A 72089-nucleotide genomic window follows, 5' to 3' on the forward strand; every position below is an offset into this window, starting at 1 on the left:
GAATGGGTGCACAAAAAACCCAATAATAACAACCCTTTTTGGGTAGGATGGTTTGATCTAGGCAGTGATAGGAGTCCTTCATTGTCTGTGTGATTGAGCCAGGAACCTGACATCAGGAATTGGAAAAGATTAAGACCCACTCACCTGCCCTTGCCTCTGATCTCCTGCCCACTCGGTTTCTCCCTGTGACTCCCCACTCCATCCTATCTGCACTCACCTGAGCCCAGGTCTCTTGGTGATCCTGGGTCTCTGGTGGGTACATTGCCAGAGTCTGTCCCATTATCAGTGCCTACAATGGGGAGTTGCTATCCTCTGAGTCTCCTGATAGGTAGTTAACAGAGTGAGCTTTCCCAGCAGTGTGATGTGAAGCCTTTACTGACTCCTTGACTGATAGGTGAAATCTCGATTACCCCTGTTCAAGTAAATAATGTTTCTGTAGGTAATCATTCAGCAGAACTCGGTAGACAATCCTTTAACAATATAAATATTATTACATTTGAACAGTGACTTTCAGAAACTTGGGATGTCCAAAAGCACTTTAATATACATTGAACTTCGGCAGTTATTGCTTAGAGAATGGAATATAAAAATAGGAAGTGTTGTTGGAATTGTACAAGGCATTGGTCAGATTGCAACTGGAGCACTGTGCATAGATTTGGTCCCTTCACTTCAGGAATGATATCATTACATTGGAGGCAGTTCAGAGAAAGCTCAATAGATTGATTCCATAGATGAGGTGTTTGTGTTATGAAAAGAGATTGAGCAGTTGAGGCCTGCTCTGTCTGGAATTTATGAGAATGACTGCAGATCTAATTGAGGTACATAAGATGCTAAAGGGGATTGACAAAGTAAATGTAGAAAGGACATTTCCCCTTGTGCAGTAATCTAGAATGAGAGGTCAGAGTTTTAGGATCTGTAGAGTTCACCCTTCCAATAGGCCTTCCAATTGGGTCATTGAATAAATTTGAGGAAAGAGACCGGTTTTTAATTAGCAATGGATTCTGGGGAGCAGCAGAAGAGTGCAGTAGAAGCCAAGGTGTGATTAGCCTCACTCATACCAGGCTTGAGGGGCTAGGTGGCCCACTCTGGTTTTTTGTGTTCTTATAGAGGGGGTGGGCTCAGATTAATGTGTCCTGTTGGGGAGGAGGGAATCTCAGGCAGTGCAGCATTGCCTCCTTACTGTGTTGAAGCATCAACATGGAATTTGTTCCCAAATTTGTGGAATGGGATTTGAACTTTACTTCCTGACTCTGAGGAAAGGGGATGTAGCAGTGGGTGTTCAGTGCTAGCAACTGAACCACAGCTGACACAGCTAAGGATTATTAAGGACAAGGACCCCAGGCCTTTATCCTCCAATGGAATGTTCATTATATACAGTAACAACACAAACATACAAGGGAATCGTGCAATATCTTGTAAAATTAAAAAAAGAACTTATCTCTCAGAACTTCGAATGAGTTGCTGGGGAACAAAATACCTGTAATTATTCTTTGGTTTGCATTACGTTCCCCTTATCTTCTCAGCAGTTACATTAAAGTGTTATTAAGTCCAACTCAGCACTAGGGCTTGACATGTTGCTGTTATAGCAGTATGTTAACCATTGACATGTTTGAAATACATCTATTCACTCCTTCAGCAAGATATAACAATACTAATAAAACTTGGACTAGATATTACTATTGCTTCTATACAAGAGGAAAAGCATATTAGTTTGGCATTCTCTTTTGAGTGCTCCCCAGATGCCAAGTGAGGCAATGTGCTTTCTGCAAAAGATCTTTGTGGGCTGGTGATCAGATGCACGTCATGATATGAGAGTCTTGGACACAGTTGCAATATAGGCCATTCCTCACCTTGCAGTTGTGGATGAGTGGTTGCATCATCCTTTACCTGTGCTGAGTCAGTCGAATGTTATCTGTCATCTTGGAGGGTTATCAAATGCTTTCATGATGGGTTTCCAAGTCTTCACGAACAAGGATGTTCATGTTAATCATAATGCTTTCCATTTTGTGGAGCACATTGTCATTGTGGTGGATGGGGTGAAATGGAGTTTGGCACCTCTAATGCTATCCCCACTGGTCTTCTGTCAGTGTATGGCAACTGCAGTATCATGAAGCAGTATTTTGTGGATAGACTTCACCCACTTCTGCATTGCAAAGTTGTTCTGGCTGTAGCTTCTCATGCTAGCATGTTGACAAGTTTCTTTTACCCAACGTTCTTGAGGTAACAACAATATGTGAGGTGCGAGTTTAATAAAAATACTCTGCTCAGCAATGGCGAGCTGGCATTTGTTGCAAACACCCGTCATGTCTTTTTGAAGGAAAGAAATGTCATCTCTTTCCTGGTCTGGCCTTTGTTACCTCCGAACCACACAGAATCAATGTTGATTTCACTAGTTTCCTGATCTCCCCTCCCCGCACCTGAACCCAGATCCAACCTTCCAACTCAGCACCAGTCTCTTAAACAGTCCTACCTGTCCATCTTCCTTCCCACCTAACCGCTCCACCTTCCTTTCCGACCTATCACCATCATCCCCACCCTCATCTACCGATCGCATTCCCTGCTACCTTCCTCCTCACCCAACTCCCTTCCTATTTATCTCTCAGCCCTCTTGCCCCACCCTCCCTCCCCTCCCACATTCCTGATGAAGCGCTTATGCTCAAAACATCGACTCCCCTGTTGCTCAGATGCTGCCTGACTGGCTGTGCTTCTCCAGCGCTACACTTTTTGACTCAGAACTACAACAGCCTGGCTGACTTTTTACCACATTCTGAAAGGGCTTAGCAAACTACTCAATTGTTGACAAGGTGGCTCATTATCACCACCTTCTCAAAGGCAATTGCTGACTCTGTGAGTGACACCCACGGCTTATGGATGTATGAGAAAAGGGTTGTTGTGTTTGCCGAGCTGGGAATTTGTGTTGCAGACGTTTTGTCCCCTGTCTAGGTGACATCCTCAGTGCTTGGGAGCCTCCTGTGAAGCGCTTCTGTGATGTTTCCTCCGGCATTTACAGTGGTTTGAATCTGCCACTTCCGGTTGTCAGTTCCAGCTGTCCGTTGCTGTGGTCGGTATATTGGGTCCAGGTCGATGTGCTTATTGATTGAATCTGTGGATGAGTGCCATGCCTCTAGGAATTCCCTGGCTGTTCTCTGTTTGGCTTGTCCTATAATAGTCTCACAAACTTTAATGAGAAAAGGGTGTTAATAAACATAAGAAGATTTGTGGGATTGATTGATTGTTCAAAGCTTCAGAACATAGTTTTGCACCATATAGAGTTGTATGGGCATAGCTCCAATCTTCAGCTGTTTATGAAATTCTGCCTCTGTTGGAAGTGCAAGGATCGCTCAGAGCAAACTCTTCCTTCTCTGGCCAACTTCCAGCATTTGGGAGGGCACTTTGTAAAACTCTTGTTATCTGGTTAGGGCTGAATGATTTGCCATTTTTTAAACTGTAGACAAAAGACAATGGGACAAATGCTTTTGGGATTGTTGCCTGGTTTTCCTACCTTTGTAAGATAGCAATGACTTTGGATTTACACTGCATTCTGGGATTATTCTTGTGTGTCAAGGATGTTTGAGGTGAGTGTTGTGAGTCAAATCCACCTAACTGGGCCTTGGTTCTTGATAGATGACAGTGAACCAGTGGCCTTGCCAGAATTGTTAATCAATCTGTAGGTGCTTGGTGTGTGTGTGTGTTAGTTCATTGACACTTTGCCATCTGGAGATGACTGAATACCACAAGAAATGTCCTGGGCTGAAAATCTTGAACAGATTGAAATTAAGGTTCCTGGATTTAGAGAGAATTCCAATGTGTGGCTAATACCACTGGTGCTAATTGTAGGGTTAAGGCAGGCACAGATTAATGAACAGAGTTACCATGCCAAGATGTTTCATAAAAATATGCACCTCTCCCAGTAAAATTGGCCTTAATGCAGAAAACCCACATACAATCACTGGATCATTAGAACATAAGAACTAGGAGCAGGAAAAGGCCATTCTGCCCCTTGAGCCTGCTCCTGCATTCAATAGGATCACAATTGATCTCATTTTGGCCTTGACTTTACTTTCCTACTCACTCTCTATAATCCTTTGACCCAGTAGTAATTAAAAATCTGTCTAACCCCTCTTTAAATTTATTTAGTGCTCCCAGCATCTACTGTGGTCGTGAATTCCATGGATTCACAATCCTTTAAGAGAAGTATTTTTTCCTCATCTGTTTTAAACCTGCTACTCCTTATCCTCAAACTGTGACTTCCTATTTTAGATTGACCCACATAAAAAAATATCCTTTTTATGTCTATTTTGTCAACCCCCCTTTTAGCATCATGTATACTTCAATTTGATTTCCTCTCATTCTTCTAAATTCCAGAAAGTATATGCTCAATCTCTCTTCATAAAACAAACCTCTCATCTCTGGAATCAATTGAGTGAACCTGCCTGTAATGCAACAACATTCCTCAAGTTTAGAGACCAAAGCTGTATGCAATATGCCCAATGCGGTCTCACTAATGCCTTGTACAGTTCCAGCAACACTTTCCTAAGTTTATGCTCTCTTTCTCTAGCAATAAATGCCAAAATTCCATTTGCCATTCTTATTACCTGGACCTGAGATGAGCTTTCAGTGATTCATGGACAAGGACACCCAGATCCCTCTGCACTGATGTATTGTTAAGTTTTTCATCATATAGATAATAAGTTAATGGTTTATTCCTTTGATCAAAATGGATAACCCCACACTTATCCAAAATATCAATATTCTTACATATAAAAGCATTCCCAGAAGTACCTGAGGCACAGTCAGCATTTCCATGACAAGACAAGACAACAGTGAGGACTGCAGAGAAACCAGAGTTGAGGTTTGAGCGGTGCTGAAAAAACACAGCAGGTCAGGCAGCATCCGAGGAGCAGGAAAATCGGCGTTTTGGGCAAAAGCTCTTCATCAGGAATTTCCACTACAATGCAAGCAGCAACAGCAACAGTAGTTGAGGATTTTCAGATTAACCATGATCTCATTGAATGGCACAGCAGCCTTGATGGGCTGATTGACCTGCTTCTGCCCCTATGTTCGATGGTCTTTACTGCTGGTGGTTCTTCAGTCCAAGCTGTATTTTGGATTTCTGATTGATTTGATCAGCAAGAGTCCTGATGATAGTGTGGTTACTTCGGAATTCAGTTAAGACCAAGCTGACCAGCAGCAAGGGGATCATCACCAGTTACAGGCTATTGTTTTCAGATGTCCCAGACCTGTAAGAGAATGCAGAACAGCAGAGAAGTGCAGAACAAAGAATAAAGAAGCAATAAAGAACAATACAGCACAGGAACGGCCTTATGGTCCTCTAAGCCTGTGCCATCACATTTTACCCTTCCATACTAAAACTGTCTTCACTTACAGGATCCCTATCCCTCTATTCCCTTCCTGTTCATGTATCCGTCCAGGTGCTTCTTAAATGCTGCTATTGTGCCAGTTTCCACCACCTCCCCTGGCAGTGTGTACCAGGCACTCGCCACCCTTTGTGTGAAAAACGTGCCTTACACATCTCTTTGAAACTCCCCCCCCACACTCCTGATACCTTGACCCTGTGTCCCCTCGTACTTTCCACTCTATCCATGCCACTCACAATCTTATAAAGTGCTATTAGGTCACCCCTCAACCTCCTGTATTCCAGTGAAAACAAACCCAGTCTATCCAACCTTTCTTCATAGCGAAAATCCGCCATCCCAGACAACATGCTGGAAACCTTTTCTGTATCCTCTCCAAAGCATGCACATTCTTCTGGTAATGTGGTGATCCGAACGTACGTAATATTCCAAGTGTGAGCTAATGAAAGTTCTGTAAAACTGCAGCATAACTTGTCTATCTTGATACTCAATGCCGAATGAAGGCGAGCAGGCCATAGACCTTTTTTACTACCTTATCTACCTGCACTGCCACCTTCAGTGATGTGTGGAGCTGCACACCCAGATCCCTCTGCAAAACAGTGCTCTAAGGGTTCTGCCATTCACTGCAGCTCCAAGGATATCATATCAGCACAGGCAGAAGATAATCTTCCACTGCTTGTTTGAAAGCATTGTTGCAAAAAGCCTCAAAAAGACTTGTATTGCCAAATGTTGCATCCAATCATGCATGCACTTGCAGCCTGCAGGAATAAGTCCTGCTGCTAAGACAGGCCGACCGGCTATGTTTCATCAGTCACTGTCAAAGGTACCCACCTTGAAGCACCTTCACTTCTGGATTTGTCCGGGATTCATTTGATGATACCTGTGGGACCTTGCAATTGGTGGCAGGAATGCAGATGATTGATTACTTCTTTGCTATGGCCTGACAGTTCAATGAACTGTATCTTCAATAGTGTCAGACACAATAAGTGAATGAGTGTGTGAGACTGTGGCTGTGATTGACTTTCCACATATTGCACTTAAAATGACCATCGATTATCAAGGGTGTTTGTCAACCACCAGGCTTTCCACTCCTTCAATGTTCAAATGGTGTGCAAGCACAAAAAGATGTTTATTTAGGCAAGATGTGGAGGAGCCAGTGTTGGACTGGGGTGGACAAAGTTAAAAATCACATAACACCAGATTACAATCCAGTAGGTTTATTTGGAACAACTAGCTTTTGGAATGCTGCTCCTTCATCAGCTACCTGACGAAAGAGCAGCACTCTGAAAGCTAGTGCTTCCAAATAAGCCTGTTGGACTATAACCTAGTGTTGTGTGATTTTTAACTTTATTTAGGCTTGCACAGTATTCACAGGTGGCTTCCATGATGCTTTTGTCCTGCAGTAGTTCACCCTCACTACCTCTTTGCACCTCCATGTTGATTCGCCACTGCTGGCTTTGAACTGAGGACTATTCACTTAAACAGTAGCACCACTCAAATTATTGAGGAAGGAGATTTAAATAGTGGTACAATGAATGTTGTGGGCCCTTATGGTGCTGTGATAGCATCCCTACCTGTGAGCCAGGAGTCCCCGGTTCAAGTCCCACCTGTGTAATAACACCTCCAAACAAATTGATTTGGAAATGCCTACAATAAATGTTGTGTGACAACTATATTAGTCATCGACAAAGCTGTTGGCATACTGAAGGTGCATTTAGTAAAGGAATTAAGGGTTAAATTGAGAGGGTGGGTAAGTGGAGCTGAGGCTACGAGCAGATCAGCCTTGATCTTATTGAATGGCGGAGCATGCTTGGAGGGCCAGATGGCCTACTCCTGCTCCTAGTTCTTATGTTCCTATGTTCAGCTTCCTGAGTATGGCTAGAGGTAAGCTTCGATAGGCAGGGGCTTCAGATCAGTTATGGTGTATTGAGTTGTGTAACACTTAACAATGAGGGTTGGATTTGTCGGAGGAGCACAGAGGCCGAAAGTTTCTTGATAGATCATTCTTAGGAAGGAAAAGATTGTAAGGGGGAGGGGCAGGGTAATGAGGGACTGAAACATGATTTGAGCAGCATACCACCAGCCCCACACATTGCTGCCTGAGATACCCTCATTATTACTAAGTTCAATAAAGTTCCGCCTGTGAGCCATTTAACACACTTCATGGCCAAATGCAAAAGCCACTTTGGATCTTCTGCACAATGCCATTTAGGCAAATCCTTTCTGCAAACAGCCTGGACTCCATTGGAATTGCCTGGGAAATTGACTATTCCAATAAACAACTGGAACCCTCTGAAAGTATCCATTTAAATCAGGGAATTTGGATGGTTCTGCTGAAATGAAAGAAATACCTACTCAGGAAAGTTAGATGATTAAAACATAGACAAACACTTGGGTAACTGTTTAACTGACCCTCTAATTTAACCTGCCCAACTCCACCTTTAAACCCCCAGTCCCTATTCCAATACTACTGCTTACTGTCCACCCTCCTGCCTCCATAAGACCCTCCCTTGTCTTCCAGAACTACTCCACTACTGACAGACTAGTCCCTTCTCCCTGCCAGTACCTAACCTTACCTAAACACTCCAGTACTCACCTGGCCCCATTTCCACCTTGCTTCATAGCACCCTACCCATGTGCCACTGCACCCACCTGACATCATACCCACCTGGCATTATACCCACCTGCCAGTGCACCCACCTGACATTGTAACCACCTGCCACTGCACCCACCTGACATCGTACCCACCTGACATCATACCCACCTGACATCGTACCCACCTGACATCGTACCCACCTGACATTGTACCCACCTGATATTATACACATTCAGATCCCAACCAATTGCGACCCTGACATCCTACTTTCATGGCATCCTGACCTCTGACTTGGCTTATATACATGCCCTTTCACAGGCCTGATAAAGTGTCTGTCTGTAACACTGGACATTTAAATCATGGAATACAGCAGCTACCACTGTGAGAAAGGGAGAGAGTTTTGACTTCCCTTGAATATCCAGCACTAGGAGGGATCTGTTGCATTTAAAGTTGGTTCTAGATTTCTGGAGGAGCTTTGATCAGAATCTTCTGTCAGAAATGCTGTGTCCCTTTTTTAAATTTGAAGGTAGGAGTGGAGTTGCAATCAGACTGTGACCTCAAAGCTTGTCCATCTACAAGGCACAAGTCAGGAATGTGATGGAATACTCCCTATTTCCTGGATGGGGGCAGCTCCAATAACACTCCAACAAGAAGCTTGACACCATCATGACAAAGCAGCCCACTTGATTGGTACCACATTCACAAACATCCACTCCCTCCACTACCGATGTTCAGTAGCAGCAGTGTGTACTATCTACAAGATGCACTGCAGAAGTTCACCAAAGATCCTCAGATAGCACTTCCAAATCCATGACCACTTCCATCTAGAAGGACAAGGGCAGCAGGTACATGAGAATACATGGAAGTTCTCCTCCAAGCCACTCACTATCCTGACTTGGAAATATATCGCCGTGCCTTCACTGTTGCTGGGTCAAATTCCTGGAATTCCCTCCCTAAGGGCATTGTGGGTCAACCTACAACACATGGACTGCAGCGGTTCAAGAGGACAGTTCATCACTACACTCTCAAGGTCAACTAAGGACAGGCAATAAATACTGGCCAGCCAGCCATGCCCACATCCCACAAATGAATTTTAAAAACTGAAAAGGTTGAGTGTGCTGTATTTGCCTGGTTTAAAAGTTTGACAAGTTCTCAGTGTATATTCAAACAGATTTTGCAAAATAAATTAATCTATCTACTTTTCTTTAAGTTTGCCAATGCTATCCATTCCATAGGTTCCTCGGTTATTTGTTCCAATAAGTTTGTCACCCTACATATGAATACTTGAATCCAAATGGTTATTCAATTACATGATTTATCTAATCATTGTTGCTTTGAAATTTTAGTTGGCAATGATAGTGGATAAATGTTTGATACTCAATGACATTTTTATTGATAACATTAAATCTGTACTGAAAAGTAAACAAGCTTCAACTGCAAATATAACCACCTGTTTGATCTTTTAGGTCTTTATCTGTTTATTATTTTACCTATTTTGATGGATTGGTTAACTATTGTGGAAGATAATATTTGAATCTCTGTATCCAATTTTATCTCAATGAGGATGAGTGTTAATACCTTACTGTAGTTCATTAGCTTTTGGGATCTTTGGGTGTTTCATGATCTCTATGTTTTAAAGTGATATTAAGTAATTCTTATAATGTCCTTCTCTTTTACAACTGTGTATTGTTAAGTAACAACTGCTGTATTTTAGGTCTAAGATGTCCATTATTTCCAAATATTAAATGGAAGCAACAAATCGGTAAGGACTTGACGACATGGTTTACGGGCAGATGTTCGAAAGGACAGCGGCTGATCATGAACTTGTCAATATAAATGTGGGAGGATACAAGCAGAGAGTTGACCAAGGTACCTTGCAGCGGTTTCCTCAAACAAGGTTAGGAAAACTACTGAACTGTGACACCGAGGAGGCTATTTTAGAGCTCTGTGATGATTACAATGTTGTGGATAAAGAATATTACTTTGATCGGAATCCATGCTTATTCCGCTACATTTTGAACTTTTACTACACTGGAAAACTTCATGTCATGGAGGAACTGTGTGCATTTTCTTTCAGCCAAGAAATTGAGTACTGGGGAATTAATGAACTTTTTATTGACTCCTGTTGCAGCAACAGATACCAAGAGAGGAAGGTGGACAAAGATTGGGAGCAGAAAAGTGATGAAAGTATCGATTCTTCCTTTGAAGAACTTTCAGCCTTGGATAAAGATTTGGATAAATTTGACAGCATGTGGTGTGGGAATGTAAGAAAGAATGTATGGCTCAGATTAGAAAATCCTGGATACTCGCTTTTGGCCAAAGCATTGGCAGTTTTATCTTTAAGTGTTGTCCTTACATCCATTGTGGCGATGTGCATTCATAGCATGCACGAGTTCCAACAGTTTGATGAGGATGACAAAGAGATCGTTCATCCTGCACTTGAAGGATTGGAGATTGCATGTATAGTTTGGTTCACTGCGGAGTTCATTGCACGATTTACAGTTGCGCCATGTCTTAAGAAATTCTTCAAAAACCCCTTGAATATCATTGATTTTGTTTCCATTCTACCATTCTACTTCACACTGGCTGTGGAGACGATGGATGAGGACAGCGAGGAGTTGGAAAACGTGGGTAAAGTGATTCAAATTCTTCGTCTAATGAGGATATTCCGTATCCTGAAGCTAGCCAGGCATTCAGTGGGACTACGGTCCTTGGGAGCCACGCTCAGGCACAGCTACCATGAAGTTGGGCTCTTGCTTTTGTTTTTAACAGTTGGCATCTCCATATTCTCTGTCCTTGTTTATTCTGTTGAAAAAGATGAAACTGAGTCAGGCCTTCATAGTATTCCAATGAGCTGGTGGTGGGCAACTATCAGCATGACCACAGTTGGGTATGGGGACACATATCCAGTCACTCTGTTTGGAAAGCTCATAGGGACCGTCTGCATTATATGTGGGATTTTAGTAGTTGCTTTGCCCATCACTATCATTTTCAATAAATTTTCAAAGTATTATAGGAAGCATAAAATGGTGGATATTAACCACTGCAATGCAGAACTCGCAGAAGATTGTTCCTCACCTTACATGAATATTCGAAACATATATGCCAAAAATATGCATTCTCTCATAGCTAGTATCTCTTCCATGGTTAGCACCAATGCCAGTGACGATAGCACCATAGATGCCTCTAGCATTCGAGATCAAGAAACCATTCAGAACATTACTGCATTTGAGAACTGTTCAGCAAAACAGAACACTGTCAATTGACTATATTCACTGCTTTCCAATCAAAGTTGTTTTATGATTATTTATTTGTTGCATTTTGCAATACTCAGGGTATGATATTTTCGACACACAATCACTATTTAAATGATTGTAGTAGCAAAATGGAAATGAAAGAAGCATGTGAATCAATTTCCTGACTTCTATTTTATGCAAGTATACATGTTGTTCGTGTTTTGTCTCATTCTAAAATAAATGACAATGCAATAATAAACTGAGTAAAATGAAAACATAATAATGATTGTATGCCTGCAGGAATATATGATTTGATTTGATTTGATTTGTTATTCATTTTAGCAACAAGATGCAAACCAGCATAAATTATAACTGCATCTGTTTAGGAATAGTTTCCATTTCTTAAATGCGTGCAGAAAAGACTGCATGAAAAAGAAGAATATAAAATTTTAAAAATCTAATATATTCTGTACATTGGTTAACGTAATAAAGAACTTAATAAATATCCATTTAACGTACCTAGAGTAATGTGCTTTGTAATGAGATATTATTCAAAATACACAGACTACCAAGTTGACAGTCAATAAGAACAGAAAGAATGATCATCTCAAATTAAAAAGCAGTCATCTCTCTATAAACGTTACCTTGGGAAGTTTTATGTTTGTTTCGAGTTTGCAGCAGAATTCACTTTTTCACCAAGTACAAAGTTTACAGATACTTTATTTTCACAGTCACCCAAAGGTTGGCTTTGAAGTTAGAAGGTTCTAGGTGCAAGCAGAATTCCATTGCTGTCAACCTCAGTTCAATTGTAGCAGAAATTAAGAGTTCAGGTTCTACTTCTGAAACTTGAATAGGTAATCAGCCTAACACCTCTGTGAATTACAATGAAATGATAACACTGAACAAAATGTATTGTCATTATTTTCTTGCTGTTTGTGGGATCATGCATTGTACAAGACGTACGCTGCACTTTTTTCACATTTCAACAGTGACTACCTTATTGACTGGAAAACGTTTGAAATGACATAAAAGGTGTTGTGTACTTACAGTTAAAAAAATCTGAATCTCCCAAACAAAACTCAAAAACTCAGTTGATATTTGGAGCAGGCAAATGAGAATTGAGAATGTATAAAGACCTTTTTGGTCCCCTGGCGTTTCACTTAAACTTTGTGTTCAATATGCTTTAAAACAACCAATCTCTGGAAGGATAACAAGAGGAAATCAGACAACGTTCAGTCAAAATGAGTGTGATTCATTTTTGAAGATATTTCATTTTTAATCAAGGGATTACTATACTAAGCATTTCCTAGTCCACTCATCTCAGTATTTTGATCTTGATTTCAGCCAGTAGATTGATTAGAATAAAGGTCAAATATTGAGGTCAGCCTGTGGTATGTGATCTACTAACTCAATCTCTGCAGTGAAAATGGATTACATTTGAAAAATAGATTTTACAACATCGGAGTTTCCCTAAGTTTTTACCTTTTACATTGATACAAATGGATTGTGACATTCAGCAAATTTGTGAACTTGGTCCTTACTGAAAACTACTCACACAGAGTATGAAACTACAATCGAAAGGATACAATTAGCATAGAGGATTATGAACAAGCAGGTTAAAATTTATTCAAAACAAGGATTGCATAGACCTTGCACAGATGAAAATGCAATTTCCAACTGTTTGAACTTGGAATGTATGTAGAGTTATCAGTTACTCCATTAACAAAAAAGGCTGGAATTTTTCTTTGCCTACTCCTGCCCTCTGTTCCTTTTGAACTCTACCAAATTGAGAACTCTTTCCCCCTGTGGCAGCAATATGCAAGGCCCTCCCAGGGTTGGGGGTTTGATCACCTTTCTTGGGATCAGACTTCCTCTGTGGTCAGATGTTGTACTTTCCAACTGTTGAGAATCAGAATCTGTCTGGACCTGTTCTTCATCAGAATTGGGGATTGGAGTGACACGCGCGCACACACACACAGACACACACACACACAAACCAGTGCTAATCCACCCCCTGGAAATCATGTTCCTGCAAAACTTCAGAATAGCTCCCCCCCCCCATATTAGGAATCAGATCCTTCTTGTCACTAGGACTAAAACCTATCCCTCCACCTGGTTCTGGTTTAAATGTGCCATTCTCTGAATCCTGTTTCTACAATTTGTTCTAGAGTCCATATCACCCAACCAAAAGTCAAAATTGCCAATCATGCTCACTCATGCATAAGAAATAGTCAAAGAGGAATGAACACAGGACATAGAACAGGACAGCACAGTACAGGCTCTTTGGCCTCTGATGTTGTTCTGGCCTTTTAGCCTACTCTCAGATCAGACTAACCTACATATCCTTCATTGTACTATCATCCATGTGCCTATCCAAGAGTCACTTAAATGCCCCTAATATATCTGACTCTACTGCTGTCAGTGCACTCCACACACCCACCCCACTCTGTGCAAAGAACCCATCTCTGACAACTCCCCTAAACCTTCCTCCAATCACTGTAAAATTGTGTCCTCTTGTGATAGACATTTCCACCATGGGTAAAAAGTCTCTGGCTATCCATTTATCTATGCCCCTCAACATCTTATATGCCTCTATCAAGTCATCGCTCATCCTTCTTCACTCCAATGAGAAAAGCCCTTGCCCTCAACCTTTCTTCATAAGACATGCCCTCCAGTCCAGGCAGCATCCTGGTAAATCTCCTCTGCACCCTCACTATAGCTTCCACATCTTTCCTATAATGAGGTAACCAGAACTGATCACTATATGCCAATTGTGGTCTAACCAGGCCTCTATAGAACTGCAGCATAACCTCGCGGCTCTTAAACTCAATCCCCCTACTAATGAAAGCCAATACACCATACCCCTTCTTAACAATTTGATCAACCTGGGTGGTTACTTTGAATGATAGAGGGAACCTCTGATTTCTTTTCTAAGACTTCACCATGACTAACCCCAACACCATCCCTCCCCAACCCACCCCAACCCACGTACATTACCCTATCTTGCTAATATCTCGTACCAGAGGATTGGAAAACTGCCAATGTGACAAAAAGGGAGAGTGGCAAAATGTCTGTAACTATAAGCCTATTAACCAATAATTTATTATTAGAAAAATATTGGATTATTAAAGAGATAAAAGCAGAACATTTGGAAAATCATTATCTAATCGAGCAGATCAGCATGGCTTTGTGAAAGGAAAATTGTGGCTGGTTCATTTATTGGAGATTTTGAGGAAGTCTTGACTAGAATGGATAGAAAAGAAAAGTAGATGTGTTTCATTTGGACTTGCAGAAGGCATTCAACCAGGTACCTCGCAGCAGGTGAAGTTATAAGAGCCAAGGTGTGGAGGCAGTATGTTGACATTGACAGAGAATTGGTTCATATGCAGGAAACAATAATTGGGGATAAGGGGTTCACCTTCAGGTTGGTGACCTGTGACCAATATCATTCCAAAGGAATCAGTACTAGGATGTACTGTAGCCAAATTTACAGATGATACAAAAATTAGCCATGATCCTATTGAATGGCAGAACAGACTTGAGGGGCCAAATGGCCTCCTGTTCCTACTTCTTGTCATTCTTTAGGCCAATGTATTGTACCTCTCAACTGTTTTGTTGATATATGTAATCATAGCATCCAGCTAGCGTTTGATATCATATTGCTTCCTGTGTTCTACATGTTACTGAGAATATTTCTGTTAAATAGTATTTATGGTGTCTAATACACAACTGAAGAGAAAATGATAATCTGCCTTGAAAATAAAAAGTAGGCTTTTAAGGCACCAATTTCACAAACAACAAATATTTCCTGTGTTTATAGTATTTGAGCCTTGTTCCAGTATAATTTAATATTTTGGACTATGTTAATTGAAAACTTATAATGGAATGCCATGTAATATTTTAAAGTATTTTTAACATTCAGTACAAATAATAGCTGTCAGAAAGCATAGTGCTGAATCACAGCTGGCCCAACTGGAATGCCTTGCTTGTGATTATGGAGCTGGATTGGATTGGGGGTTATCATTGAGACCAGCAGCAGGGAAGCGTTAATAACATAGTTGATGCAGAGACACAGTTGTCACAGCTGGCAGGGAGTACAGTTCACAGAGATGCAAGGAGACAATTTCCATTGCTTGAGGTAGTGGGCAGGGTATGTATAATTGTAACACATGACATTCATCACAGTAGGGATTGTAATATACACAACTACAATACTAGGTGTCACATCAAAGGCTGCTGTACAAAACAAGAATTTGTGTAGGAAATAACGTCATGGATTGAGGATTTCTGAGTACACAAGAAGCAGAGAGTAGGGATGAAGGAGGGTCGCTTTGGGTTGGCAAGCTGTAACTAGCTGAGTTTCACGGGGATAGGTCAAGTTTCAACTGTTTACAATCCATATCAACAACTTGGATGAAGGGACCGACTGTATCATATCCAAGAATTCTGATGCTACCAGGATAGGAAGGAAAGTAAGTTGTTCAGACGTGGTGTGGAATCTAAAAAGGGATATACACAGGCTAATGCATCATGCAAGAATTTCACAGATGGCCGATAATGTGGTAACATGTTAACGTATCCACTTCGGCAGGAGGGAGAGAAAAAACAGCAGTTTGTCTAAATGGAGAGAAATTGCAGACTGTTATGGTACAGATGGGTTTGGGGTGTCCTGTACACAAACTACACAGTTAATATTCAGGCACACCAAGTGAATACAAAGGCAAATGGAATATTAATGCTTTTCACAATGGGAATGGAATCTAAATGTAGGAGGGAAACTTTATTACGGCTGTCCAGGGCTTTTGTGAAACCAAAGCTGCATTTTAGTTTGGGGAGAGGCATTGGAACAGATCACATTCTCTGTGTCTTCCCTGTCCCATCCACAGGAGGATAGTTCACTCAAAGCTGAAAGAGGGTTAAATTGGCTAGCTGTTTAAGGGTCACTGGACCCAAAATGTTAACCACTTTCTCACCACACATGCTGCCAGAACTGCTGGGTTTTCCAGAAGTTTCTGATGTTGTTTCTAAATTGGCTTAAAGTAGGACTTCTACCAAAAACCTGGGATGAGATCCCACCTACAAATTCATTCCTGACAAAATCAGAGCTCAATCATGGGGAGTGCAAGTAGAAACCTGACAAGGTCAGAAGTGGGGATATCCATCAATGATTGAACGATGCTCAGCATCATTCACAACTCCTCAGATACTGAAGCGGTCTGTGTCCAAATACAACAAGACCTGGACTGTATCCAGGCTTGGGCTGACAAGTGGCAAGTAACATTCACGATGTATAAATGCCAGGCTATAACCATCTCCAATAAGAGACAATCTAACCATTGTCCCTTGACATTCAATGGCATTGCCATCACTATTAACATCCTGGGGGTGACCTTTGACCAGGAACTGAACTGGACAAGCCATATAAGTACAATGGATATAAGAGAAGGTCAGAAGGGAGGAATTCTGCAGGGGTAACCCACCTCCTGCTTCTCTAAAGCCTGTCTTCCAACTACAAGACAGATGTCATGACAGTGATGGAACACTTTCCACTGCTTCTGCCTGCAGCTCTAACATCAGACGCAGGATTATTAAAAAGGCATTTAACACAGTTGCTTTTATTGCTCAGTCCTTTGAATATAGAAGTCTGAGAAGCCATGTTGAGTTTGTACAACACTGATGAGGCCTTCTCTGGAATACGTGTCCAGTTCTGGACATCCAGTTGTAGGAAGGATATTATTAAGCTGCAGAGGGTTCAGAAGAGATTACCAGGATGTTGCTGGGAATGGAAGGTTTGAATTACAAAGAAAGGGTGGGTAGGCTGGGACTTTCACTGGAGCTTAGGAAACTGAGAGGTGACGTTATAGAAGTTTATAAAATAATGAGGGATATGGACAAGGTTTATTGTAGTTGACCTGAGGGAAAATGTTTTTACACAGAGAGTGGTTCACCTGTGAAATGAGCTTCCTGTGGAAGTAGTAGATGTGGATATGATTACAATGTTTAAAAGGCATTTGGATTACTATGTGAATGGGAAAAGTTTGGAGGGATATGGGCCAGGAGCAGGCAGGTGGGACATGTTTAGTTTATTTTGGGAATATGTTTGGCATGGATTGGTTGGGCCAAAGTGTCTGTTTCCATGCTAGTATGACTCTGTGACAGTATGAATAGGAAGGGTTTAGAGGGATATAGGCTGAATGATGGCAAATGGTACTAGATCAGTTTAGGACATCTGATTGGCATGGATGAGTTGGATCAAAGGGTCTGCTTTCATGCTGTGCAACTCTATGCCTTTTAAGTTTAACATTATCAAGGACAAAGCAGCCCACTGAATTGGTACCATATCCACAACATCCACTCTCTTCCCTCACCAACGCTCAGTAGCAGCAGTGTGTACTATCTACAAGATGCACTGCAGAAATTCACCAAAGATCCTTAGACAACACCTTCCAAAACCATCTCTCCTTCCAGCGAGACAGGCAAGGGCAGCAGACACATGGGAACACCATCCCCATAAGCTCTTCTCTAAGCCACTCACCATCCTAGTTTGGAAATATTTTGCTGTTCTTTCACGGTCATCAAGTCAAAATCCTGGAATTCCCTGTCTCAGGTCAATTATGGGTTAGAAAATAGATGGTGGTTCAACCAGTGATATCCACATTAGATAAATGAGTAAATAAATTAAAAGGACATGGCTGTTCTGAAATGGTGCATCTTGAGGCTTTAGTTTGGAGAGGGATCCTAGAGCCCATACAGGTGGGAGAGGAGGGATTGGGGTATTTAGGTTCTGTTAGCAAGTAATGCAGAAGGAAGGCAGCGGTGACATATTGAAGGGACTGCATTTGATATATGCCCTCCCCTTCAAATGAATTACACTCCACCACCCTCCAATACCTTTGTCAATGGGGGCTATTAAAAACCAGCCTGCTTACTCCCACTAACTGGATTAGTGGTGCTGCAAGAGCACAGCAGTTCAGCAGCATCCGAGGAGCAGTAAAATCGACGTTTCAGGCAAAAGTCCTTCATCAGGAATAAAGGCAGAGAGCCTGAAGCATGGAGAGATAAGCTAGAGGAGGGTGGGGGTGGGGAGAAAGTAGCATAGAGTACAATGGGTGAGTGGGGGAGGGGGTGAAGGTCAGGGAGGAGAGGGTGGAGTGGATAGGTGGAAAAGAAGATAGGCAGGTAGGACAAGTCATGGGGACAGTGCTGAGCAGGAAGTTTGGAACTAGGGTGAGGTGGGGGAAGGGGAAATGAAGAAACTGTTGAAGTCCACATTGATGCCCTGGGGTTGAAGTGTTCCCAGGTGGAAGAGGAGGTGTTCTTCCTCCAGGCGTCTGGTGGTGAGGGAGCAGTGGTGGATGAGGCCCAGGACCTCCATATCCTTGGCAGAGTGGGAGGGGGAGTTGAAATGTTGGGCCACAGGCTGGTGTGGTTGATTGCTACCGCCCCCTCAACCATGACCCCACCCCCCATCACCAAACCATCATATCCTAGACCATACAGAACCTCATCACCTCAGGAGATCTCCCACCCACAGCTTCCAACCTCATAGTCCAAGAACCCCGCACTGCCCGGTTCTACCACCTTCCCAAGATCCACAAGCCTGACCACCCTGGCCAACCCATTGTCTCAGCATGCTCCTGCCCCACTGAACTCATCTCTACCTACCTCGACATTGTCCGATCCCCCCTAGTTCAGGAACTCCCCACATACGTTCGAGACACCACCCACGCCCTCCACCTCCTCCAAGACTTCCATTTCCCCGGCCCCCAACGCCTCATCTTCACCATGGATATCCAATCCCTCTACACCTCCATCCGCCATGACCAGGGCCTCCAAACCCTCTGTTTTTTCCTCTCCAGACGTCCCCAACAGTACCCTTCCACCGACACTCTCATTTGTTTGGCCGAACTAGTCCTCACCCTTAACAATTTCTCCTTTGAATCCTCCCACTTCCTCCAGACCAAAGGGGTAGACATGGGCACACGTATGGGCCCCAGCTATGCCTGTCTCTTTGCTGGCTACATAAAACAGTCGATCTTCCGTAATTACACCGGCACCACTCCCCACCTCTTCCTCTGCTACATTGATGACTGCATTGGCGCCACCTCGTGCTCCCGCGAGGAGATTGAGCAATTCATCAACTTCACCAGCACATTCCACCCTTGACCTTAAATTTACCTGGACCATCTCTGACACCTCCCTCCCCTTCCTGGACCTCTCCACGTCCATTAATGACGATCGACTTGACACTGACATTTTTTACAAACCCACCGACTCCCACAGCTACCTGGATTACACCTTTTCCCAACCTACCTCTTGCAAAAATGCCATCCCGTATTCCCAATTCCTCTGCCTCCGCCGTATCTGCTCCCAGGAGGACCAGTTCCACCATAGAACACACCAGATGGCCTCCTTCTTTAGAGACCACAATTTCCCTTCCCACGTGGTTAAAGATGCCCTCCAACATCTCGTCCACATCCTGCACCTCCGCCCTCAGACCCCACCCCTCCAACCGTAACAAGGACGGAACACCCCTGGTGCTCACCTTCCACCTTACCAACCTTCGCATAAACCAAATCATCCGCTGACATTTCCGCCACTTCCAAAAAAACTCCACCACCAGGGATATATTTCCCTCCCCACCCCTTTCCGCCTTCCGCAAAGACCGTTCCCTCCATGCCCCCCTACAACCCACCCTCCCATCCTGGCACCTTCCCCTGCCACTGCAGGAATTGCAAAACCTGCGCCCACACCTCCTCCCTCACCTCCATCCAAGGCCCTAAAGGAGCCTTCCACATCCATCAAAGTTTTACCTGCACATCCACCAATATCATTTATGCATCAGTTGCTCCCGATGCAGTCTCCTCTACATTGGGGAGACTGGGCGCCTCCTAGCAGAGCGCTTTAGGGAACATCTCCGAGACACCCACACCAATCAACCACACTGCCCTGTGGCCAAACATTTCAACTCCCCCTCCCACTCTGCCGAGGACATGGAGGTCCTGGGCCTCCTTCACCGCCGCTTCTGCACCACCAGACGCCTGGAGGAAGAACGCCTCATCTTCTGCCTCGGAACACTTCAACCCCAGGGCATCAATGTGGACTTCAACAGTTTTTTCATTTCCCTTTCCCCACCTCACCCTAGTTCCATAATTCCAGCTCAGCATTGTCCCCATGACTTGTCCTACCTGCCTATCTTCTTTTCCACTTATCCACTCCACCTCCTCCCTGACCTGTCACCTTCATCCCCTCCCCCACTCACCCATTGTACTCTATGCTACTTTCTCCCCACCCCCACCTTTCTCTAGCTTATCTCTCCACCCTTCAGGGTCACTGCCTTTATTCCTGATGAAGGGCTTTTGCCTGAAACGTCAATATTACTGCTCCTCGGATGCTGCCTGAACTGCTGTGCTCTTCCAGCACCACTGATCCAGAATCTGGTTTCCAGCATCTGCAGTCATTGTTTTTACCTATTAAACCTACGTTGCTTGTTTACACAAAAAAAAGTTCACCCCAGAGTGGAATATAAAATCCAGGCCCACATCTGGAGTACAGTGTCCGTCTTTGAAGGAATATTTTACACACTGATGATATACCTTTTAGAAATGAGAAGAATGAGAGATGATCAAATTGAAATAATTTGATTGAGAGATTTTGATGAGGTGAATACTGGGAGGATGCTCCTTCTGACAGGGGAGACTAGAAATAGACTGCATAATTGAAAGATAAGGAGACTCCCCTTTTAAGATGGAGATAGAGAGAAGTTTATTCTCTCAGAAGGTCTTTAGTCTGTAGAACTCTCTTTCATAAAACAGCAGATGGCTGAATTGGATGGATTTTTGGCAGATAAGGTGGGGAAGGCAAGTAAGTGGAGTTAACACCAAAATCAAGTAGCCATGATCTTACCAAATGTGATAGCAGGCTTGAAGGCCCAAATGGCATATGCCTGCTGCTCCTAAGTCTTACCATTCCCCATTTGGCATAACATAGGGCTACAGGGGTAATTTCCACCCTTCCCCCACCTTTGAGCTTAGTTAGGACCTTACTTGTCCATTGTATGGTGTGGTGCCTCAATTCTCTTATACAAACATGAAACACTGGGCAGTGGCTAATGCTCCCTTTAAGCTGTTTGAAGGTTCTGTGCTCTCTGATTGACCTGCAGGCACACTGAAGTCACTACTGCCCACAGGCCCCAGAGGGAAAGCCACAGGCAATGTAGCCAGTGGCAGGTGGGCCAGAGACTATTTCCAAAGCCACTCTCATGAAAAGGCAGGAGAGGTGAAGGACTACATCAATCAGGTGTACCCTCTGTGCATTGGAAAGTAGATGTCACTCCCTCTTTTGTTGACTCCATTTGGCCTCCTCGCCACTCCCCCTGTCCCGGCATGGTGCCCAATCCTTTCCCATTCAAAAGGTCTTACCTGGAGCTGAATGCCATCAATAATCTCGCCAGCTTTCCTGATCTGCCAATTCGTGTGTGTGTGTGTGTGTGTGTGTGTGTGTTGTGTGTGTATATCTTGCTTCTGAATTGAGAGTCACAGACGTAGCGGGACTTTTGCTGTTGAGAATCTTGTGTGCAGAAGTGAGCCCAGGAGTGTCATGGGAAATGGATATGTTATTGATGTATATGATGCTACAACAGTGACATCCAGAGTCATTCTGCAATGAGGGCTCAAAGGACAGGAGAATGAGAGCATTACTATAGAGCTTTGATCAGTATTCTAATTATCAGAATGCAAAAAGAGCTGACAGGACTTGAGAGAGGAAGATAGGTAAAGATTGAGATTCAGTAGTCTCAGAACAGGAACAGACTATCCAGGCAGAGTAAGAGTAAAGTACAGACACACAACCCAGAGAACCTGTGGAGGCAGAATCACTGAAGGGATCAATGATGCAAGGCTTCAATCTATGGAAGTGGCACAGCCCATGGATATAGCTGTAGCAGCATGAAGTACACCAACATCTGGATTCCTTCAAAGCAAGGGGGATGAAGAGGAGAATCCTAATAATGTTTTAATAGTGTCTCAGCTTTAATGTTCACCCGAAAAACCAGCAAAGAATCTTGAAGGTGCAGAGAAATCAATATCTGTATTGAAGTATTGGTATCGGTAACTTAGACCAATCACAGAGGCATTACAGCCCAGGAGGATGCCAATCCAGCACACTACATCTGCACCAGGTATTCAAATGAGCAACGTTACCTATTGCCAATTTCCTGCTTTTCCCGCATATCCATCCAGATTTCTATTCAAATAATCCTCCAATACCCTTTTGAATGACTCAGTTGAGTCTGCCTTCACTACACTTCCAGGCAGTGTATTCCATACGTTAACTGCTCGCCGTATGAAAAGAGGAATTCTCACCTTGCATTTGCTTCCTTTGTATATCTCTTCAAATTTGCTCACTTTAGTTCTTCATCCTTTCATGATTGGGAACATTTCTCCTTATCTGATCTATCCAGTCCCCTCATGATTTTGAAAACCTGTATCAGATCTCCTCTTAACCTTCAAGGAGAACAATCCTTTCTTTAATCTATCCGTGTAACTGAAATGTCTCATCCTGGATTGATTTTTGTGAATTGCTTTTGGCTGCTGTCCAATGTGTTCACATCCTACCCATTGTGTGGCCCCTAGATCTTTACACAAAACAGCATCTGAGGTCTAACAAGCATCTTATCCATGTTCAACATCACCTCCTTGCTTTTGTACTCTCTATGCCGCTGTGTTAAAGCTGAAGATATTGTATGCTTTATTAATCGCTCTTTGAACCTGCCCTGCTACCCTCAGTGATCCGTGCACATATGCACCCAGGTCCATCTGCATCTGCATCTTCTTTAGATCTGTATCCCCTAATAAATACTGTCTTTCAATATTCAACAGTCAAAGACGAATAGCAAGAAGAATGATGGGTGGCATTGAATCAACAAAAGGCATTGCAGACTCCTGCTACCCATAGACATGATTACATCATATCCTGGAACCAAACTGGGCTGAAATTTCTAGAGCTGAATATGTCTAACAATTTACACATACACACTGTGCTTGGCTGTGTCTATGAATAATGAAAGCGATGAAGTTTGTTTCTTCCATAAAATATACAGAGTGTAAGTCTATCATTCATCCCTAACATAGTGTTTTACTCAAAATAAAGCTATATGGTATTTAAAAGTTTTTTTTTCAACAGAGACATTCATGTACTCATGTCTCCCATGTATTGCCAATGCAATATATACTGGGTTCTTCATTCATTTATAGAACGACTCTATTGATTATCAAAACATTAAATGGATTTTCCGGGATGATATCCCAAAAGTTTATTAGTTATCCAGAGAAAAATATATCTCATCTCTTTTTACTTAGTATTGATTATTAATCCTGATGAAGGGCTTATGCCCGAAACGTCAATTCTCCTGCTCCTCGGATGCTGTCTGACCTGCTGTGCTTTTCCAGCACCACACTCTTGACATTGATTATTATTGTGGCATTTGTACACTTTTTTTTCTTTGATTTTTGGTTTTTGGATTATTGGGATCTCTTCTGGGGCAGAAGAGTCCCGTTCAAAACGGATGGATTTCACTTGAACTGAAGGAAAACTAATATCCTGGCAGGGATATTTGCTAGTTCTTTTCGGGAGCCTTAATGGACAGCATAGTGGCTCAGTGCATAGCACTATTGCCTCACGGCGCCAGGGACCTGGGCTCGATTTCCAACCTCGGGCAACTGTCTGTGTGGAGTTTACACATTCTCCCCGTGTCTGTGGGGGGTTTCCTCCCACACTCCAAAGATGTGCAGGTTAGGTGAATTGGCCATGTTGCATTGCCCATCGTGTTCAGGACTGTGTGGGTTTGGTGCATTAGTCAGAGGTAAATGTAGAGTAACAGGGTAGGAGAATGGGTCTAGCTGGGTTAATCTTCAGAGGGTTGGTGTGGGCTTGTTGGGCCAAATGACCTATTTTCACACTGTAGGGATTCTATGATTCTGAACTAGTAAAGAAGTGCTTTTGGGGTTGGGGGGGTAGTGGAGGAGTGAGGTAGTGAGTAAGAGAGACAGATGAGGATGTTTCTGAAGTCAAAAACAACAAGTCAGAGAATGAGGGAACTCTGAAATATTCAACTGCATTTATTTAAAGCAAGGGGTAAGGCTGATAAACTAGTATATATATGGAACTTGGGACTGAGGTATCACAGAAACGTGATTAAGGGAGGGACAGGACTGGCAGCTCAATGTTCCTGGGTTTAGATGCTATAGGAACGATAGAAAGTGAGGCAAGAAAAGAGGGGGGGTGGATTTTTCATTGAGGAAAACATTACTGCTGTACTCAGAGAGGATATTTCTCAGGGACCGTTCATTGGATGGAACTCAGAAATAAGAAGGGCATGATCACCTTGATGGGATTGTATTATAGGCTTCCCAATGGTCAGCAGAAAACTGATGAGCAAATGTGTAGAGATGTCAGATATATGTAAGAATAATAGGGTTGTAATAGTAGGGGATTTAAACTTTCCAAACATTGATTGGGACTACCATTATGTAAAGGGCTTAGATGGTGAGTAATTTGTAAAATGTGTTCAAGAAAATATTTTTATTGATATGTAAATGTGTGTATTACAAAAGGAGTAAACTCAACCTTCTCTTGGGAAATATGGCAGAGTGAATGATGAAATGTCAGTGGGGAAGCACTTTGGGGCGAGTGATCAAAATTCTATTACTTTTAAAATTGTAATGGAAAAGGATAGGCCTTGTATAAAAGTTAAGTTTCTTAATTAGAGTAAGGCAAATTTTGATAGTAAGTGACAGGAACTTTCAAAAGTTGATTGGAGTAGTCCATTCACAGGTAAAGAGATGACTGGCAAGTAGGGGCTTTCAAAAGTGAGATACTGAGAGTTTAGAGGCAGTATGTTCCTTTCAGAATGAAAGGTAAGGCTGGTAAGATTAGGGAACAATGGTTGAATAAAGATATTGAGTCTCATGTCAAAAATAAGAAGGAAACTTGCGTTAGTATTGAAAACTGGGATCTCTTGAAGAGTATAAAGGATTTAGGGGCATTCTTAAGAGGAAATCAGAAGGGCAAAAAGAAGATAAGAGATAGCATTAGCTGATAAGGTTAAGGACAATCCAAAGAGATTCTACAAGATCATTAAGAGCAAAAGTGCGACTAGAGAAAGAATAGGGTTGCATAAAGATCAACGAGGTTGTCTATTTGTGAAAACACAAGAGATGGGAGAGATACTAAATGAGAGAATATTTTGCATCAGCTTTTACTTTGGAGAAAGACATGGAGGCTCAGGAATTGGGGAAATGAAAATTGATATCTTGAAATAGTCCATTTTACAGAAGAGGGGGTGCTGGAGTTCTTAAAAAAAACATGTATGTGGATAAGTTTCTGGGACCTAGCAAATGCATTCCAGGACATTGTGGGAAGTTAGGGAAGAAATTGAGGGACACCGGGCAGAAATATTTATATTATTTATAGCCACGGATGGGATGCTGGAGGTATGGAGGTTGGATAATGTCGTGCTATTGTCTAAGAAAGGCTGTAAGGAAAAGCCTGGGAACTATGGACTGGCGAGTCTGGTATTGGTGGTGGATACATTGTTGGAGATGATCTTGAGAGATAGGATTCACATACATTTGGAGAGGCAAGGACTGATGAAGGATAATCAGATTAGCTTTGTGCATGGGAATTCGTGCCTCACAAACTTGATTGAGTTTTTTGAGGATGTAACCAAAAAGATTGATGAGGCAGAACAGTAGGTTTATACATGGACTTTAGAAAAGCCTTTCACAAGGTTTTGCATGGTAGACTGATTGGTAATGTTAGATCACATTGGATTGATGAAGAGCTCGTCAATTGGATATAAAATTGGGTTTATGGTAGGAACAGAGGTGGTGGTGGAGGGCTGTTTTTCAGACTGGAGGGCTGTGACCAGTGGTGTTTCATAAATATTGGTACTGGGTCCATTTTTGTTTGTCATTGATATAAATGATTTGGATGAAAGGGGGCATGGCTTGTAAGTTTGTGGATGACACCAAAATGGTGGTGAAGAGGGTTATCTAAGATTACAATGAAGTCTTGATCAGTTGGGCCAATGGGCTGAGGTGTGGCAATTGGAGTTTAATTCAGATAAATATGAGGTATTGCATTTTACAAAACTAATAAGGGCAGCAGTTATAAATTAATGGTAGGGCCTTTGGCAGTGTTGAAAAATGTGTTGCTGGAAAAGAGCAGCAGGTCAGCAGCATCCAAGGAGCAGGAGAATCGACGTTTCGGGCATAAGCCCTTCTTCAGAATGAGGAGGGTGTGCCAAGCAGGCTAAGATAAAAGGTAGGGGGGAGGGACTTGGGGGAGGGGAGTTGGGAATGCGATAGGTGGAAGGAGGTCAAGGTGAGGGTGATAGGCCGGAGAGGGGGTGGGGGGCGGAGGGGTCGGGAAGAAGATTGCAGGTCAAGAGGGCGGTGCTGAGTCCGAGGGATTTGACTGAGAAAAGGTGGGGGAAGGGGAAATGAGGAAGCTGGAGAAATCTGCATTCATCCCTTGTAGTTGGAGGGTTCCTAGGCAGAAGATGAGACGCTCTTCCTCCAGGCGTTATGTTGCCATGGTCTGGCGATGGAGGAGGCCAAGGGCCTGCATGTCCTTGGCAGAGTGGGAGGGGGAGTTAAAGTGTTTAGCCATGGGGCAGTTGAGTTGGTTGGTGCGGGTGTCCCAGAGGTGTTCTCTGAAATGTTCTGCAAGTAGGCGGCCTGTGTCCGCAATGTATAGAAGGCTACATTGGGTGCAGCGGATGCAGTAAATGATGTGTGCGGAGGTGCAGGTGAATTTGTGATGGGTATGGAAGGATTCCTTGGGGCCTTGGAGGAAAGTGAGGGGGGAGGTGTGGGCGCAAGTTTTGCATTTCTTGCGGTTGCAGGGGAAGGTGCCGGGAGTGGAGGTTGGGTCGATGGGGGATGTGGACCTGATGAGGGAGTCATGGAGGGAGTGGTCTTTCCGGAACGCTGATAGGGGAGGGGAGGGAAATATATCCTTGGTGGTGGGGTCTGTTTGGAGGTGGTGGAAAAGATGAAGGATGATACGATGTATCTGGAGGTTGGTGGGGTGGTAGGTGAGGACCAGTGGGGTTCTGTCCTGGTGGCGATTGGAGGGGCGGTGTTCAAGGCTGGAGGAGCGGGAAGTGAAGGAGATGCGGTGGAGAGCATCATCAACCATGTCTGAGGGGAAATTGCACCTCCTCCACTTCCCGCTCCTCCTCCCTTGAACCCCACCCCTCTCATCGCCACCAGGACAGAACCCCACTGGTCCTTACCAGTCCCTCCTCCCTACCTTTTATCTTAGCCTGCTTGGCACACCCTCCTCATTCCCGAAACGTCGATTCTCCTGCTCCTTGGATGCTGCCTGACCTGCTGCGCTTTTCCAGCAACACATTTTTCAGCTCTGATCTCCAGCATCTGCAGTCCTCACTTTCTCCTTTGGTAGTGTTGCCAAACAGAGAGACCTAGGGATCAGGTACATAACTCTTTGAAAGTTGCAGCAGAGGTAGACAGGGTGGCTAAGAAGGCATTGGGTGTACTTACCTTCATTGCTCAGACCATTGAGTATCGGAGTTGGAATGCCATGTTGAGGTTGTGCAGGATGTTGGTGAGGTCACTTTTAGAGTACTGTGTGCAGTTCTGGTTACCCTGCTATAGAAGGATATTATTAAATTGGAGAGGGGTCAGAAAAGATTTACCAGGATGTTGCCAAGACTGGAGGGTTTGAGTTATAGGAAGAGGCAGGAAAGGTTAGGATCATTTTCACTGGAGCATAAGAGGTTGAGGGGTGAGCTTATAGAAGTTTATGAAACCATGAAGGGCATAGATAAGGGAAATAGCAAAGTTCTTTTCCCTAGGGTGGGGGAGTTCAAAACTAGAGGGCATGGAACATAGCACATAGAACAATACAGCACAGAACAGGCCCTTCGGCCCACGATGTTGTGCCGAACATCTATCCTAGATTAAGCACCCATCCATGTACCTATCCAATTGCCGCTTAAAGGTCGCCAATGATTCTGACTCTACCACTCCCACGGGCAGCGCATTCCATGCCCCCACCACTCTCTGGGCAAAGAACCCACCCCTGACATCTCCCCTATACCTTCCACCCTTCACCTTAAATTTATGTCCCCTTGTAACACTCTGTTGTACCCGGGGAAAAAGTTTCTGACTGTCTACTCTATCTATTCCTCTGATCATCTTATAAACCTCTATCAGGTCACCCCATATCCTTCGCCGTTCCAACGAGAAAAGGCTGAGAACTCTCAACCTATCCTCGTACGACCTATTTTCCATTCTTGGAAGAACAAATAAGAATGCAGAATACAGGGTTAACGGTAGGGTTCTTAGTCAGGTGGAGGGCATATTTATGAGTTGAGAGGAGAAGAATTTAAAAGAGATCTGAGGGGCAACTTTATCATGCAGAGAATAGTTTGTGTGTGGAATGAATTGCCAGAGGAGGTCACAGATGCACATACAGTTACAAATTTAAAAGGCATTGGGACAGATACATGAATAAGAAAAGTTCAGCCAAACACAGGCAAGTGAGACTGGTTTAGTTTGGAAAACTTAGTCAATATGGATGAGTTGGACTGAAGGATCTGTTTCCATGCTGTTTGACTCTATGACTACTTTTTAAATGGGCTGTTCCTTAAGCTTACCAACATCAGTATTTCTCTGTGTAAATCAGTATCACGATTATATGCAAGTTAAGTTCGGTTTTAATTTCGTAATTTAGATGATTAAGTTTCAATGTTATCTTTGTCTCTCTGATCTGAACCCTTTCTCAATCATCAATGTTGTTTCCATGATTGCTGCCTGCATACAGTCGTCCAGACATGGTCTCCCCAGTGAGATGTGTGAGCTCACTCTGATATCCAGACGTGGTCTCTTCAGTGAGATGTGTGAGCTCACTCTGATATCCAGACATGGTCTCCCCAGTGAGATGTGTGAGCTCACTCTGACATCCAGACATGGTCTCCCCAGTGAGATGTGTGAGCTCACTCTGATATCCAGACGTGGTCTCCCCAGTGAGATGTGTGAGCTCACTCTGATATCCAGACGTGGTCTCCCCAGTGAGATGTGTGAGCTCACTCTGATATCCAGACATGGTCTCCCCAGTGAGATGTGTGAGCTCACTCTGATATCCATATGATCTTTAATCAAATGTTCCTGTGATGCTTTCTGAAATACCTCTGTCTAATCAGCTGTACATCGACAGGAGAATTATGGCAAAGACATCCAAACAATTTTCATCTTTGATTTTAACTAATGGGCCTTTCTCTGTTGAAATATATTTTATGAGGCCAACATCCTGATTTTCTGGTCTGGTTGGTGGGGCTCACAAAGCAGAATTACCAACGCAAACCTCCAAAGACTGTGCAGAACAGGCAGAGAGGCACAATTATATATTCACAAAGCTTGAAGGAACCGCTCAGCTTCGCAGCCTTGTGGCGTTCCAGGTTTTCTACATTCAGTCAGTCACAGAATTACATTTCCATGGTTCTGTTAGAGGTGTTTCCTTATGTTAAAGGACCCTTTGGATTGACTGTCAGACCCTTTGCTGTTTGATGGCGTTGATCCAACTGCAGTGAGTCAAGGCTCACTCCATCAGAGTATTCTCACCACAGTGTCACCGCTGCTTCAGGGGAGGGGCTTGGATTCCCACCTAAAGTGCTGTTTTACACCTGCCCCTTGACTTCCTTTACTCTCCACTATCCAAGGCCTCGAAGACCTTCCAGATGAAGCAGCGATTTATCTGCACTTCACACAATCTAATCTACTGTATTTGCTGCCCACAATGTGATCTCATCTTCATTGGAGAGATGAATTGCAACTGCTTTGCAGAACACCTACATTCTGTCTGCAAAAATGATCCCGAGTTTCCAGTTGCCTGCCACTTCAACACCCCACCCTGTTCCCTGGCCAACATCTCTGTCTCAGACTTGCTGCAATGTTCCAGTGAAGCACAATTGGATGAACAACATCTCAGTTTCCACTTAGGAACTGTGCAGCCTTCCAGACTCAATATCAAGTTCAACAATTTTAGGGTCTAAGCACCTTATCCCACGTCCATACCCCTCACCCCCACACACTAGACCTTGTTATCACAAACAAACCTTTATTAGCTACTAATAGTCCCCATTAGCAGGTGTTCATTACCCCAGTCTGACCTTTATCTGATCCTTTCCCTGCCAAATTGTTTTTCTGTCGCTCTCTGGCCTCTAATCTTGCCTATTGTTTACTCCTTGCCCATCTTCAGTGTATATATATCAAACTTTTCCTCACTACAATTTGTTCTGAAGAAGGGTCACTGGGCCTGAAATGTTAACTCTGTTTTCTCTCCACATAGTGGCACGGTGGCACAGTGGTTAGCACTGCTGCCTCACAGCACCTGAGACCCGGGTTCAATTCCCGACTCAGGCGACTGTGTGGAGTTTGCACGTTCTCCCCGTGTCTGCGTGGGTTTCCTCCGGGTGCTCCGGTTTCCTCCCACAGTCCAAAGATGTGTGGGTCAGGTGAATTGGCCATGCTAAATTGTCCATAGTGTTAGGTTGGGGGTATGGGTGGGTTTCGCTTTGGTGGGTCAGTGTGGACTTGTTGGGCCGAAGGGCCTGTTTCCACACTGTAAGTCTAATCTAATATGCTGCCAGACCTGCTGAGTTTCCCCAGCAACTTCTGTTTTTGCTTCAGATTCCTTTCATATTTATTGCCGTCTTATATGACTGAGTTTGAAATTATGACCCACAGTTACAGAAGCTAATGGAAGGTATGCTTCTGTTTGCATGCAATATCAGCCTCTTATTTGACCGTGGAACAGCTCTCTCAATGTTTTGCACACGTCTTCAGATGTTGGTGGCAAGGGTTTTGCACAATCAATGCAGTGGCTGCCTTTGATGTTTCCTGTGGTAAGGTCAATGCTGAGTTGCCTGGCTTTATTCGTAGTGAATATTTTTGTTGTGGTTTGCTACATTGGCATGGAATCCTCAATCAAAACAATTAGATGAGTTCCTACAGGTCTTGGCCATAGTAGTGCAGAATGTTGCAGCAAATATTTCTGTTTCTTTATGTAGAATGACAGTACCTTATACATGGCCTGGCAAGGTCACACTGAAATGCACCTTGCTGCTTTCTAATGGAAGTATTGCTGACAAATGTGAGGGATGATGGAGGAAGGGAACATGGAAATGGGAATTACATCAATAGCATTCCCACTTTTCATAGGTTGCTCTCTAGTTTCTGACTTTGTCAGTACCTCAGGTAGCTGCTGTGTCAGTGACTGAGCCTGCCCCCTATGGCTGTGCAGCTGGGATTGTCTACAGCACTCAGTGGTCTTCAGCTTCTTCACCTTCAGCTTTGGCTATGTTAGCAACACAAACTAGCATCCACATTCTGTCCACATTTATGGTTGAGCTAATGAAAATCAATTTCACCATGACCTGCTGCTACGGTTTCTCCTGATAATGAAAAGGCTATAAATTGAAATAATCCAGAGATGAGACATGAAGATGTCAAGGTATGAGATTGTGACTATTCCTGTTGCCATCTTGTTCCATTGTGGGATTGCCTTTTGCCGAAAATTTGTTCACACACAGTTTAGAAAGCAAATGATCTCTGTAGCTTTTACTACCTCACGATGCCTTTGGGTGTTTGTTTCTGTCAGTTCCCACCAATCCTTTCCATATTTTAAAGAACGTGGTTAGGACACAGTTTTCTCCCTCCTCTGTTGTCCATCTCAAATCTTTGAACAAATATGTGATGCTGGTACATTTCCCATTGAGATTCACAGTGAATTGTGCAGAATATCTTTGGATCACTCCAATCTTGTTTACATCTCTCATCACGTAGAATTCTACACATAACCTGCAACTCCAGGATTAAACAAATAAATGTTTTGCAAGCTATGACTTTCATATTTTTGTCACAACAACAAAAATTCCTCATTGGAAATTCAAGAGCCCTGTTTGCTCTGGATGATGTCTGCTGAATATAAAATCCCAATTAAGATTGTTTTGAAGGTGAAGCTGCAAGTACGTGTTTTGACTTGTCGGAGAACTTGAGTGCTGAACTTAAAGGTGATGGATCCTTTTAGTTGGCAATACACAAGAGGTAATATTTTTGGCATTGTATCTTCTATTGGTCCTACCAATTTTGGAATTTAGGAAGATCATCTTTTTGCAATAAGTTGATATAATCTTGAGATTTCTGTGACATGTAAACCACACAATGTTACAGCCAGTCTGGAGGCAATGTTTCTTGATTTCTTACAGATCCAGGTAGAATGCACACAATTGTCAAGTTCCAGGTGAGAAAGGTTAACTGGCTCCCACTCTTGGTCAGTTCTAACAAGGTTACATTAAAAAGGGATCCTTTCCTTTATGAATTCCTTTCTCCCACATTTGATTAATTTATCTTTTCAAAAGTAGCCAGTTTAACCAGGCTTTCTTGAGTTAATGAAAGAGTGAGTTTATTAGTTACTAAACACATAAGACAGAATATCGTAATCCATGTATACAGTGATTAGAAGTAAGAAATGAGTCATAGAAAAGATAGAAGTAAGACAAAAGACATACAAAACAGTCTCTTAAATCTGTGAAGTGCAAATGATGGAATGTTGTGGCCTTTATGTTTGCTGATACCAGTAGCATAGCTGTTGGTAGGTGAGTAGTTGATTTTCAAATCAGATAAATAAATGTTTGGTAAGCTTTGATTTTTGTATTTTTGTCACAATATCAAAAATTCCTCATTAGAAATCTGAGACCCCCAGTTGGTTTTTTGGATCAGCTTAAATTCTTCCATCCTGTTTCACCAGTTGCTGGCTTGCAGCACTCAGAACAATAGAGTCATTTTGAATAACTTCCCCTTTAACTTCTCCCACTTTCTTAAGGTCAAAGGTGTGACCATGGTTACCCGCATAGGCCCCAGTGATGTCTGCCTCTTTGTGGGGTATGTGGAATATTCCTTGTTCCTGTTCTATTCTGGCCCCCACCCACAACTCTTTCTCTGGTATATCGAAGACATCATCGGTGTTGCTTCACTCTCTTGAATGGATTTGGAAAAATGAATGAATTTTGCTTCCAATTTCCACCCCACTTTCACCTTCACCTGGTCCATCTCTGACTCCTCCCATTCCCTTCCTCGATATCTCTCTTTCCATTGCTGGGGATAGGCTGGCCACTGATATCCATTACAAACCCAAAGAAAGCGAGGACTGCAGATGCTGATGATCAGAGTCGAGAGTGTGGTGCTGGAAAAGCACAGCAGGTCAGGCCGTATCCGAAGAGCAGGAGAATTGATGTTTCAAGCATAAGCTCTTCATCAGGAATGAGCCTCATTCCTGATGAACGGCTTATGCCTGAATTGTTGATTCTCCTGCTCCTCGGTTGCTGGCTGACCTGCTGTGTTTTTCCCGTGCCGCACTCTCCATTATAAACCCACCGACTCCCACAGTTAACTTGACTATACATCCTCAAACCCTGTTTCCTGTTAAGACTCTATTCCATTCTCCCAGTTCCTCTGTCTCCATTGCATCTGTTCTAAGGATGCCAACTTCCACAGGGGGCCTTTGAAATGTCCACCTTCTTCCTTACTCGAGGATTCCCCAGTACCAAGGTCGGCAGGGGCCTCAGCTAGGTCTGACTCATCTCTAGCCCTTACCTTTCCTTTCCCTCTTACAACAGCGCTGGGGTCCCCCGGTCCTCACTTTCCAACCCACCAGCATCCACATCCACAGGATCATTAATTTTCCATTTCCATAAACTCCAGCTAGATGTCACTGCTAGACACCTCCATTCCCCTCCCCTCCCAGGTCAGCCTTCCACAGGAGCCGTTCCCTTAGGATACCCCGGCCTACTCCTCCTCCACTTCCAACGTCACCCTGCCCACCCCCCACCCCCATTGCACCGTCCCATGTTGCACGAAAGGTGCAACACTTGCTAATTTACTTTGTCCCCCCTCCCTATTCAGGGCCCCAGACTCACCTACCAGGTGAAGTAGCAATTTACCTGCACTTCACTCAATCTAGTCTACATGCATTTGCTGCTCACAATGTGGTCTCCTCTGCATTGGGTAAATGTAACACAGACTGGGTGACCACTTTGCAGAAAACCTACGATCTGTGTGAAAATATAACCCTGAGCTTCCTGCTGCCTGCCATTTCCAACACACCGTCCTGTTCCCTGGCCAACATCTCTGTCTCAGGCTTGCTGCTAGTGCTCCAGCAAACTGGAAGAACAGTACCTCATTTTCCACTTGGGAATTCTGCAGCCCTCTGGTGCTAATTTCGAGATCAATAATGTTAGGGTCTAAGCATCTTCTCCCATACCCTTGCCCAACACTCACACCCCAGGCCTTGTCATTCCATGGGCTGCTATCCCAAACAATCCCATGGTCCTCATTAGCAGCTAATAATTCCCCCAGGCTGACATTTACGCATTTGTTTGCCTGTCCATTTGGTTTTCTCTCTTTCTGGGCTCTACCTCCACTTATCATATACTACTTGCTCCCCCACCCCATCTTTTCTTAGCTACCATCCTTTCTGAAGAAGGGCCACAAAATGTTAACTCTGCTTTCTCTCCACAGATGCTGCTTGACCTGCTGAGTTTTTCCAGCAGTTTCTGTTTCGGTGTCCATCAGTGATTCAGGGTTCGCAATCCATCATCATGTCAGTTATCATCTCCAAGTAGTCTCACTTCTTTTTAACCTTGTTGAGAAGATTTTTAAATAATCTATGTCAAGAAGAATATTAATTCCAATGCAATCCCTTGAGGTATCTCCTGGAAGACAGCTGTAATAGAGGGGTGATTCCCTGTCACACCCAGTGTGGTGCGTTCCAATAGATGATTGATTTGTTCAGGTTCAGTTTAATAATATCCTATTGAAATTTGATGAGGAACATTGTCAAAGGATTTTGAGAAGCTGGATATTGCCACCTGAGGCCATGCATTGCTTTTTTGAGACTTGAAGCCAGGCCATTGACGATCTGTAAACGCTGTGTTTTTGGTGAGAAAGCTTGCTGACTATCAACACGGTCTGCAGCTTCAAAGTGCTCCCTGAGATTAGATTACTTACAGTGTGGAAACAGGCCCTTCGGCCCAACAAGTCCACACCAACCCACCACCCACCCAGACCCATTCCCCTAACACTACGGGCAATTTAGCATGGCCAATTCACCTAACCTGCACATTTTTGGACTGTGGGAGGAAACCGGAGCATCAGGAGGAAACCCACACAGACACAGGGATAATGTGTAAACTCCACACAGTCAGTCGCCTGAAGCTGGAATTGAACCCGGGTCTCTGATACTGTGAGGCAGCAGTGCTAACCACTGTGCCACCATGCCGCCCATAAATGTGAGTGAATAATGTGTTTGAGCAATTTGTAAATGATATTGGTGAGAGATGCTGGTGTTTTGTTTTTATTTCGGCTGATTCACTTCTTCTATTTGACCAGTTCAGAGATGTATCTCTGGTGCAGATGGGACCTGAAACTGAGCCTCCTGGCACAGAGGTAGGAAAACAGCTCTGCTTGGCTGACTTTGTGGACCTCCAAACAAACATAAGGGACAAGGGAAATAAGGAATGCCCCAATTAAAGATTGTTCAAGTGCAATCTCCTGAGCAAATCATCATTGGACAACCCTCTCAATCCAGGAACCAATCCAGTGAACATTCACGGTGCATTTTACTTATGACTCAGTACCTACAAAGTATCCTTGCCGCTCAACATAAGACTAAACAATCTTCCTATAGTTGCAGAAAAGGAAGCAGCTGTGAACACGGCGTGTTTGTTGCCCATTTTTCACGATTCCAATGAATTTCTGTTCAATCTTCTCACCTTCATTTTGATGATAAATTTCCAGAATCTTAGAAAATCCATGTATACTAAATTAAACGTAAATGCTGTCATGTAAATGTGGCGTGGTCCTCAGTGGTTAGCACAGCTGTCCCACAGCGACCAGGACCTGAGTTTGATTCCACTGTCAGGTGACTGTCTGTGGGGAGTTCCCACATTCTGTACGTGTTTGCATGAGTTTCTTCTGGGTGCTCCAGTTTCCTCACACACTCGAAAGATATGCAAGTTAGGTGGATTGGCCTTCCTAAATTGTCCATAGTGTTCAGGGATGCATTAGCCATGGGAACAATAGGGTAATGGGGGTAAGGCAGTAGGATGGGCCAGGTGGGATGATCTTTAGAGGGTCAGTGTGGACTTGTTGGGCCGAATGGACTGTTTTCACACAGTAGGGATTCTATGGAAAAGTCTCATAAAAAGCCACTCCTTAAATATTAGATTAGATTAGATGTTCTACAGTATGGAAACAGGACCTTCAGCCCATCAAGTCCACACCGACCCTCGAAGAGTAACCCACCCAGACTCATCCCTCCATCCTATATTTACTTCTGATTAATGCGCCTAACACTATGGGCAATTCAGCATGGCCAATTCACCTGACCTGCACATCTTTGGATTGTGGGAGGAAACCGGAGCACCCGGAGGAAACTCACGCAGACATGGGGAGAATGTACAAACTCCATACAGACAGTCACCCGAGGCAGTAATCGAACCCAGGGCCCTGGCTTGGTGAGGCAGCAGTGCTAACCACTGAGCCTTGAATGGAGTGACATAGATGCATTGAAAAATGCCTTAGTTAAATACAAAACTTGATGAATTGGAGCCAGTTTCCAGACCTGCTGAGATTTTCACCGATTTTAACAAACTCATGTCCAAGTACTCCTTCCCACTAAAATACTGCCTTTGGCCCCCGTTGTGGCAATATTGAACAATGTTAAAAAAAAAGCACTGCATTCATGAGTAAACCACACAACTTGGGGAAAGAGAACTTGTAAATTCAGATCATTGATAAAGTCATGTATCACCATACAGTGTGTTCAATAAATGAGTGAAAAACTTGCCAATTATGATTTCATGAAAACAATGCTTGTTTAAGTAAAGAATTGGCTAGAAACAATGCAGTTAATGCAAAATAAGACCTTGGTATTGATTTTAGGATTTGATTGTTTCTCATACTTAAAAGCTTTAAGCAGCAGTGTTGAACATCTGTGGATCCTGTGTCCGGCAATAATGGAAACTACATGAAAGGTTTTGTGATATTTTTGAGATCTATTAGCAATGTGTTGAGAATTGGAGAGTGTAGACATAAGGGATGAAGGATAGAATGTCAAGTGAATGATTGTATTTATTTACAGGTTATGGGTGATATTGTTTGCCTCTATGAAGGTAATGGTGGGCATTATGATTAAACTATTGTTCTCCTTGCATCAGTAGATGTCCCTGAGCATTGTTAAATAAAAAAATTAAGTATTTTGACAACACAGAGAGAGGAGTAACACATCTCAACGTCAGGAGGGTGTGTGTCTTGGAGGTAAACCTGAAGATGAAGGTGATACCATCTAACTGGTAGAAATCCACAGACCTGCAGATTTTGAATGTTTTGTAAACATTTCTGAATTCCCATGATGAAATAGCAAGTATAAATTTGTTGATGACATGCAGAAAGGTACAGAAAAAGCTATGAAGAGGACACAGTTTGGTTGTAAAAAGATATTGATAAAATCAGACTGTAAACAAAGATGCAGCTAATGAAATATAATGTGATAAAATGTGAGATTGCCCATTTTGACTGGAAAAATAAAAAAAATCGTATTATCTATTTGGTGAGAAATTGCAGAACTCTGAGATACAGAGAGATTTGGGTGTTCTTGTGTATGAAGTATAAAATGTTAGTATAGCAAGCAGGTAAGAAAGCTAATGAAATGTTATAGTTTATCACGAGCAGCATTGAATTCGAAAGGATTATGCTTCAGTTATACAGGGGACTATCGAGACTGCATCTGGAGTATTGTGTATACATTTGGTCATCTCATTTAAGGAAGAATGTAAATATATTGGAGTCAGTTCAGAGAATGTTTATTTTGGCTATTACATGGAGAGAGGGTGGTTGCCTTCAAAGGCAGCCTTGGATCTGTTGTAGAAGAATAGGGTAAGACTTGCATGAATCATATGGAATCTGGAGGGGTTTTAACAGAATAGATATGGAGATGTATTCCCTACTTTGGAGGAATCTAGAACTAGGGGGTTATGTTTTAAAACCAGCATTGCCCACTTAAAACAGAGAAATTTGAAAAATTCTTTCTCTCAGACGATCATCAGTCTTTGAAACACTCTTCCTCAAAAGGTAATGAAGCAGAGACCCTAAGTATTTTTAAGGTGGAGGATGGTAGATAGATAAAAGGGTTGAAAGGTCATTAGGAACTAGCAGGAATATGGATTTGGGGCTACACTCTGATCAGTCATGCTTTTATATAATAGTGAAATGGCTTCAAGGGACTGATTGGCTTCCTCCTATTGAAGTGCTTTGAACCAATCACAGTCATATGCCAGTGTATTATATAGAATAAATGCTGTGTATTTAGGTAGACTGGTAAAGTGAGTATTTATGTTACCTGCCATATGCTGCTGCAAACAACCACTGGCGGTTTGAGGTTCTGGTAGAGTGTTGTAATAGGTGCAATTACATCGAATAATTAATCATAATTACTAAGACAATCAGGAGTCATAGACTCATAGAGCTGTACAGAATGGAAACAGACCCGTCCAACTCGTCCATGCTGACCAGAAATCCTAAATTAATCTAGTCCCATTTGCCAGCACTTGGCCCATATCCCTATAAACCCTTCCTATTCATATACCCATCCAAATGCCTTTCAAATGCTGCAATTGTACCAGCCTCCACCACTTCCTCTGGCAGTTCATTCCATACACGTACCTCACTCTGCGTGAAAACACTGCCCCCTTAGGTCCCTTATAAATCTTACCCTTCTCTTCTTGAACCTGTGCTCTCTAGTTTTGGACTCCCCTACCCTGCCTGTCTTGATTGTATAAACTTCTATAAAGTCATCCCTCAACTTCTGATGCTCCAGGGAAAATAGTCCCAGCCTATTCACCCTCTCCCTATAGCTCAAACCCTCCAATCCTGATGTTTGTGTTGCAGTGGCAGTGTCCCCACCTCTGGGAGCAAGCATCTGGGTTCATGTCCTACCTGCCCCAGAGATGTGTCAGAAGATGTCTGAAATGTTTGATTAAAAATATCTATCAGGAGCCAAAGATAAGGCATCTCGTCCCATTGTGATGTGAAGCAGGAATCCCAGTTCTTCATCCAAACAACATGACATCATCAGAAGGGTGAAGCCTAATGCAGTCTCCAACATTAATAATGCTTTCAGCACCACAGCTTTGTACAGCAGGATCAATAATAAAACATAAAGCAGACAAACCAGCAGACTGTTGTATTTGAGAGCAATGATTGTCAATAGAAATGGAAGTGGTTTTGGGCAGGTTTATTAGCAGATCTAGTCTGCAGCTACAAGATGTGTAACAACTTTACAGGAGAAAGTGAGGACTGCAGATGCTAGAGATCAGAGTCGAGAGTGTGGTGCTAGAAACGCACAGCCAGTCAGGCAGCATCCGAGGAGCGGGAGATTCGACGTTTTGGGCAAGAGTCCTTCATCGGGAATGAGGCTCATTGTATGGGGCCTTGGTGAGACTATGCCTGGAATATTGTGTGTAGTTTTATTTGTCTTATTTGAGGAAGGATGTTTTGGCCACAGAGGGTGTGCAGAGAGTGTCTGCCTGACTGATTCCTGGGATGGCAAGGTTGACATATGAAATGAGATTGGATTGGTTAGGACTGGATTGGTTAGGACTATATTCACTTGTATTTAAAAGAATGAGGGGTGTCTCACAGTAGCCTATAAAGTTCTAACAGGACTGGACAAGGTAATTGCAGGAAGAGTTTTCCCAATGGTGGGGGAGTCAGATCAAGGAGGCACAGGTCAAAATTTGGCATGGTCCATGTAGGATGAGATGAGGAGAAATCTCTTCATTGAGAGAGTGATGAACCTGTGGAAGTCTCTGCCGGAGAAAATAAGTGAGGCCAAAATATTGGAATGTTTTCAAGAAGGCATTAGATATAATTCTTCAGGGTAAAGGGATCAAAGGGTATGAAGAGAAAGTGGGAACAAGGTACTGATTTAGAAAAGCCAACTGACCCACTTCTGCTCCAATTTTTTTTAATGTTTCTATCTCTCTATTGGCTTTAGTTTGAAGACATCTCAAGCCAAATTTTTCCAGGCTTCCTTGCTGTAGCCAATGCATCATCTTTTACTGAAGAATGGTAATCTTCTTTAAACTCGATGTCAGTTCCCTTTACTGAGAGACCGTGTGAAGAGTGCAGCAGACGAGCGTTTATTTGTGAGAACCTGTGGAAAGAGCACTTGAAAAGATACTGTCAGGAGGCAGAGTCATTTATAAGATGCTTTAGCATCTTGATGATATACTTGATAATTGTTCAAACTGAGCTTGTGTGCATGTACTCTGCCTCTTCTATAGTTGGCGTTGGGAGTGCTCAACATCTCGGGTTTTCAAGGATTATTCTCTTAATTTTCCTTTTCCTTCAGATAAGAGTTGGAGATGACTGCAATGAAGCATATTTGGGCTCCAAGAAAGCTGGCATTCATTAAGCTAATTCTACACTGATGACATTGAACAAATATTTTTTCACCATGTTCTACTTGGGTAGACTTTGTTTTGATTGGCAATGTGGGAACAATGAATAACTATCTACATTTAATAAAAAGAGAGGGTTTGCAGGACTGTACCTCTCCATCATGCTGCTTTTGCTGGTCAGAGATGAAACAGATAAATCTTTGACCTTCCTTAATCAAGTTTTTGTGATCTCTCTGATGCATCAAACGACCTCTTAATTACAAACTTGCTGATGCTACAGTAGTCCCCCATTAATAAGCTTCAAGGAAGCAGATGTATAGCATTTTGTGCTGCAGTAACTTGGCACTCTGCAGTGTCATTATACTAATAATTCATCTCATCTGTTGTTCTGATCAAGATGTTGGCATTGCTTTCCTTCTATGTGTCAGCCTCATTAGGCACCCCTTCTTTTGCCATTACTTTATGTCTGAACTGGACCAGTCTTTGAGTGCAAGCGAATAGATGGTTGAACGGGTGAGTGGGTGAATGAGTGAATGAGTGGGCAGGTTGTGTCAGGGCAGATCAAGGGGATAGTCAGGTCAGGTCAAGTTGCAGAAGGGAAGGAGATGGAGTGGGACGTTTATCAGGACAGAGGGGTTCATGAGAGGTGTCAGGGGTTTGATTGAGGAGTCTGACTCGTGGAGTTACCTAGTTGTTGGACCAGGTTTAAATCTGTCTAATATTTCCTGGGTAACTACCAGGTAAATACTCCATATTTATCTGAAGTTTCCAACTCTTACTCTCAGAAAACAGCGGATTTACCTATTGGAAGTTTAAACTTCCCAGGCAGTTTGAACTAGGAGTCCTACAAGGCCTGGATATACATCCTTAATGATTTGTCCAGTTTCTGATGATTCGAACACCAATAGTTGTATTAAGGAATAAGGAAGAGCATAAATATCCCTCCATTAATGCTACCCAGTGGAAGACATGATGTGGAGGTGCTGGTGTTGGACTGGGGTGGACACGGTCAGAAGTCACATGACACCAGGTTATTGTCAAACAGCTTTATTTGAAATCACCAGCTTTTGGAGCAACACTCAAATCAACCTGTTGGACTTTAACTTGGTGTTGTGTGACTACTGACCTTGTCCTCTGGAAGAAAAGCAATCGCCTGTAAAATTACCAGCCATGAGCATTTAAGCCACATCAGCAATGCAACCTGGAAACCCTGAAAACATTATTCCAACTTGCACCATCTCAGAGCTATTTTCGGTTAAACTGCAGCACCCACTTGTTGGAAAACGGTAATTAAGGGCAGAATTTTCCACTCCCATGAATGGTACGGGAATGGTGGAAAATATGGCGAAAATGAAAAAGTTACAATCATGATGCCAGTGAAAACATTACAGATATTTCTCCCGCTTGAGTGAGTTCAGAACCTCACTGATGAACAGTGATGATCTCATTGCTATGCACTTGCATCTGATAGATACCCGACTGGTCCCATTTCTATACACCATACAATTTCTCTCTCCTTCCTTGAGAAACTGGGTGGTGCTAATTCCCAACATGAATGTCGGAGGGGATACCTGGCAGCAGCAGCAACTCACAGCTTGTTTCATCAGGCTTTCAGAGAAAGCGAGGACTACAGAGGCTGGAGATCAGAGTCGAGAGAGTTGTGCTGGAAAAGCACAGCAGGTCAGGCAGCATCTGAGGAGCAGAAGAATCAACGTTTCAGGCATAAGCCCTTTTCCTGATGAAGGGCTTATGCCTGAAACATCGATTCTCCTGCTCCTTGGATGCTGCCTGACTGGCTGTGCTGTTCCAGCACCACAGTGTCATCAGGCTTTCATCCTACTCTGACTTCATAGCAAAGTCATCTCTTGCTCCATGGACATTGTCCTCTTCCACCTTTTGTCCATGTAAATCACTATCAGCAATTCACCAGTTTCACCACAACACTGTGTCTGCTTTTCGACCAACTCAACAACACTTCAACCTTTTGGAACTTTACTTTGGAGCTCAGGGAACCTATGAGATGAATGCTTCTGATAGGTCACCTTTCCACATATGCATCTCAAGCACCATGGTGGCTCAGCGGTTAACATCACTGTCTCACAGTGCCAGGGCCTGGGTTTGATTCCAGCCTTGGGTGTCAGCCTGTGTTGGAGTTTGCCTGTTTGCCTTGTGTCTGTGTGGGTTTCCTCCCACAATCCAAAGATGTGCAGGTTAGGGTGGATTGGGAAGTGGGGTGGGAAAGAATGGGGGTGGGGGGGGGGGGGGGCGGAGGCGGGCAGGGTGACGGTAGAAGATCAGGATTGTGTGAGGTCAGTCACAGGAGGTTGGATGTTAATGTTCAAGAGGATTATTAGTTGGGTTGTCCACAAAGTTCTGGGTAAAGTGGGAGCCTCAAGTCTCTGGATGGGCTTTGCTTGACTGCATCACTGAGTAGAAAGTGAGGCCTGCAGATGCTGGAGATCAGAGCTGAAAATGTGTTGCTGGAAAAGCGCAGCAGGTCAGGCAGCATCCGAGGAACAGGAGAATCGATGTTTCGGTTCCTGAAGAATGCCTGAAACATCGATTCTCCTGCTCCTTGGATGCTGCCTGACCAGCTGCACTTTTGGATCACTGAGGGAATGATTCCAGTGAAGGCGGGTGAGATAGTCAAGACATTCAAGATGAAATCTAAGGGTGGGAACTCACAAAACATGGAAGGGGACATGGAGCTTCAGGACAGGTTTTTTTCACAAATCAGTATATCCTGGGGACAATATATGGCCAACGAAAACATGACAAACTACAAACCCTTGGGGTCAGGGAGTAAACCTGGGACATTAATAGTGATATAAAGGAGCAGAGCAGAAATGGAGAAGGTGAAAGGTCATTGGGGAAACAGGAACAGAAACACAAAAAGGAGCAGGAGGGATGCTATCATCCAACGTTTCCGGCAAAGCCTAAAATTCACAAATTGGAAACCTTGTCATCTTTGGTTCAAAACCAACCGCACAAGCACCATTCAAAATGGCTGCAACCACAGTTCCTGATGAAGGGCTTATGCTCGAAACGTCGAATTCTCTATTCCTGAGATGCTGCCTGGCCTGCTGTGCTTTGACCAGCAACACATTTGCAGCCACAGTTAGTGTGAGCAATGTCAGCGACTGCTTTTGCTTTTGGGAGCAGAATAAAATTGTTTGAATTTGAGGCCCTGCAAAGGGCAACTGCGTATCTCCATTGACTCAGTAATGCTGCGCATCTGGTCTTACATTGCATTTCATTGGCAGATCATTCATTGTTTAAGAATACACATTACAAATCATGGCATCAAGCATTACATTGTTCTCACTAGTTCCCTCCTTGTCATGCCAGATAAGAAAGAGTAATCAGATGCTAACTTAAACATGATGCCTGGACTTGGCATTTCTGAACTATATTTCCTAACTTACACTGAAGGCAACATTGTGAAGCTCCCATTGTTCTCACACTGAACAATATGTAAGCAAGAACAAATTCTCAGATGTTCAAGTGTGGCATTTGTTTAGGAGGATGCTAACATGGGGTGACGTGGCGGCTCAGTGTTTAGCACTGCTGCCTCACAGAGTCAGAGACCAGCGTTCGATTGCATCTCGGGCGACTGTCTGTGTGGAGTTTGCACATTCTCCCCGTGTCTGCATGGGTTGTTTCCTCCGGGTGCTCCGGTTTCCTCCCACAGTCCAAAGATGGGCAGGTTAGGTGGAATTGGCCATGCTAAATTACCCATAGTATCCAGGGATGTAGGTGAATTAGACATGGGAGTTGCTGGGAGAGGGTAGGGGGATGAGACTATGTGGGATGCCCCTCAGAGAGTTGATGTGGACCTGTTTCCACAATGCAGGGATTCTATGAAACAAGATTCTGTGGTGGTTGATTCCTGTGTAGCATGAACCCTGCTTTTACAACATATATTTGGATAAGGTTACATACCTCAGTGCTCCTTATCATGGCATGATGTTGAGTTCTTTGCCAAGTCTCTATGGCACATTGTCAGGGCATAACATGAGGCTTTGTTGTGATTGATGTGAGAGCTCAGCGATACCATCAGTGAAATGGTGTTTCATAGATGATCTCATCACTCACCTGACATGGACATCACTGAGGGAGCAGTCCTTATGGCATTTCTTCAATTACACAGACAAAATTGAAGGAGAGAATCATTTCATTGTCATCAGCAAGGCCAATAAATACAGCAACCGCCCACCAATCAGAATGAGGAGCAGCAGGTGAAGATTTCACAAGGAAATGATGTCACTCTGCATCTACAGGTCTTGCTGCCATTTTCTACAGCTCTCAGGAATACAATACAAGGTGCAGATTCATGGTGTCCTGGCCCATCATCACCGGACTGTGTTATCTACTGGAGCAGGACATCTGCAAGACAGGGTCAGTGGTTAGCACTGCTGCCTCACAGCACCAGGGGCCTGGGTTCAGTTCCAGCCTCGGGCAATGTCTGTGTGGAGTTTACACATTCTCCCCGAGTCTGCGTGGGTTTCCTCCCACAGTCCAAAGGTGTGAAGGTTAGGGTGGATTGGCCAAGCTGGATTGCCCATAGTGTGCAGGCTAGGTGGATTAACCGGGATAATTGTGAGGTTATGGGGAGTAGGGTGGGGAGACGGAGTGGATGCGTCTGTGTGGGATGCTCTTGAGAGGGTTGGTACAGACACAACAGGCCAAATGGCCTCTTTCTCCACTGTAGGGATTCTATGTGTTCACAAGGATCGACTGGCTGCCCATCTCGGTTCCGTCCAGATTTTGGCTGCATTGAGATTTTATCCAGTGGCCCATTCCAAGGAGTGTCTAGGTAGCTAGAACATAGAACATACAACATAGAACATTACAGTGCAGTACAGGCCCTTCGGCCCTCGATGTTGCACTGACCTGTCATACCAATCTGAAGCCCATCTAACCTACACTATTCCATGTACGTCCATATGCTTGTCCAATGACAACTTAAATGTACTTAAAGTTGACGAATCTACTACCGTTGCAGGCAAAGCATTCCACACCTTTACTACTCTCTGAGTAAAGAAACTACCTCTGACATCTGTCCTATATCCATCACTCCTCAATTTAAAGCTATGCCTCCTCGTGTTTGCCGTCACCATACTTGGAAAAAGGCTCTCACTGTCCACCCTATCTAACCCTCGGATTATCTTCTATGTCGCTATTAAGTCACCTCTCAACCTTCTTCTCTTCAATGAAAACAGCCTCAAGTCCCTCAGCCTTTCATCGTAAGACCTTCCCTCCATACCAGGCAACATCCTAGTAAATCTCCTCTGCACCCTTTCCAAAGCTTCCACATCCTCCTTATAATGCCGTGACCAGAACTGTACACAATACTCCAAGTCCGGCTGCAACCAGAGTTTTGTACAGCTACAGCATAACCTCATGGTTCCGGAACTCGATCCCTCTATTAGTAAAAGCTAAAACACTGTATGCCTTCTTAACAACCCTGTTGTCCGAAACGTTGATTTTACTGCTCCTCAGATGCTGCCTGAACTACTGTGCTTTTCCAGCACCACTCTAATCCAGAATCTAGATTCCAGCATCCGCAGTCATTGTTTTTACCTTCTTAACAACCCTGTCAACCTGTGTGGCAACTTTCAGGGATCTGTGTACATGGACACCGAGATCCCTCTGCTCATCTACACTACCAAGAATCTTACCATTAGCCCAGTACTTTGCATTCCGGTTACTCCAACCAAAGTGAATCACCTCACACTTGTCCACATTAAACTCCATTTGCCACTTCTCAGCCCAGCTCTGCAGTCTCTTTGTAACCTACAACATCCTTCGTCATTATCCACAACTCCACCGACCTTAGTGTCATTTGTAAATTTACTAACCCACCCTTCTACGCCCTCATCCAGGTCATTTATAAAAATGACGAACAGCAGCGGACCCAACACCAACCCTTGCGGTACACCATGAGTAACTGGACTCCAGGATGAACATTTCCCATCAACCACCACCCTCTGTCTTCTTTCAGCAAGCCAATTACTGATCCAAACTGCTATATCTCCCACAATCCCATTCCTCCGCATTTTGTACAATAGCCTGCTATGGGGAACCTTATCGAATTCCTTGCTGAAATCCATATACACCACATCAACCGGTTTACTCTCATCTACCTGTTTGGTCACCTTCTCAAAGAACTTAATAAGGTTTGTGAGGCACGACCTACCCTTCACAAAACTGTGCTGACTATCCCTGATCAAATTATTCTTTTCTAGATGATTATAAATCCTGTCTCTTTATACCTTTTCCAACACTTTACCAACAACTGAAGTAAGGCTCACTGGTCTATAAATATCAGGGTTGTCTCTACTCCCCTTCTTGAACAGGGGAACCACATTTGCTATCCTCCAGTCTTCTGGCACTATTCCTGTAGACAATGACAATTTAAAGATCAATGCCAAAGGCTTGGCAATCTCCTCCCTGGCTTCCTTGGCCCAGGGGACTTATCTATTTTCACACTCTGCAGGATTTCTAATACCTCTTCCTTGTGAACCTCAATCCCACCTAGTCTAGTAGCTTGTATCTCAGTATTCTCCTTGGCAACATTGTCGTTTTCTAGAGTGAATACTGTTGAAAAATATTCTTTTAGTGCTTCCCCTATCTCCTCTGACTCCACACACAACTTCCTACAACTATCCTTGATTGGCCCTAATCTTATTCTTGTCATTCTTTTATTCCTTAAATACCTAGAGAAAGCCTGAGGGTTTACCCTGATCCTATCTGCCAACAACTTCTCATGTCTCCTTCTGGCTCTTTTGAGGTCTCTCTTTAGGTCTTTCCTGGCTACCTTGTAACCCTCAAGCACCCTAACTGAGCCTTCACATCTCATCCTAACATAAGCCTTCTTAGAACATAGAACATAGAACATAGAACATAGAACAATACAGCACGAACAGGTCCTTCGGCCCACGATGTTGTGCCGAACATTTGTCCTAGCTTAAGCACCTATCCATGTACCTATCCAATTGCTGCTTAAAGGTCACCAATGATTCTGACTCTGCCACTCCCACAGGCAGCGCATACCATGCCCCCACCACTCTCTGGGTAGAGAAACTACCCCTGACATCTCCCCTATACCTTCCACCCTTCACCTTAAATTTATGTCCCCTTGTAACACTCTGTTGTACCCGGGGAAAAAGTCTCTGACTGCCTACTCTATCTATTCCCCTGATCATCTTATAAACCTCTATCAGGTCACCCCTCATCCTTCGCCGTTCCAATGAGAAAAAGCCTAGCACTCTCAACCTATCCTCGTATGACCTATTCTCCATTCCAGGCAACATCCTGGTAAATCTCCTCTGCACCCTCTCCAAAGCTTCCACATCTTTCCTTAAATGAGGCGACCAGAACTGCACACAGTACTCCAAATGTGGCCTTACCAAGGTCCTGTACAGCTGCAACATCACCTCACGACTCTTGAATTCAATCCCTCTGCTAATGAACGCTAATACACCATAGGCCTTCTTACAAGCTCTATCTACCTGAGTGGCAATTTTCAAAAAGCCATGAACATAGACCCCAAGATCCCTCTGCTCCTCCACCTTACTAAGAACCCTACCGTTAACCCTGTATTCCGCATTCTTATTTGTCCTTCCAAAATGGACAACCTCTCAGTTGACAGGGTTGAACTCCATCTGCCACTCCTCAGCCCAGCTCTGCATCATATCTAAGTCCCTTTGCAGCTGATAACAGCCCTCCTCACTATCCACAACTCCACCAATCTTCATATCGTCTGCAAATTTACTGACCCACCCTTCGACTCCTTCTTCCAAGTCATTAATAAAAATTACAAACAGCAGAGGACCCAGGACTGATCCCTGCAGAACTCCACTTGTAACTGGGCTCCAGGCTGAATATATACCATCTACCACCACTCTCTGACTTCGACCGGTTAGCCAGTTCTCTATCCAACTGGCCAAATTTCCCACTATCCCATGCCTCCTGACTTTCCTCATAAGCCTACCAAGGAACCTTATCAAATGCTTTACTAAAATTCTTCTTCCTCTTGACTAGAGATTCCACTTCCTTCGTAAACCACGGCTCCCGCGCTCTACAGCTTCCTCCCTGCCTGACAGGTACATACTTATCTAGAACACACTGTAGCCTTTCCTTCAATAAGCTCCACATTTCTAATGTGCCCATCCCCTGCAGTTTCCTACCCCATCCTATGCTTCCTAAACCTTGCCTAATTGCATCGTAATTGCCTTTCCCCCAGCTTTAACTCTTGCCCAGTGGTGTACACCTATCCCTTTCTATCACTCAGTAAACATAACAGAACTGTGATCGCTATCAACAAAGTGCTCACCTACTTCCAAGTCTAACACCTGGCCGGGCTCATTACCCAGTACCAACTCTAATGTGGCTTCACCCCTTGTTGGCCTGTCTACATACTGTGTCTGGAAGCCCTCCTGCACAAACTGGACAAAAACTGACCCATCTATAGTACTCGTACGATAGTGATCCCAGTCAATATTTGGAAAGTTGAAGTCCCCCATGACAATTACCCTGTCTCTCTCACTCCTATCGAGAATCATCTTTGCTATTCTTTCCTCTACATTTCTGGAACTATTCAGAGGCCGATGGAAAACTCCCAACAGGGTGACCTCTCCTTTCCTGTTTCTAACCTCAGCCCATACTACCTCAGTTGACGAGTCCCCAAACATCCATTCTGTAACTGTAATACTGTCCTTGACCAACAATGCCCCACCTCCCCCTCTTTTACCATCTTCGCTGTTCTTACTGAAACATCTAAATCCTGGAACCTGCAACAACCATTCCTGTCCCTGCTCGATCCATGTCTCCGAAATGGCCACAACATCGAAGTCCCAGGTACCAACCCATGCTGCAAGTTCACCCACCTTATTGGGATACTCCTGGCGTTGAAGTAGACACACTTCAAACCAACATCTTGCTTGCCGGTGCCATCTTGCATCCCTGAAACTTGATTTCGGACCTCCCTGCCTTAAACCCCCGTCTCTCTCTTCCTACCTATGTCATTGGTGCCTATGTAGACCACGACTTGTGGCTGCTCCCCCTCCTCCTCCCCCTTACGGATCCCAAAAACACGATCAGAGACATCACCTGGCATCTGGCACCTGGGAGGCAAACTACCAACTGTGAGTCTCTTTCGTCCCCACAGAACCTCCTATCTGTCCCCCTAACTATGGAGTCCCCAATGACTAATACTCTGCTCCTCTTCCCCCTTCCCTTCTGAGCAGCAGGGACAGTCTCTGTGCCAGAGCTCTGTGCCCCACTGCTTTCCCCTGATACGTCACAGCACAGGATCAGACAAGTTAATTGTTGTTTTAAGTCTGTCCAAGAGAAAGACTGCAGTCGTGAGTATAGTGGATTCTTTCTTGATTATATGCTTTTGGAGATAAGTCTCTTGATTAAACTTAAAATATAAGCCATAACTATTAATTTAACCTGGGACAGTGTTTGTTGGGGAATAAGACGGTGTTATTTTCTGGGTCTGTAGATTGTGAAGGAGCAAAAATGGCCTTTGCAGTGATATGTACTTCTTGTCAGATGTGGGAGTTTAAAGAGAGTTTAAGGGTTACTGCAGATTATATCTGCCATAAATACTGTTGGATGCGAATCTTATCAGAGTAAATGGATCGGTTGAAGAGACAGTTAGAAGCAATGAGGAAATTGCAACAGCAACTGTATGTGAAGGATGGCAGTTATAGGAAGGGTGGAAAGTCTCAGATACAGTCACATAGATGGGTTAACTCCAGGAAGGGTAAGAGAGATAGGCAGCTAGTGCAGGAGTCTTTTGTGGATATATCCATTTCAAACAGGTAAATGTAGGGGATGATGGATTCTCAGGGGAACGTAGCACAAACAGCCAAGTTTCAGGTATTGAGACTGGCTCTAATGCAATGAGGGGTACCTCGGCTTCCAAGAGATCAATTGTGTTAGGGGATTCTGTAGTCAGAGGTAGAGACAGACGTTTCTGTGGCCAGCAGAGAAAAAGCAGAATGGTGTGTTGTTTCTCTAGTGCCAGGATCAAGGATGTCTCAGAGAGGGTGCAGAATGTTCTCACGGGGGAGAGGGGCCAGCAGGAGGTCATTGTCCACATTGGAATCAATGACATTGGAAAGGAAAAGGTTGAGATTCTGAAGGGAAATTACAGAGAGTTAGGCAGAAATTTAAAAAAGGAGGTCCTCAAGGGTAGTAATATCTGGATTACTCCCAGTGCTATAAGCTAGTGAGGGCAGGAATAGGAAGATAGAGCAGATGAATGCATGGCTGAGGAGCTGGTGTATGGGAGAAGGATTCACATTTTTGGATCATTGGAGTCTCTTTTGGGGAAAAGTGACCTGTACAAGGAGGACGGATTGCACCTAAATTGGAAGGAGACTAATATACTGGCAGGGAAATTTGCTGGAACTGCTTGGGAGGATTTAAACTAGTAAGGTGGGAGAGTTGGGGGGTGGGGGGTGGGTAATGGTGGGACCCAGGGAAATAGTGAGGAAAGAGATCAATCTGAGACTGGTACAGCTGAGAACAGATGTGAGTCAGTCAGGGCAGGCGAGGACAAGGTAGGACTATTAAATTAAAGTGCATTTAGTTCAATGCAAGAGGCCTAACAGGGAAGGCAGATGAACTCAGGGCTTGGTTCGGAACATGGAACTGGGATATTATAGCAATTACAGAAACATGGCTCAGGGATGGGCAGGACTGGCAGCTGAATGTTCCAGGATACAAATGCTACAGGAAGGATAGAAAGGGAGGCAAGAGAGGGGGGGGGAGTGGCATTTTTGATAAGGGATAGCATTACAGCTGTGCAGAGGGAGGATATTCCTGGAAATACATCCAGGGAAGTTATTTGAGTGGAACTGAGAAATAAGAAAGGGATGGTCAACTTATTGGTATTGTATTATAGACTCCCTAATAGTTATAGGGAAATTGAGGAACAAACTTGTAAGGAGATCTCAGCTATCTGTAAGAATAATAGGGTGGTTATGGTAGGGGATTTTAACTTTCCAAACATCGACTGGGACTGCCATAGTGTTAAAGGTTTAGATGGAGAGGAATTTCTTAAGTGTGTACAAGATAATTTTCTGATTCAGTATGTGGATGTACCTACTAGAGAAGGTGCAAAACTTGACCTACTCTTGGGAAATAAGGCAGGGCAGGTGACTGAGGTGTCAGTGGGGGAGCACTTTGGGGTCAGCAACCATAATTCTATTCATTTTAAAATAGTGATGTAAAAGGATAGACGAGATCTAAAAGTTGAAGTTGTAAATTGGAGAAAGGCCAATTTTGACGATGTTAGGCAAGAACTTTTGAAAGCTGATTGGAGCAAGATGTTTGCACATAAAGGGACGGCTGGAAAATGGGAAGCCTTCAGGAATGGGATAACAAGAATCCAGAGAAAGTATATTCCTGTCAGGGTGAAAGGGAAGGCTGGTAGATATAGGGAATGCTGGATGACCAAAGAAATTGAGGGCTTGGTTAAGAAAAAGAAGGAAGCATATGTCAGGTATAGACAGGAGAGATCGTGTGAATCCTTAGAAGAGTATAAAAAAAGTAGGAGTATACTTAAGAGGGAACTCAGGAGGGCAAAAAGGGGACATGAGATAGCTTTGGCAAATAGAATTAAGAAGAATCCAAAGGGTTTTTACAAATATATTAAGGACAAAAGGATAACTCGGGAGAAAATAGGGCCCCTCAAAGATCAGCAAGGCGGCCTTTGTGTGGAGCCACAGAAAATGGGGGAGATACTAAATGAATATTTTGCATCAGTATTTACTGTGGAAAAGGATATGGAGCATATAGACTGTAGGGAAATAGATGGTGATATCTTGCAAAATGTCCAGGTTACAGAGGAGGAAGTGCCAGATGTCTTGAAATGGTTAAAGGTGGATAAATCCCCAGGACCTGATCAAGTGTTCCCAAGAACTCTGTGGGAAGCTAGAGAAGTGATTGCTGGGCGTCTTGCTGAGGTATTTGTATCATCGATAGTCACAGGTGAGGTACCGGAAGACTGGAGGTTGGCAAATGTGGTGCCACTGTTTAAGAAGGGCGGTAAAGACAAGCCAGGGAACTATAGACCAGTGAGCCTGACCTCGGTGGTGGGCAAGTTGTTGGAGGGAATCCTTAGGGACAGGATGTACATGTATTTGGAAAGATAAGGACTGATTCGGGATAGTCAACATGGCTTTGTGCGTGGGAAATCATGTCTCACAAACTTGATTGAGTTTTTTGAAGAAGTAACAAAGAAGATTGATGAGGGCAGAGCAGTCGATGTGATCTATATGGACTTCAGTAAGGCGTTCGACAAGGTTCCCCATGGGAGACTGATTAACAAGGTTAGATCTCACAGGATACAGGGAGAACTAGCTATTTGGATACAGAAGTGGCTCAAAGGTAGAAGACAGAGGGTGGTGGTGGAGGGTTGTTTTTCAGACTGGAGGCCTGTGACCAGTGGAGTGCCACAAGGATCGGTGCTGGGCCCTCTACTTCTGGTCATTTACATAAATGAATTGGATGCGAGTATAAGAGGTACAGTTAGTAAGTTTGCAGATGACACCAAAATTGGAGGTGTAGTGGACAGCAAAGAGGGTTACTTCAGATTACAACGGGATCTGGACGAGATGGGCCAATGGGCTGAGAAGAGGCAGATAGAGTTTAATTCAGATAAATGCGAGGTGTTGCATTTTGGGAAAGCAAATCTTAGCAGGACTTATACACTGAATGGTAAGGTCCTGGGGAGTGTTGCTGAACAAAGAGACCTTGAAGTGCAGGTTCATAGCTCCTTGAAAGTGGAGTCACAGGTAGATAGGATAGTGAAGAAGGCGTTTGGGATGCTTTCTTTTATTGGTCAGGATATTGAGTACAGGAGTTGGGATGTCATGTTGTGGCTGTACAGGACATTAGTTAGGCCACTGTTGGAATATTGTGTGCAATTCTGGTCTCCTTCCTATCAGAAAGAATGTTGTGAAACTTGAAAGGGTTCAGAAAAGGTTTCCAAAGATGTTGCCAGGATTGGAGGATCTGAGCTACAGGGAGAGGCTGAACAGGCTGGAGCTGTTTTCCCTGGAGCATCAGAGGCTGAGGGGTGACCTTATAGAGGTTTACAAAATTATGAGGGGCATGGATAGGATAAAGAGGCAAAGTCTTTTCACTGGGGTTGGGGAGTCCAGAACTAGAGGGAATAGGTTTAGGGTGAGAGGGGAAAGATATAGAAGAGACCTAAGGGGCAACTTTTTCATGCAGAGGGTGGTACGTGTATGGAATGAGCTGCCAGAGGATGTGGTGGAGGCTGGTACAATTGTAACATTTAAGAGGCATTTGGATGGGTATATGAAAAGGAAAGGTTTCAGGGATATGAGCTGGGTGCTGGCAGGTGGGACTAGATTGGGTTGGGATATCTGGTCGGCATGGACGGGTGGGACTGAAGGGTCTGTTTCCATGTTGTACATCTCTATGACTCTATGGCTTTAAGTCGTCCCCCCAATCAGTATCCAAAACGGTATACTTATTGTTGAGGGGAATGGCTACAGGGGATCCCTGCACTGCCTTCCAGTTCCCTTTCCATCCCCTGACTGTAACCCATTTGCCTTTATCTTGTACCTTAGGAGTGACTACCTCCCTGTAGCTCCTCTCAATAACCCCCTCTGCCTACCGAATGATCTGAAGTTCATCCAGCTCTAGCTCCAGTTCCCTAACGCAGTTTTCGAGGAGTTGGGTGCACTTCCCACAGATGTAGTCAGCAGGGACATTAGTGGTGACCCTTACCTCCCACATTCTGCAGGAGGAACATTCAACTGCCCTAACCTCCTTTCCCACTATTCTAAATTCCCAAAGAGACTGTTGAAAAATAAGAATAAAAAATAAACTCGTTACCTTACCAATCTGGCGCACAGAACCTTTATTTTTGGAGCTGTGTGGCATCTCCCAATCATTGACCCACAAATGCCATTGATGCCATTTTCTCTCGATCACAACAGAGCATACCCTTCCCCCATAACTCAGAGAGTCAAGCTGCTTGTGCAGTGGGATCCTCCAACATCTCCACCATGGCTTCCTGTAGATACCGGGTGCTACAGACTGCACTCATGTTGCTCTGACAATGTCCTATCACCAACCTGCACAGTTCATGATCCGAAAAACCTTCCATTTCATCGATATCGATTAGTAACCATTGATCCCAAATTCTGGAGTTTTGTGCTAGAAGAGAATTCACTGTTTAACAGACTGATATCCACATGCTGAAGTAGGCAGCGAAAGATTGCAATGTTGTTATTGGAAACTGATAGTTGAGCAGAATCACCCTTTTATTTACTTTTCACCAAAACCCTTTCAATGTCTAGAAACCAACTCCTGCCCTGGCAAAGAACCAGCACATTTTCAATAAATGAGCTCCAAGAGCAAATCAACCCACACTGAAGAACAAAAAGTACCCACATGTTATTTTTATAACATAACCTCATCATCAAATTGGCAGAAAAACCCCACCCAATCTAAAAACTTGCACACCAGGAGCAGTGTAACAATGACAAAATTACAGAAGGGCAATATCAAAGGACTATATCAAAATGGTGTTTGTGGAAGAAATAATGCAGTTAGGCTCCTCAGTGCCCACCTCTCACTAAAAGCTTCAAGGCTCCTGGTGGAAGACATGTATTCTCTCTCTGGGGACATTTGGGGACAAAGAGGAGAGAGAGGCAGGTAGCTAAAGATAACAATCTCCTTCAGTGGGCCAGGAACGGAGTGCGGACTGACAGTGGGCCTGGAGTGGTGTGGGGACTGACAGTGGGCCTAGACTGGTGTGGGAACTGACAGTGGGCCCGGAGTGGTGTGGGGAATGACAGTGGGCCCGGAGTGGTGTGGGGACTGACAGTGGGCCCGGAGTGGTGTGGGGACTGACAGTGGGCCTGGAGTGTTGTGGGGACTGACAGTGGACCCAGAGTGGAGTGACGACTGACAGTGGGCCTGTAGTGGTGTGGGAACTGACAGTGGACCCAGAGTGGTGTGGGAACTGACAGTGGACGCAGAGTGGTGTGGGGACTGACAGTGGGCCCGGAATGGTGTGGGGACTGACAGTGGGCCCGGAATGGTGTGGGGACTGACAGTGGGCCTGTAGTGGTGTGGGGACTGACAGTGGGCCCGGAATGGTGTGGGGACTGACAGTGGGCCCGGAATGGTGTGGGGACTGACAGCGGGCCTGTAGTGGTGTGGGGACTGACAGTGGGCCCGGAATGGTGTGGGGACTGACAGTGGGCTCGGAGTGGAGTGGGGACTGACAGTGGGCCTGGAGTGGTGTGGAGACTGACAGTGGGCCTGTAGTGGTGTGGGGACTGACAGTGGGCCCGGAGTGGTGTGGGGACTGACTGTGGGCTCGGAGTGGAGTGGGGACTGACAGTGGGCCTGTAGTGGTGTGGGGACTGACAGTGGGCCCGGAGTGGTGTGGGGACTGACTGTGGGCTCGGAGTGGAGTGGGGACTGACAGTGGGCCTGTAGTGGTGTGGGGACTGACAGTGGGCCCGGAGTGGTGTGGGGACTGACAGTGGGCTCGGAGTGGAGTGGGGACTGACAGTGGGCCTGTAGTGGTGTGGGGACTGACAGTGGGCCCGGAGTGGTGTGGGGACTGACAGTGCACCCGGAGTGGTGTGGGGACTGACAGTGGGCCTGGAGTGGAGTGGGGACTGACAGTGGGCCTGGAGTGTTGTGGGGACTGACAGTGGGCCCGGAGTGGAGTGGGGACTGACAGTGGGCCTGTAGTGGTGTGGAGACTGACAGTGCACCCAGAGTGGTGTGGGGACTGACAGTGGGCCCGGAGTGTTGTGGGGGTGGTCAGTGGACCCGAAGTGGTGTGGGGATTTACTGTGGGCCCGGAGTGGAGTGGGGACTGACAGTGGGCCTGGAGTGGAGTGGGGACTGACAGTGGGCCCTGGGTGGTGTGGGGACTGACAGTGGGCCCGGAGTTGAGCAGGGACTGACAGTGGGCCCATGGTGGAGTGAAGACTGAAAGTGGGCCTGGAGTGGAGTGAGAACTGATAGTGGGCTCGGAGTGGAGTGAGGTTGGTCGCTGGGCCTAGAGCAGATTGGGCATGATTGGTGTGCTCGAAGCAGAGTGGGGACGGTCAGTGGGCATAGAGCGAAGCTGGCTTCTGGTTGTGAACTGCTGGAGCCTGGTCAGACTATGCGGAACCCCTTATAGAAACACTGTAATGTGTATTGTTTTAGCTTTATTTGTTATTTTCCCAACTTATACTACGTATATCTCTAATATAGTGTAATCTACTTTACTTTTTGAACTAAAATTCATACCTGGGTACTTTGTACCTAAGATGGCACAATGTTTTGGTGACATTAAACACTTTTCACTCTACTCCTGTTGTTTTGTAACTCAAGCAAATATGACAATAAACCTAGTTCTAATTCTAATGGTTCATCCATTCCTATAACAACCAACTTAAAATCTATCCCTTTAACCATCTTTATGTTACCTGCCTAATGTCTCCTTCTTTGGTTTACTGTCCATTTCCGACTGTGTGAAGACCGTTGGATCACATTTCCTTGATAAAAGTGCATTATAATTTCCAATCAGTCCTCATGTAATTCTATCTGGCAAGTTAAACACAGCAGTCAAAATGCAAACCTCAATAAATGCGATCTCAGCGTAAACCGCCCAGCTCCTGGTTTTTATACCAACGCATCAAAACAGCAGCTGTCTGGCAAAATTAATTATAATATTGTTTAGGAATTAGTGAAAGTGGTGATGCCGGCTCTGTGGTTTCCACAATTCACAAAAAAAAACCTCCCTCTGCCGAACCTATTTCTTCAGTGTTCTTGGCTTCGGATACTCCAGGTAAAGGGTTACTCCCTTAACACAGCATTCAAGCATCAGTCCTCCATAGACTTTGAAATAAATGTCTGTTATGAGAATAATACCAGGCTTAATGGTTTAATGTATAACTTCAGTAAAAGAGCACTTTTCTGTACAATAATTTTGGCAGGAAATGACAAATAAGCAAGAACTGAAAACCATAACAAACTTCAGAAATATTTCTCGTTGCAGCTAATGATGTCACTAATTTTCAAACTGAGGATCCTCTCTGGGTTCAATGGGTCTTAGGCAAGAAATTGTCTATTTCTCTAAAACTCACCCTTCACCACCCCCCGAACTGATATGAGCAATGTTAGGTTTGAGAATTTTGTTGACATTCATTGCAAGGATATTCGGTCTATACATATTGAATTAATTCAATGCTGTAGCACCAGCTCATGAAATATTAAAATGTATTGCATATACAAATCGATAAGCAGAAATAGTTGCATGAAGCAGTGTATTAATGCAGCAGGAATTTGCCCAGATGTCAAAATACATCGATTGTCATTTGAAGTGAAGTGTCACTTTAAGCACATCGTCACTAGTCAAGGATAATTTCAAAAAGCTGAATTATTACCACAAATTATTTCCCAGCATACAAGTACTCTTATCTAATTAGCATAGTAATCCAGTGCTCCTCATAAATTCTGACCAATCAGATGGTGCTAATTTAAAATACGACGCCATTAGCTCTTTGATTAACTCTTCAATCACTCAGTGAGGATAATTTATTCTTCTACCTGGGCAGTTGTTGGGTAATCACTGCTTCATTCCAGTCTACAGTACCAATTTAGAGTTATAAATCTGGCAAGCCTTATTGCTAAAAGTGGATGGCTACCAATTATGTTAGATTTCTCCCTGCCTTTTGCCTTGCACTCATTTCCATCAGGAAAAGTGGCATCTGAAATGTCAGCCTGTAATAGGCAGCCTTTTGATTCAAGCTTCAGTTTGGTCTGCTCTTCAGTATGCCCATGTGAGCTGCATTATAGAACATAGAACAGTGTAGCACAGAAACAGGCTCTTCGGCCCACCATGTTGTGCTAAACATGATGCCAAGTTTAACTAATCGCTCCTGCCTGCCTATCTCTCCAGTCCTTGCATATTGATGCGCTTACCTAAAAGTCCTTTAAATGCCCTTATCATACCTGTCTCACCACTACCCTGGCAGCACGTTCCAGGCAACTACCACACCGTGTGTAAAAAAACTTACCTCCCACATCTCCTTTGAACCTTTACCCCCTTATCTTAAATGCATACCCCGCTCTCTCCTGTATTAGACTTGTGTAACCAACATGCAGGTACAACTAGCTAATGTCTGAGCATATTGGTTAATGATAATTTTAGCATGCCATATGGTGCCATAAGGTAGTGTCTCTTCCTCTAGGTCAGACAGTGTGGATTCAAGTTCTATCTACCCCGAAGTTGTCTAATAACATGCCTGAATAGGTCGATTAGAAAATCTTACATCTTGCCCATCAGTGATATTTATGCTTACAACATGTTCAAATCTGTAACAGCCTAGTTATTGATCGTTGTTAATTTTGGAAATAAAATTGGGAGGAATATAAAAGTTGCTTCTGAAATGCTGCCAGTTTTATATTATGTCCTCAACATCTCCAGTTGATAGTTGCCCCTTAATTTCTTTTAGCAACTTTTCACTTACACATAACTATTTTTTAATTGTTACATTCTTACACACCTTTATAGATGATGCCAGTGTACTGTAGATATCAATGCTATTTATTTTTTCTGTCAGTGATGCTCTTGTTTCAGTCGATATTTGATTCTATGAACATAGGAATTAGCCAGAGGCAAAGGCTATTTGGCCCCTCGAGCCTGTTCTATTAATTGATAAATGCATGACTGATCTGATTGTGCCCTTAACTGGATTTTCTTGTTTGTCTCCTTGACCCAGACGCTTTGGTATCTGTTGTCTCAGCACAGCGAGCACAACACCTTCCTCTATCTAATTTTCACATGAGAAACTGACTTTTCTCCCACATAGTTCGATGTCTACAGCAGTTTAATATTTGTTAGCATAGCACACTGATGATAATAAAAATGCACATGGGAAAGGATAAACACAACATATGAGGATTGCTTGTAACTTAGTATTTGGTAATTAACTTAGAGAGGATGGAGAGGGATAATCGTGTGCCGCAGGGCAAGAGCTATAGCTGGGGGCAGGGAAATTATGATGCAGTGAGGCATGACTTAGGATGTGTGGATTGGAAAAACAGGCTTCAAGAGAAGAACACTAATGAGATGTGGGGATTGTTCAAGGAGCAGCTACTGCGTGTCCTCGATAGGTATGTACCAGTCAGGCATGGTGTAAAGGGCCTTGTGAGGCAGCCGTGGTTTAGTAAGGAATTGGAGTCCCTTGTGAAAGGGAAGAAGGCGGCATATGTAAAGATGAGGCGTGAAGGTTCAGTTGGGGCGATTGAGAGTTATAAGGTAGCCAGGAAGGAGCTAAAGAGGGAGCTAAGAGAAGCGAGAAGGGGACATGAAAAGTCTTTAGCTGGTAGGATTAGGGAAAACCCAAAGGCTTTCTATAGGTATGTCAAGAATAAAAGGATGACTAGGGTAGGTATCGGTCCAGTCAAGGATAGTAGTGGGAAGTTGTGTGTGGAGGCGGAGGAGATTGGAGAGACATTAAATCAGTACTTTTCATCAGTATTCACTCAGGAACAGGACACTGTTGCTGATGTGAATATGGAATCACAAATAATTAGAATGGATGCCCTGGAAATATGCAGGGAGGAGGTTTTGGGAATATTGGAAAGGATGAATATAGATAAGTCTCCTGGGCCTGATGGCATTTACCCCAGGATCCTATGGGAAGCTAGGGAGGAGATAGCAGAGCCATTGGCCTGGATTTTTATGTCGTCATTGTCTACGGGAATAGTATCAGAGGACTGGAGGATAGCGAATGTGGTCCCATTGTTCAAGAAAGGGAGTAGGGATAGCCCTAGTAACTATAGGCCAGTGAGTCTGACTTCAGTGGTGGGCAAAGTCTTAGAGAGAATGGTAAGGGATAAGATTTATGAACATCTGGGTAGGAACAACGTGATCAGGGATAGCCAGCATGATTTTGTGAAGGGCAGGTCGTGCCTCACAAACCTTATTGAGTTCTTTGAGAAGGTGACTAAGGAAGTGGATGAGGGTAAAGCAGTAGATGTTGTGTATATGGATTTTAGTAAGGCGTTCGATAAGGTTCCCCATGGTAGGCTAATGCTAAAACTTCGGAGGTATGGCATTGAGGATACATTAGAGGTTTGGATTAGGAATTGGCTGGCTGGAAGGAGACAGAGGGTAGTAGTTGATGGATTATGTTCATCTTGGAGCGCAGTTACTAGCGGTGTACCACAAGGATCTGTTTTGGGACCATTGCTTTTTGTTATCTTTATAAATGATCTAGAGGAAGGACTTGAAAGCTGGGTGAGCAAGTTTGCGGATGACACAAAAGTCGGTGGAGTTGTGGATAGTGAGGAAGGAAGTGGTAGGTTACAGCGGGATATAGATAAGTTGCAGAGCTGGGCGGAAATGTGGCAAATGGAATTCAATGTAGCTAAGTGCGAAGTCGTTCACTTTGGTAGGAATAACAAGATGATGGATTACTGGGCTAATGGTAGGCTACTTGGTAGTGTGGATGAGCAGAGGGATCTTGGTGTCTATGTACACAGATCTCTGAAAGTTGCCACCCAGGTAAATAGTGCTGTGAGGAAGGCATATGGTGTACTGGGCTTTATTGGCAGAGGAATTGAGTTCCGGAGTCGTGAGGTCATGTTGCAGTTGTATAGGACTCTGGTGAGGCCTCATCTGGAGTATTGTGTGCAGTTTTGGTCGCCATACTATAGGAAGGATGTGGAAGCTTTAGAACGAGTGCAGAGGAGGTTTACCAGGATGTTGCCTGGAATGGTAGGAAAATCTTATGAGGAAAGGCTGAGGCACTTGGGGCTGTTCTCATTGGAGAAGAGAAGGTTTAGGGGAGATCTGATAGAAGTGTATAAGATGATTAGGGGTTTAGATAGGGTAGATACTAAGAATCTTTTACCGCTAATGGAGTCAGGTGTTACTAGGGGACATAGCTTTAAATTAAGGGGTGGTAGGTATAGGACAGATGTTAGGGGTAGATTCTTCACACAGCGGGTTGTGAGTTCATGGAATGCCTTGCCCGTATCAGTGGTGAACTCTCCTTCTTTATGGTCATTTAAGCGGGCATTGGATAGGCATTTGGAAGTTATTGGGCTAGTATAGGTTAGGTAGGATTCGGTCGGCGCAACATCGAGGGCCGAAGGGCCTGTACTGCGCTGTATCCTTCTATGTTCTATGTTCTATGTAGGAGAGTTATGTTAAGTAGATTTTAGCCAGTTCTTAACCATTTTTCTTAAAATTGCAAGATTCTCTTGAGCTCTGTGTAAATGGTTCGAGAAATAACCATTCTCTAACTGCAGACCTTGAGATATACATCTGCAGCTCCTGTCTCTGTTTCCAGATGCTATCATTGTTAAGTCTGTAGCATCAATATAACAGGATTTATGCAAATAACCTAATCCATCAAATGTTATCACTCTGTATAGATGAAAAATACTCTGAACTTGTCCAACATCCCAACAAAGAACATCTGTGTGTGTGTGTGTGTGTGTGTATATATACCCGTGCGCCTGCAGAGTTGTGTGGTTGGGAATGTCTGGGCTGAATACCAATGCCTCTTTAATACTTAAGTGAAATGCATGACATAATGATAGTGGGAAAGGGGAACTGTTGTGTTTTAACTTCCATCATCTGACTGTTACAAGAACTTTCATAGAACAAAATGGTTGCAGTGGTCACATGACCACCTTGTGAGGCACATGTGGAGCGAACAAAACCATCTGCATTCACATTACTGTTTTACTGAGAGACATCAAAACTGAGCCATCGTCAGGTACTCCACTTCCAACATAGCAGCAAAACAGGAAGTAGTGGAGGAAAAATAAAGGCCCAGGATCAGGGGCCCAGCACTTCAGCTTCAATACAGGCAGCAATGGAAAAGTGAACATCAGGGCCAATATAATAAAGTCATATAAGACTATAAGATATAGGAGCAGAAATTACGCCATTCAGCCCGTGGAGTATTCTCCGCCTTTCAATCATTACTGATAGATTTCGGTACCCCATTCTCCCATGTTCTCCATGTAACCCTTGATCCCCTTGATACTCAAGAACCTATCTATCTCTGTCTTAAATATACTCAATGACCTGGCCTCCATAGCCTTCTGTGGCAATGAATTCCATAGATTCACCACTTTCTGGGTGAAGAAGTTTCCCCTTATCTCCATCCCTTGACTCCAAGGCTATGCCCTCGGGTCCTAGTCTCTCCTACCAATGGAAACATCTTCCCAACATCCACTCTGTCTAGGACATTCAGTATTCTGTAAGTTTCAATTAGATGACACCCCCGCCCCCCCCCACCCATTGTCCTAAACTCCATGGAGGATAAACCCAGAGTCCTCAAACATTCCTCATATGTTAAGCTTTTCATTCCTGGGGCTATTCTCACGAACCTCCTCTGAACACACTCCAGGGCTAGTCCATGCTTCCTGAGATATGGGGCCCAAACTACACACAATACTCCATAAGTGGTCTGACCAGAGCCTTATAGATCCTTAGAAGCACTTTCCTGCTTTCATATTCAAGCCCGCTTGGATAAGTAGGCAAAGTAGGGTAAGGGAAGTAAATGTAAGAGAACTAAGTTTAACATTATAGAAGTAAGACTAAATAAGTTTAGGTTTAAGACATGGCAGCACAAGTTGATTGAATGGGATGGGTGGCCTGTAATATTTGTAAAGTCATGAACCAAACCAGAGTCTGAGATGACCAAACACGCAAAACGTGCTCCAAGCTGCAGTAACTTGAGCTCTGGGGTTCAGAGAGTGAGCAGAGGGTGACGACACAATGACACATCCATGAGGCTGAGAGTTTGGTGGGCAGCATGTCAGAGAGGTGGGGGGGTGGGGAGGACATGATAACAAGCTAAAAGAAAGGGATGTGCACCACTTTTCCCTTTCTTTTAGCTTGTTGTCACGTCCTCCCCTCCCTATCCCACTTACTGTCAAAGAGTCATAAAGATGTACAGCAGGGAAAAAGACCCTTTGGTCCAACTCGTCCATGCCGACCAGTAATCTTCAACTAACTTAATCTCATTTGCCAACACTTGGCTCATATATCTCTCAACCTTTCCTATTCATATACCTAGACCAGATGCCTTTTAAAAGCTGTAACTGTACCAGCCTCCACCATTTCCTCTGGCAGCTCATTCCATACACACACCATTCTCTACATGAAAAAGTTGCCCCTTAGGCCCCTTTTATATCTTTCCCCTCTCACCCTAAGTCTATGCCCTCTAGTTCTGCACTCCCCCACCTCAGGGAAAAATACTTTGTCTATTTATCCTATCAATGCCCCTCATAATTTTATACATCTATATAAGGCCACCCATCAGCATCTGACGCTCCAGGGAAAACAGCCTCAGCCTATTCAGCCTCTCCCTACAGCTCAGCAACATCCTTTAAGATTTTTTCTGAACCCTTTCAAGTTTCACAACATCCTTCCAGTTGAAAGGAGACCAGAACTGCACGCAATATTCCAACAGTGGCCTAACCAATGTCATGACCTCCCAATTCCTATACTCAATGTTCTGACCGATAAAGGAAAGCATACTAAATGGGTGTCCCAGAGGTGTTCCCTGAAATGTTCCGCGAGTAGGCGGCCTGTCCCCCCAATAAAGAGGAGGCCACATCGGGTGCAGCGGATGCAGTAAATGATGTGTGTGGAGGTGCAGGTGAATTTATGGCGGTTATGGAAAGATCCCTTGGGGCCTTGGAGGGAAGTAACGGGGGAGATGTGGGCGCAAGTTTGCATATTGGGGAGACAGGCCGCCTACTTGCGGAACATTTCAGAGAACATCACTGGGACACCCGGACCAACCAACCCAACCACCCCGTGGCTCAACACCTCAACTCCCCCTCCCACTCCACCAAGGACATGCAGGTCCTTGGAATCCTCCATCGCCAGACCATAGCAACACGACGGCTGGTGGAAGAGCGCCTCATCTTCCGCCTAGGAACCCACCAACCACAAGGGATGAACCTAGATTTCTCCAGTTTCCTCATTTCCCCTCCCCCCGCCTTGTCTCAGTCAAATCCCTTGAACTCAGCACCGCCCTCCTAACCTGCAATCTTCTTCCTGACCTCTCCGCCCCCACCCCACTCCGGCCTATCACCCTCACCTTGACCTCCTTCCACCTATCACATCTCCATCGCCCCTCCCCCAAGTCCCTCCTCCCTACTTTTTATCTTAGCCTGCTTGGTACACTTTCCTCATTCCTAAAGAAGGGCTCATGCCCGAAACATCGACTCTTCTGCTCCTTGGATGCTGCCTGACCTGCTGCGCTTTTCCAGCAACACATTTTCAGCTCTTATTGAGGGTGGACAAACTTTGGGGAGTCAGAAGGTGAATTGCTTTGTTCTGAATTCTCAGGATTTGACCTACAGCTCTAGCTACAATTTCTAGGGAACTGGTCCTGTTCAGATTTTGGTGAATAATAACATTTCAGATGGTGATTGTGAGGATTCAGCAATGGTAATGCCATTGAATATCAATAGGAGATGGTTAGATTCTTTCTTGTTGGAGATGGTCAATGCCTAGCATTTCTCTAACATGAATATTACTATGTGAATGGAGACTGCGTCAACTCTTCTGTCTTGGCCTTTCAGTTCTGCAGATGCATTATTGAGAAACCAGGGATATATCAAAACCCAAGCCTTTACTTCTCAGCAACCAAGCTGATATTTTTCCCCTAACACCAAACTTATAAAGTCTACTGGCCAGAGTCTCTGTGGTCTTCAGAAAGATTTTGATGACCTCCATGTATATAACATTCCTAAGGTGGGTGGCACGGTGGCACGTGGGTGGCACGGTGGCACAGTGGTTAGCACTGCTGCCTCACAGCGCCAGAGACCCGGGTTCAATTCCCGCCTCAGGTGACTGACTGTGTGGAGTTTGCACGTTCTCCTTGTGTCTGCGTGAGCTTCCTCCGGGTGCTCCGGTTTCCTCCCACAGTCCAAAGATGTGCGGGTCAGGTGAATTGGCCATGCTAAATTGCCCGTAGTGTTAGATAAGGGGTAAATGTAGGGGTCTGGGTGGGTTGCGCTTCGGCGGGTCGGTGTGGACTTGTTGGGCCGAAGGGCCTGTTTCCACATTGTAAGTAATCTAATCTAATCTAATCTAAAGTCTGGCAGGAGACACACCATTGATCTGCCATCCTCACATTCCCATCACTTAATGTAAACTACTAACATCTTTTCTCCACCAGTACCCTACACCCATCAACACCAATCTCCCCCCCACCTCCCCCCAAAATATAGCATAAATGCTGTTCCTCCACACTTCATTTCAGCTCTGATGAGGAGTCATCTAGACTCGTAAAGTTAGTTTGCTTTCTCTCCATGGATGCTGTCTGACCTGCTGTGATCTCCAACATTTGGTTTCAGTATAGATTCCAGCATCTGCAGTAATTTGTTCCTGCATCCTGTAACGATATCCAGACTTTTCCCAGTATAATGTGGAGGTGAGTACAGAAATATGAGGATAAAGGCAGATCAATGCATGGCTGGAAGGAACATTGCAGGAGAGAAGGCTTTAGATTCTGGGGGCAATGGGACTGTCTCTGGTCAAGATGGCAGCTGTACAAACCAGACAGGTTGCATCAAACATTCCCTGCAGAGTGTTTTGCTCATGCTGTTTGGAGGGCTTTAAACAAAATCATCAGGGATCTGGGAATAAAGGGAGAATAATGGAGGGGAAGACCAGGGTTCACAAAACACTTAGAGATGCAATTAGCATGAGCATAGACAACAGCAAGCTAATACATGCGTCTGCAGTAATTAAGAAAGAAATTAAATGTAAATCGGATATATGCGTGTAAGTGAAAAGAGTATGGCAAATTAGATTGGAGAGTTAAGGACACAGCTTGGCATGTGGAAACTTGATGTTGTGATGATAACTGATCTAGCTCAAGGAAGAATAAGACTAGGCGTTAAATAGTCCTGAGTATAAGTTGTTCAGAAAAGATAGAAAATGAAGGAAACGAGAAGGGCTAGCAGGTATTGATTTAAAGATTGTAGGGCAGGAGAGAGAGAATATCTCACAGTATTCAAAGACAGAATGGATTCGGTGCTGGTATGCTGCTCTTGCCTTTCTAGTTGGAAGTGGTTGTGGAGAAGTGTGAGGTGATAGATTTTAGTCAGAAGGCTTATGCTTGAAACGTGGTTCTGCTGCTCCTCAATGCTGCCTAACTGACTGTGCTTTTGCAGCATCACAGTCTTCGACTTTGATCTCCAGCCACCTTTTCCGAGAAGAACATTTAAAGATAATATAACATAGGGAGTGCAATTCTAAAGGGGGTTCAGGAACAGGAGGCCGGGATTATCTGAACACAGATTACTAAAGGTAGCAGGACACATTAAGAGCAATTAGCAAAGTGTTTCTTGTCCTCAGCTTCATTAATAGGGGCCATAGAGTAGGGAAACAAGGCAGTGATGCTGCATGTTTGTAAGGCACTCGACGGGACATCAGCTGGAGCATTGTGTCACATTATTCAAAGGTTTTGAACACATTGGAAAGATTAGTTCCAAAGATGATAAATTTCAGTTATAGATTGAAAGAATTGGGATTGTTCTTCTTGTAGAGAAGAAGGTAAATAGGTAATCTTTTAGAGGTTTTCAAAATCACGAGGCTGCTGGATGGAAGGGATAGGGTGAAACTGTCCCTCCTCATAACAGATCAAGAATCAAAGGATACAAACTTAGTCATTTGCAAAAAAAAAGCAAATACAAGATGAAAAAGCTTTTCCACTCAGTGAATAGTTTAGGACTGAAATGTTCTGACTGGTTGTGTGGTGAAGGCAGGATCAATCGAAACATTGACGAGGGTATTTGATGATTATTTGGATAGACAGCATACAGAAACATTTGGGGAAGGAAAAGCAGGCAATTGGCAGATGGTAATGATATCATCTGAAGAGCCAGAGCAGAGGTAATGGGCCAAATGATAACCTTCTGTGCCGTTACACTCTGTGATTCTGTGAAGAAATGTTTATCTCTTGTTTGCTTCATATCTGTATAATTTCACATATTGGGGTGTGAGAGGCTTGTCTATCAACTCAGCAGCTTGAAACAGCAATGAACTTTGGCTCAGGAATATCCTATAGATATTCAGTGGATACCTTTGAGCAGCAGAGCAGAGCGAAGGAAAAATGAACTTGACAGCAGGAACTAGATTTCTCTCATCCTGTCTATTTCTCTCATCATCTCAGAATGTATCATCTAGTGAGAAAGAATATTGGGAGATTCATTGAGACTTCAAAATATTTCTTGATTCCTCCCCTGCTGAGTGTACAAATTGAGTCATTAAACAAATGTGGTCTCAGGTTAAGAATCTAACTCTTGGATTTAACTCAAGGACTCGAAGGATTGTTCAATTGCATAATCTTTTCTTTCCCTGTCTGTACCAGACATTCTTCCCCTCGGACCCCTCAGAATCCTAGTAGCACACAAACCCACCAACATTCTCAAACAAAAACTAACAAACTTTAAAAGACCCAGTACAACCCATGGACAAAACCAACGTCATCTATAAAATTCCATGCAAGGACTGCCACAAACACTATGTAGGAGAAACAGGAAGAAAGTTAGCCACCGGATTGCATGAACACCAGCTAGCCACAAAAAGACATGACCCCCTCTCCCTCGTAGCCCTACACATGGATGAAAAAAAAACACCATTTCGACTGGGACAGCACCTCTATCCTGGAACTTGCTAAGCAAAGACATGCCAGAGAATTCTTAGAGGCCTGGCACTCCAACCACAACGCCATAAACAAGCACATAGATCTAGATGCCATCTATCAACCCCTCAGAAAACGAACAGGAAATGACGTCACCAGGAACCCCATCCAGGAGAAAGATATAAATAGAAAGCAGGAGACAACAGCTTCGCTTCACTTGGAGGTCACCACTGATGATGTTACCTAGCCAGGTAATGAAACATCTGGATATCAAACCTACAGCTCAGCGAGCAAACCTACACCCTAAACCTCAACCTGAGCTACAAACCTTCACAAACCTTGCGACATTCTTCCTTTTAAACAGATTATCTGTAATTCTGTGTGTGCTAATGTTGCATTTTTAAAAATTATTTTCTTGGGATTATTAGGTAATAAAACTTTTCTTTTCTTTTCTTATGATCCCAATTGATGTTAATACTGGGCAATTCAGATCCCAAACTGAAATCTGGCTCTATAGATTATATTTTGGTTATTGTAGTAATTTTAACAAAGTTGTCATTCACCAAAATATAAACATGCAATTTAGTTTTACAAATAAAACAGAAATTTATTGAGCAGAAGAAGCTAAAATAGAATCAACCAAGCTATTTACATATAACACAACTTTAAAGATTTCACAACACACGATAAAGTATGATGCTATTAAACCCAAAAGAGTGGGTTTATAAAGCACACACCAGTGAGAATTCCTTTCCGTTCAACATCTTTAGGGCATAACTTTCAGTAATATACTTGACTAATAGGCGATCTCATGTAAAAGTTGACACTCTAACTTTGGCCAAATAATCTGGAAGTTTTTATATTTCTCATGTAAAGATCGGCCCTAGTTCTTCACAGAAAACAGATCAACGTTTATGAGTCAGTGTGCTGGCCATCATGTTCGCTCCAGCTTTCCAGTCTGTCGGTTGTTCCACTTTGCTCCTGGTCTTCCACTCCTACCATAACTCATCTTTTTCCTTTATTCGTTTAGAGATCAGTTGGGTTTCTGCTAATGATATGGTATGAACTTTGATGGGTATGAATTTCAGCCCCTCAAAAGGAGTATCCATGTAATAGCTGACTGCATAAGCTTAACCTTAAAAACTAGTAAAGAAAATCTTCGACTACTACTTGAGTATATACGATAATTGTGGCTTCAGTTCTCTATCTTGTGAATCTTGATCTGATTTTAATCTGAAGCGTTTTCTTGATTCATAATATAACTGACAATAGTCTTTCTCAGCTCTACCTAGCCCCTTCAGGGTTTTAACCAATCATGTCTAATCTAAAATCTTTTCACTAATCACATTTTCCATGGGATATCCAGTTCTTGCAAATTTTAATTCTAATATTAATCCATGAAAATTATGACTGTTTTCTATTGCACCTGCTGGCCCACCCCAAATCAAAGAATTCACATGCAATCAGAGAGAAATGTCACACAATATCAACTCTGTATTATGAAGAATGAGGCCCCTATGTAGTTTAGCTTGATAGAAGGTAAATATTCCTCTTGCTTTTGACGTGGGTAATTCTCTGAATGGAGTTCAATAAAGACTATCAGGTTGCAGAAGTGAGTTTCAAGAATAGTTCCAGGATTGAGGGAGTTCAGTCTGAGGATTGATTGAAGAAACTGAGAGGAGTTTCAATAAAGTTGTAAGCATGATGAGTGCACTGTATAGAGCGTGAAGCTGTTCCTGCTTGTACATGGAACAAAAACAAAATGGTTTAGATTGAAGGGGGCATGCAAAAGAAGCAAGGGTGATGTGAGAAAAAACTTTTTTATTCACTAAGTAATTAGGGTCGGGAATTTATTAGATTAGACTTACAGTGTGGAAACAGGCCCTTCGGCCCACACCGACCCGCCGAAGCGCAACCCACCCATACCCCTACATTTACCCCTTACCTAACACTACGGGCAATTTAGCTTGGCCAATTCACCTGACCCGCACATCTTTGGACTGTGGGAGGAAACCGGAGCACCCGGAGGAAACCCACGCAGACACGGGGAGAACGTGCAAACTCCACACAGTCAGTCGCCTGAGTCGGAATTGAACCCAGGTCTACAGGCGCTGTGAGGCAGCAGTGCTAACCACTGTGCCACCGTGCCGCCCACGGAATGCACAGCCCGGAAGTGTGGTGGAGGCAGGTTTAGTTGAGGTATGGAAGAGGTAATGATACTTATTTAGATAGAAATTGTGTGCAACATTTGGGGATAAAGCAGGAGACTGGCACTAGGTGATGATGCAAGTTAGAACAGCTAGTTCAAACACGACTGGCCGAATTGCGGCACTGTAAGAATTCCAAGATCCTGTGATGCACTGTGATAATAGTCAGAAAGTTAAGTGATGTGCAATCTCTCACAAAAGCAGAAATTGCTGAAGAAACTCACCTGGACTGGCAGCATGTGGATAGAGAAAACAGAGTTAATGTTGTGGGTCCAGTGACTCTTCAGTTTTCAAATTAATTAATTTTGCTTTCTTTCAGCAGCAATTTCTGTTTTTGTTTCAGATTTCCAGCATCCATAATCGTTTGTTTTATTTTGCACAATCTCCCTATTTATTTTCAAGCTCACTATTTTTACAATTGACAAGGACTGAGATCTACAAGGGATAATCATCGAGAGACATAGTGAAAGAAAACACATGAGTCCATGTAGGAATAGACTTCATGGAGGGTCGAGAGTGTGGTGCTGGAAAAGCACAACAGGTCAGGCAGCATCCGAGGAGCAGGAGGATCGACGTTTGGGGCATAAGCCCTTCATCAAGAATGAGGCTAGTGGGCCGAGGGGCAGAGAGATAAATGGGAGGGAGTGGGGTGGGGCTGGGGCATGGGGAAGCTAGCTGAGAAAACGATAAGTGATGGAGGTGAGGGAGAAGGTGATAGGCCAGAGAGGAGGGTGGAGCAGATCGATGGGAAAGGAGATGGACAGGTCAAAAAAGTGGAGCTGAGTTGGAGGTTTGGGACTGGGATTATGTGGGGGGAGGGGAAATGAGGAAACTGGTTAAATCCACGTTTATCCCATGTGGTTAGATTAGATTAGATTACTTACAGTGTTGAAACAGGCCCTTCAGCCCAACAAGTCCACACTGACCCTCCGAAGAGCAACCCACCCAGACCCATTCCTCTAAATTTACCCTTTCACCTAACACTACAGGCAATTTAGCATGGCCAATTCACCTGACCTGCACATATTTGACTGTTGGAGAAAACCAGAGCACCCAGAGGAAACCCATGCAGACACTGGGAGAATGTGCAAACTCCACACAGCCTGAGGCGGGAATTGAACCCGGGTCTCTAGTGCCGTGAGGCAGCAGTGCTACCACTGTGCCGCCAAGGTAGCAAAGTCCCAACGCGGAAATTGAGGTGTTCTTCCTCCAGGCGTCAGGTGGTGAGGGTTTGGTGATGGGGTGGTGGGGTTGGTTGGTGTGGGCATCCCAGAGATGTTCTCTGAAATGATCCTCAAGTAGGCAGCCCCAGTGTAGAGGAGACCACATCGGGTGCAACGGATATAGTAGATGATATTGGTGGAAGCACAGGTAAATATCTGTCGGATGTGGAAGAATTCTTTAGGGCCTTGAACGGAGGTGA

General features: G+C 43.9%; 1 protein-coding gene across 1 annotated transcript; it reads left to right on the forward strand.

Annotated features, from left to right (window-relative positions):
- Positions 1-9749: 9749 nt before the first annotated feature.
- kcns3a (potassium voltage-gated channel, delayed-rectifier, subfamily S, member 3a) lies at positions 9750-11237 on the forward strand. Its single transcript, XM_060855306.1, has one exon. The coding sequence runs from the start codon at positions 9750-9752 to the stop codon at positions 11235-11237; it is 1488 nt and encodes a 495-aa protein (XP_060711289.1).
- The last annotated feature ends 60852 nt before the right edge of the window (positions 11238-72089 follow it).

Source organism: Hemiscyllium ocellatum, chromosome 3 (genome assembly GCF_020745735.1).
Source record: "Hemiscyllium ocellatum isolate sHemOce1 chromosome 3, sHemOce1.pat.X.cur, whole genome shotgun sequence".
Lineage (NCBI taxonomy): Eukaryota > Metazoa > Chordata > Chondrichthyes > Orectolobiformes > Hemiscylliidae > Hemiscyllium > Hemiscyllium ocellatum.

Coding starts and splice junctions, on each gene's coding strand:
- kcns3a (XM_060855306.1), top strand. CDS start 9,750: ATGGTTTACGGGCAGATGTTCGAAAGGACAGCGGCTGATCATGAACTT.